The sequence below is a fragment of the Mustela putorius genome, unplaced genomic scaffold (assembly GCF_011764305.1).
Source record: "Mustela putorius furo isolate JIRA1106 unplaced genomic scaffold, ASM1176430v1.1 tig00000508_pilon_pilon_pilon, whole genome shotgun sequence".
NCBI classification, from domain to species: Eukaryota; Metazoa; Chordata; class Mammalia; order Carnivora; family Mustelidae; genus Mustela; species Mustela putorius.
In genome coordinates this window covers 14,189,119-14,261,207 of record NW_025421402.1, presented here as the reverse complement: position 1 = coordinate 14,261,207, position 72,089 = coordinate 14,189,119, and the positions used below count along the sequence as shown (strand labels likewise).

Here is a 72,089-nt window from a genome sequence, read left to right as displayed (position 1 = left end):
CTAGAATGTACAGACATGATTATTTTATTTTGTGTCATTCACTTCTAATTCAGGTCCAGACGCACTTTAGGTGCTCAATAAACTAATACATCAGGACTTTTTCTTTAGTCTTAAATTGGTTTCATAATAAGACATTTTATGATGCTTAATAGTGTATAATATGTATTAATTTAGATTACATAAATATTTATGAAACCCTGAACACTTGGTGGTTCCATGTGACAACTTTATTAATGTATCATTACTTAGAAGAAACTTTTTGAGAACTGTCTAGAAAAAGTCTGGTTTTTGTACCCATGAAGTGCAGGTGTACTTAGAATACAAAAAAAAAATATAGACAAATGCTCTGTATTGTTAAAAAAAAAAAAAAGCAAGAACAAAACACCTTTCTGTCAACAAATATAGAGATCATGCATTTATTTTGTTGAACGAAGTTTTGAGAACTATAAATGAGATTCACGGAATGACAAAACATAAAGCCCTGCATTTGCTACTCTTACTTAATAATTCACAGCAGTACAACTTCAGCAATTTATTAAAATCTTCATCAGGTAATGATAAAGAAATCTGTGTTTCTGAATACTTGCAGACACTCTTCACATACACTTAATCAATTCTATAGGAATGTGAAGCTATTGATCTCCCCCCCCCCCCAAAAAAAAACCACCCACACAACTTAATTTTAACCCAATACAGTTCTGGAAAAAAAATGTATCTCTACCCAGAAGTGTAAGATAGTATACAACGACTTCTGTAGGTTCAATAACTCTCTTTAGAATTTCTGCCTCAGGAATTAAACATTTTCAGGAACACATTGTACTAAAAGAGAGGATACTTTAACACATGGCCATAGAAAAGCACACAAAGTTCTCATTAAATTCTGTGAAGTCTGTGAAAGCGAATTTTGTATATTCTGCTATTGAGTTAAAACAAAACTCTTTCAAGAGAACTCTTTCCCTTACAGAATATATGCTCCACAGAAATGTTGAATCTAGTAAATACACAAGACACACATTGTCCTTCAATGATGGCCATGTACCAGGATCTATTCTAGAGAACACGTTTTATGGTAAATCTTTGCAACTTACAATTCAGACTCATAAAGGGATTAAAGATATTCAAAAAGAAACTGGGACACACAAAGAGCCAAAAATAGCCTACATGTCAAAGATTTTATTTAACTCAGTTCATGAAGGATCCAGTAAGACACTACAAAACAGAATTTAAAGTACCACACTTCTCAGGTAAAAAATGTTGAAGTGAATTTACAAGTAAATGCAAAACTAGCAGAAGTGATTCATGTGCACAGAGCAATCATCACTTGCAGTTCACTAGACAAACTTTGAATTTCTGTGGGCAATAATTATCTGTTATACGAGGAGATTTTGTTTTGTCTTGTTTTACAGCTTACATAGTTGTAAAATAGCTCAAAGATAATGAAAACCAAAACCAAAACCAAAACCAGAGTCGGGTAACTCTGAAGGACACGCTCTAAATAATACATAGTTTTCCTGGATGAAACCTAATATATTTCGATTCTCTTAATTCTTTCATAGCAAGCTGACAGCATGAGCTGGGCACAGCATCTTCGTGTACAAGATCTGAGGCTGCTGAATGAATGAAAAATATGTCCCACATACAGTCTGAATTTAAATTATCATGCGATATTATTTTACGCCATAGCCATTTCTCCTTAGTGATTCATCATTTTAAGTTCAGAAATTATTTTTATTTTTATTAAGTTCTTAATTTTGCTACTAGAATTTAACCAGCAGCAAAGTACAAAAAAATAAAAGCATGTGAATATAGGAACTTCAGCTCAGGTTAATGGCAGGTTTAATCATGAGATTCACATTTAAGCAAGGGAAGAGGGGCCTTCACATGCTTCAGAAAGATAAGCGTTTTAATTATTGAAAACCATTGTGGTCTAGATTCTTCTAATCCCAAGTGAAAAAGCAAGAAACAAATGAGAGCTTGAAAAGAGGCCATTCAGGGAATTAAGCTGGAGAGGAGGTGAAAGTGAGAGAGCATCTACAGTTGGGCTGTTTCATGGCCATCCCTTCTTTGATGTCTAAGACTTCTTAGTAACTACCCCTCCACAGTGAAGCTTCAGTAAGCATTAATTTGAATGCACTTGAGGGAGCCTTGAACATCAGTATACCACTGAAACACTCTTGGTGTAGTTACCCTTACATGATGATACAGGCTCTGAAATGTCTAAATCAGGGGCACCTGGGTGCCTCAGTCAGTGTTTGCCTTCGGCTCAGGTCATGATCCCAGGGTCCTGGGATGGAGCCCCACACTGGACTCCCTGCTCAGCAGGACGCCTGCTTCTCCCTCTCCCACTCTTCCTGCTGGTGTTTCCTCTCTCCCTGTGTCTCTCTCTGTTAGATAAATAAAATCTTTTAAAAAAATACGTAAATAAAATAAAATGTCTAAACAATTATGGCAACAGCATGAATCTTGGTACACAGCCTAGTACACTCTTTAATACTGGATATTTTCATAGAATATATGTCCCAGGAATATATCACAATTTTATAGAGTGATTTTAAAAAAGGCTGGATTTTTTTGTTTCAGACACACTTAATAAAATATCTGTATTCCCAGGAATATTAATTACAGGTTTATTTGGAGATTCTCCAGTGCAATGTCCTTTAACTTGGTCGCATAAAATTTCTAAATAAGGTTGCAGATTCCCACACAACAGGAGAGTGGCATGGATTTTAAGTGTTGACCTGCTGTTGGATTTTAATTCATTGAACTCAATGTGGACTCTTAAACTGTCATTGCATTCTAACCTAGTATAACTCTCTATGCCTGTAATTCTAAAGAAAATAAGCTTGCCTTGCTTTTCTTTTCTGACTAAAAAAAATATAAATATGTCCTTGTAAAAAATTCCATAGTTAAGAAATAAATCCTGTGAATGGGGCAAATAGCACACCTTTTTTCCTCTGCTTTGAATATATTATTTTATAAATGAATATATATGATTTCTCATGTGTTAGGGCATGGAGGAAACACTTCTTGAGGATTCTTCTTAGTTCATTCAGAATTCAGAGATAGTTAATCCATTTTACATTATGAAAAACAGTTTATAAGACAGTAAAATATTTGAATGTCACTTATTTGAAATTTTTCTATTTCTGGCTTCTGACAAATAATGATTCATTTAGTACATATATTGCATTTCTACTTTCCATAAAACATAGTGCAAAAACAAAATGTCAGGTGACCAGTTGGTATGACATGAGTGTCATGGAGATTTTCACAAATTGCTGAGAGATGTAAGTTAGAACCTATTTCACTGAAACTGACATAGGTCAGTTCAGAGCATGCACAAAGAAGGATGCAAGTGGCCCTTTGCAAAATGCAACTACAGGAGTGGAATAGAAGAAAAGGCCAGAGTGAAGGGAAGTGGGGAAAAAATATGTGTGCACTGGATTTAAGGATCAACACCTTCATCCACTTACTTCCTCTTTTCTATTTGAAGATTAGTAAATAGCTAAATTTTTAATGTGGTGTTTTATTAGCAAATCAGTAAGGGAATAATTCTATAAATTTTTAAATTTGAATATTAAATTGCAAAGGGTCACCTGCATTCGAATAAGTTTATAATTATAAATGTATACATTATTAAATTGGTGACTTTGTAAATAAAAATTATAAATTTGTAAATTACTAACTTTATAAATTAGTAAATTCATAAATCCATCCCTGTGAAGATTAGTATATTTGATTTCCTAGAAAACCAAGAGAAGTAAAATTCATGATTGCCTCCCAGGGAAGAGGGAAGGGAACGGTAATCAAGAAGAGGAGTCTATGTTTCCCATGGGAGAGTCCCACCAAGCTGCCCATGCCCATACCCAGTGCATTCTCACAAAAGTTAGCCCCACAAACCAAAGGCAAGAATGCCTTATCCAGGTGAGAAGTCAATAATGGCTCACGGTCATAAACAGAGTCCTAAATCAGAGATGTAAAATACAACCACAAATCACTAGTAGAAAAATAGAAAAATAAGCTCACTGGATGTATAGATAATTCAAGAAGAATTTTAAAATGCAATAAAATTAAAAATCACAATAATAGTTACAATGAAAGTGCTAGAAAGAATAGTTTAAAGAATCTATGAAGTTTAAAATTAGACACTAAAAATTAAAGACACTAAATACACAAGACTGCTTAACTTTATAATGAAAGTGCTTTCTAAATGTACCAACCAAGGGTAAGAAAATGGCCCACTCCTGGACATGTTCTTCTGAACGTTTTCATTAAAAAATAATTAAAAGGAGTAACATCACAACTAGTGAGAAACTAGATATTTTCCCCTGAATATTAGGAACAAAGCAAGGACATAGATATCTTCTCTCTCACTACTATTTCTTTTAAACATCTCTGAAGTTAGGGTGGTAGCTTTGGTTCTTGCCACCACATCTGCATTCCATACAATTGGAAGGAAGAAAGAATAAGAAATACACCTGTATTGCTGGAAAATGCAATCTTTACCAGGGTGGACCTGTGTCTAGGCAAACTGTAGTGTGTGAAGAGGGCAAAACCCAACATAACCAGCGAGCTAAAAATTCCTATCATGCGTGAAAATCAACAAATTTTTTCTCTATAGTAGGAAAATCTTAACTTTAATTGATCTCAATTTTGCCACCAAAATTTTGTTCTCAAAGTTTCTGCTACTTGGTTCTTAGAACAGATTTGTAAGAATCACCTCTGCAGGCCTGTCTTCTATGGGACTTTCCAGGTGATCTTTCAGATCTGACATAATTTTCTACTGAATGCAGCAGGCAAACATTTCACATTTGGATGTGATCGCATTGGCTCTTCTTGGGCTAAAATAAACAAAACAAATAAAAATGTGGCCCTACCAGGTTTGGGGCTCTTTCCCTTCTCCAAAGGCCAAAAAATATACGTTAATATACGATTAATACTTTTGAAATAGGGAAGATAGCAGTTGCCATAATTCTCAACATAGGTAGTGCACAATCTGATACTATATTAACTAGTTGTGTCAGTCAAGGTCTTACTGAAAAACAACAGAAACTATCTTAAACAAAAATAAAGTTAATAATAACAATAATTACAAAGATGTGGGAAGTTTCTAGGATGGAGGGCTGGGCCAGGAGTTGAACACATGTCAACCCTGCTCTGAAGGCTTTAGGGTCCAGAAGAGTCAGATATGTGGTCAGGTGATTGAATTTTTGTCATCATCACTGTCTTTGTGTCACTGGCTCAATAGTAAAATATTAACTCAAGTCAGGCATCTTCTATAGGAAACATAGAGGAAGTATTTCCTTCACTTATTTTTCCCTTTTGTAAAGATGTGAGAATTCCCCTAAAAGAGAAATATTATGATATATAATAGTAAAAAGGTACTTAAATGCTGAATAACAAAAACTAGTCAAATATTCACTACATCACTGTAGTTTATGCTAAACTCAGGAACAAAATTGTAATTTCCTTGGAGAAAATGACCATATTCTCTACTTGGAAAACTTAGGCCTATTAACGTGAGATATTATAGACTTTTCTAGAGTCACAACTGGACCAACACTGCCTCACCTTACCCAGCTTGGCACCAATCATTTGATGGAGAAGGTAACTACACTTGTTGACTAGCACCCTGTATAGACTTCCCAAATTTGTCTGTGACAATTGTCCATCTGAATTTTTATAGACATCCTTCTAGTTTCTTCTGCCCTTTAAAATACATAATTCTTAAGTTCCAACCACTGGTTGGATGTGGGGAATGAAGAATAATCACTAGCCCAAGCTCCAGTACAACTCAGTTTTCCAACCCCTTGAATCACCGTTCAGTTACATCTAACTCTTATTTCAAGTTTTTTGAAAGTGTGTATTACTCATATTTTAGCTTTGCTTTTTTTTTTATTATCTTCATGGGTTCTTCAAAATCTGTTATAGTGTACATCTATTTCCAATAAACTATTAAATTTTATATAGTTTATGTTTTGAAGATTTGATAAGCTGCCTAAAGTAAGACTTATATTTGTGTGTTTGTTTGTTGTTTTACTAAATATTATACAGATGTACCAGGTTTAGCAGGTGTGGCAAAGGTCAAAAAAACGGATTTCCTGTATTAGACTAATACCTATAAAAATCGGAGACTTAACCTATTAGTTGCCTACTTTTTAGCTCACATAACATTACACTGCAGTGGGTGAGCTTACATGCAATGATTTCAGCATCCCAGCTCCTCCCAACTGTGGCTCTGCCATGTCCTCGATGTCAATGTTCAGCATCTCATGGCGTGAGAAGGGGAGTACAGAGAATCACATGGGAGGTGTGCCCCTCCAGGGTGTAATGTGGCAAACACTGTGTCCATTTTCATTCTGTGAACTAAAACTCAGCCACATAGCCACACCTTACTTCAAGGAAGGCAGGAAAATATAGTCTAGTTGTGTAATAACGTTTCCAGGAAGGAAGAGAAAAAGAGATTGATAAAAACTGAGCCAATCTCTGCTACAGTCATCTAGACAGACCAGCACTTTGGAGCCATCTTGTTAATGTTTTTTGAAAGTTTAATCAAAACCTATTATGGTATCTCAACAACAAGCATCTCCAGATAATTAATCTCTAAAACTATCCTTTTAAACACTGTTGTGAATTATCAAGGGCTCCTATTTTCAAGCAAAGTACCTCATGATAAATATATACTGTCTTCTCTTTGACCTTTCAGCCATCAGGGTCTTGTAATACCAAATCCTCAAATCTAGCTCTGAAAGTCCTGGCTCTCTTGACAGCAATTTAGGGCAACATGAACAGAGCACTGTTTTAACACATTTTCCCAAAATGTGATACTTCATGTATATCTAAATGAGGCCTGATTTATTTCACTCTACCACTACAGAGAAAGTAGTTGGCTTACATGGCACAGAGGTATTTTTGTTAATTAGTAATTCTTTAATAACAATCACTTAAATTATTTCTTGGGACACTATGCCCCCCAGGACTGTTCTCAGAATTTCCTGGGATGCTATTCTGTGTGCTTGTAGACATTCACCTCCTACCTTACATTCAGGGATGAGAGAGGTTCAAATTCCTCAGGCTCTTCTTTTGCTTCTCTGTACTGAGTGGTAACCCAGTTAAATACGTTGTAATTTAATCTGGAGAAGGCTGTTGGGATAATATTAACTTTAGAAGTGGAATGAATGTGTGTGCATGTGTGTGTGTGTGGTGTTTAGAGAGTGAGACTTTACTTTTATTTTGCATAATAAAAGTAAGAATGATGTCCGAAAGTCTAGTTCAGCACAGTGCTTACTCTACTAAGTACACTATCTAAATGCGTTCCGGTTAATGACTATCAATTCATTGACCCTTGTGTATCATCTAATCCTATCTTATAGTATCTTATACCTTTAGAAGATTCCAGGGTTTCAGTCATATAACCAATATAGAGAAAAATACGTGGAAGACATCAAGATTATGACCCTTTGTAATTATTTTCTTACCGCATAGCACTACTTAACACCAAGTCTGATCTTTTTCTTTCATCTTTTGTTACACCTATCCGAGATAGTGAGAGTTTTACCTAAAGCTCATGTGACACTACCACTGTGAGAGCTAGAACCAGATGCTAGAATCAGTATCTCCCTAGTCTTGCTCAGGTGGTACTTAACCTTGGCAAGGCTTCCCTTCTTGGTTAGTCTTTATGCATGTGTTCAGTTTCCCTAAAATAATAATAATTACAGGCTTACCTATATTGCCTGTACTAAGACTTTTTTTTTTTTTTTTTTTTTTTTTTTTTTTTTTTTTTTTTTTTAGAGCTTAACATTTTAAGTCCAGAAGCCAAGTCGTTCTGAGTTTTTACAGATGGAAAAACAGGGCTTTCATGTGCTGTGGTGAATTGTGGGGCTGTAGCATGTAGAGTCTTAATGGTGTCTTTTGGGCCCTATTAATTACTTATTATTTACCTTCTAATGGCCTTGAACAGATTCCCTCTCTTTCTTTTCTCTTTCTTCATATATAACAGTTTAAGTAATTAAAAGAACTAAGACAAAGGTCCTGGTTCTTGTACTCAGCGGTTTTGCTTAATTATTCTACCTTGGGTAGCTCCAGCAATTAAGCATCTTCTAATTTTGCTCATTTTTCTCTTCTCTATAACAAAGCCATTAATACTAAAATGAGAGATAAAATTTTCCACTTTTTAGCATATGACTAACTTGATGAGATAACTTCTTAGGTTATGACATTCACACATGAGAGCAAATGAATATTCAGGAATACAATTTTCATTGGTGAAACAGTATTTGTCTTAATTTAGCAAACATGTATTAGCCACCAATTTGGAAATACAAAGTTCCTGTACTGAACTATATTAGTAAAAAAAAAATCACCAAATATTCTGATCATTTTAGAGCTTTTATTCTAATGGGATAAGACAAATACTAAAGATAATATATAAGTAAATTTTATTGCATGTGAATTAAACAAAGCTCCATTGATCCCTCCACAACCCCCTCAAGTTCCTTTGACTGCCTGAACCACTTTTGCTTTCCAGATCAGCTGCTGCCTGGAACCAACGTTTCACTCTTGTTTTTAAGGGCGGCCACTATCATGGCTGAAGCTGCTTGACTGGTGTTTCCAGCTCCTTCCATCACTTAAGCGCTTTAAGAAAATTTTTGACATCCCAGCCAAGAATATTACATTCAGCTAGGCTATCATTGAAAATAGAAGGAGAGATAAAAATCTGGCAGGACAAACAAAAACTAAAAGAATTTGTAAACACCAAACCAGATCTACAGGAAATATTGAAAGGGGTCCTCTAAGAAAACAGAGAGCCTAAAAGTAGTAGACCAGAAAGGAACAGAGACAATACACAGTAACAGTCACCTTACAGGCAATACAATGGCACTAAATTCATATCTCCAAATAGTTACCCTGAATGTAAAAGGGCTAAATGCCCCAACCAATCAAAGACACAGGGTATCAGAATGGATTAAAAAAAAAATCAATATGCTGTCTACAAGAAACTCATTTTAGACCCAAAGTCACCTCCAGATTTAAAGTGAGGGGGTGGTAAACAATTTATCATGCCAATGGACATGAAAAGGAAGGTGGGTGTCCAACCTTATATCAGATAAAGTAGATTTTAAGTCAAAGACTATAATAATAGATGAAGAAGGACACTATATCACACTCAAAGGGTCTATTCAACAAGAAGATCTAACAATTTTAAATATCTATGCCCCTAACATGGGAGCATCAATTATATAAACCAATTAATAACAAAATCAAAGAAACACATAGACAATAATACAATAATAGTAGGGGACTTTAACACTCCCCTCACCAAAATGGACAGATCATCCAAGCAAAAGATCAACAAGGAAATAAAGGCCTTAAATGACACGCTGGACCAGATGGATATCACAGATATATTCAGAACATTCCATCCCAGAGCAACAGAATACATTCTTCTCTGTGCACATGAAACATTCTCCAGAATAGATCATATCCTGATTCACAAATCAGATCTCAACCAGTACCAAAATATTGGGATCATTCCCTGCATATTTTCAGACCACAATCCTCTGAAGCTAGAACTCAATCAAAAGAGGAAAGTTGGAAAGAGCCCAAATACATGGAGGCTTGAAGAGCATTCTTCTAAAGAATGAATGGGTCAACCAAGAAATTAAAGAAGAATTGAAAAAAGTCATGGAAACAAATGATAATGAAAACACAACAGTTCAAAATTTGTGGGACACAGCAAAGGCAGTCCTGAGGGGAAAATATATACAGAAGAAAATTTATGACATCACAGAAGACCACCAAAGAAGGGAAAGCATTCACCATTAGCTCTATTTATTCATGTATACAACAAATGCTTTTCTGAGATACTGTTCACTTTGCTCAGAGGTGTCAGTGAACCAAGATCTTTGCCCTCATGGAGCTAGCACTCTAGGAGAAGGCAGAGAACCAACAATAGAATATCTTAGAAGGTGGTAACTATAACGATAAAAACAAAACAAAAAACTATAAAACAGGGACTGAGACAGCTTCAGGCAGCTGCGGTTTTAAAGAAAGGAGTCAGGGTAGGCTTCAATAAGGTGGGAGCATTTGAGAAAAGACTTGGGGTAGGGTTGGAGCAGAGTCAGTGAGGGAAGACCACATAGAAGAAGGCAAAGAAATAAGGAGGACTGACTTATGTAGGATATCAGAAGAATCCTGGCTTTCAGTCTAAATGAAACTGAGAGTTACTGCAAGATTTTGAGCAGTAGAGTGAAGTGGTAAGACAAAAAATGTGTGTGTGTACATATATAGACATACAATCGGTACATAATTCTGCTGGATAAGTAACTCACATCACCCTAAGCTAGGACCTCAGTCCTTTCTCTTTTGTCTGTTTCCCTTGGATTCCATGAATTGTCAAAGATATGGTGGGCAAGAATTCACAGCTGCAGTTTGCTCTACTGCCTGTCCTGGCTACCTCTCGCTGTCTTGGCAGTTTCTTCTGCTCACAACTCTGCATCAGTGCTACCTATCTTGGGCAACTGGGCTCTTCTACTCCTCTTGGTTACCCATTAGAAGCTAGGACATGGCTTGGTAGCTGGCATTATTGAAACATCTTCTCATGCATTCTTACCACTTTAATTTTTTAAAAAACAAGTAAGTTGTGTGGCTGATGTAAAACTGGAGGTGCCCATGTGGTGGTTTTGAATTATTCTTGACTTCCATATATATAAAACGACTTTTACCAGTTCAGGACATAATATCACTCTTTCAAATGTGTTATTTGGAAAATGAGACCTCATTATAGTTGTATGGATCTCTGGGGTGACAGTTGTGTGGACAGCTGTGTGAAGTTGTGTGGATCTCTAGATCTTTCGGTTTTATCATACAGCTCTCTTTTTTCCCAGGGCGAAATGGCAGTGCCATGGAGCTCTGTCTGGGAAGTTCATTTACAGTCCCATGTTTACCTAGCATTATGCACTCTGACCTTCAGGTCCTACAACTATGCTTACCTCTCTTCTTTGCAACTTTACTCATCTTTTTTCCCATAGAGTACTCTTTTTCCTCCCCTAAAAGTTAGTATCCATTAAGCTTCCCAGAACATCAGCATATAAGAGGTCCAAGTATAGATGAATCCTGCACATCCCAACGTATGTTAGGTCACATATAAAAATTGATAAGGGATGAATATACATAGAATGTGGCCATTTAACAAAACAATTGGCACATCTAGATATCATCTTTGTACTTGCTATGTTAAGGAGGCACTATTCAAGAAGGAATGAGTTGCCTTAAAATACAATGAACTCTTAATTACCTGGGCCCTGAAATAGAATGTGCCCATTACTGGGAATGCTATGGAAGAAGTCTCTGAATCTGTTCAGAATGGCTACTACCAAACAGAAGTATCCAGTAGGCTTTACATTCAAGGGAAATAGTTGGTACAAAGCCTGTAGCTCTTAGGATCCAAGACTTCTAAATTTTTGAGGTTAAGGTTCAGAAGCCCAATGGCAGAACAAACATTAAGGAAGAAAGAAAGAGCAGTTCTAACTTGTCATTTTCCCACCTGAAAACCTAGGGCAAAACATGATCGTAGTGGGGACAGATCTCAGTCAGGAAGTCAGGACCACAAAGTCAGACTTTTAAGCACGTTTTCAGCAATAGTAACAGGAAGAAAGGACTCTAAAGGGAAAATCATGGCATCAGAGGCCAAGGCCAAGAGGACTGCTCCAGATACTCTGCCCCCAAAACTCCATCTTTTAGGAAATGAAATTTTTCCAGGGTACAGCTGTCTGAGAGGGCACAAGTAAGAATAGAAACAGGTGAATGCCTGAACAGGACTGGTCAGGGTATAGAGATCTGAGAGCTGACCATCAGTTCTGGACTCTTCACCTGTGATTATCCCTTCCCTCAGACACACACACACACTCACACCACACAGCTTTAAGAGAAAATTACCTAGCTATTTTAGTCAGGAAAGCTCTTGGACGGGAAAATAAATTGTGTACCTTCTCAAATGTGATATTTTGACCTTGATTATTTTGGCCGCTCTACAGAGCTATATCTATACGGACACCAATTACCTAAGCATATATATGCAGATGTCAGAATCATGAAAACATTCGGAAACAGAGTGCAAGTTATAAATCGCCCTTAAGACATTTTGAGAATTTTGCCTGAGCTTCACGCGGCACAGATTTACACAGCGCAATGGCACAGCACGGAACTGGGACTGAAAGCCATTAGAATCAAGAGTGGATTTAAAATTTTGCATTTTGTTTATAGGGTAGCTATTATTTTAACTTCTTTTCATGATGATAAGGAGGACACACAAACTTATCTGCAGGAAACAGGCTGCTCATTTCAAAATTCTTTCTCACGTCCCACAGCGCAATCATCTAAAGCCAAGATGCAGTTATGCAGAACACAGATGAAGCTTCACTCCACATTACACACGCACTCATTTAAGCATGTTCTGTAGGAGCCCACTAGAAGGGAACACTATTATCCTTCCTGCGATGAACATCAAACTCCTCTGTTTTTTCATTTAACTCTTGATAGAATGGTATGAAATTCAATTGTGACAGAGATAGCTATGAAAAATGTTTAACCTGTTTTCTTTTTTGATGTACTATGAATCGCTAGGAAGGGTGTTTTGAAAATGGAACTCAAAGTCAAAATGAGAAATGAAGAGAGGAGGGTGGGGAGGGGAGAACTAGGGGGAGAACTAGGGGCAGTTTTAATGTCTAATGGGACAAACGCAGTTGAATTGTAAATAAGGAGATCAGTTGCTTCAGTCTCTGAAAGAATTTTTATGCAGATTCGATACACGAGGTATGAAACACTGGAAAGGAAGAAGTCTAAGTGGAAAAATTGTTCTACCTGGGGCAAGGAGGTAGCTCTTATCTTCGTTATTTCCCTCCTGATGGCGTCAAGTTAGACTATTCAATAAAGCCTTATATGGGTTCATTTGACTTTTAGAAGTTAGCATCTGAGAACAAGATCAAAACTGAAATGAAAAAATAAAAAAGTTCTACTTCAGAAAATTCTCAAGGAACATCAAATGAAAAAACTAATATTTGAGCTGATATATCTATAGTATTGGCAGAAAAAAAAATCTTTTCCAAAAGAAGAAACACACAAAGAGATATCTTTTAAAAATTGTTTAAAAATCCACCATGTATTTGTTTTCTTAGGCTTTGTCTTTACCCATTTTTTCAGATCAAAATAGTCACATATTTTGGATTGAGTTTAGCATTCTATTGTGTATATAGCAGATAACAGAGAATAATTGCTCAAATAATTGTTTGAAGAACTTATAGTATATCTAATAAGCATATAAGATGTATTTGTTAAATCAGTAAAAATGAAAAAATATCCATATATTTATGCTGGAAATAAACTGAAACTGCAAATGTTTGATTCTTGTAGATGGTACCTAAATTAATAAACTAAAGACAAATCTGTCTATCATCCATCCATCTGTATTTCTTACATATATAACTAGTTAATACAAAGTATATGTGATGATTATACAGCAGAATGGACTCTGGCAAGTAGATATTGTATCCTTTTTGGGCAATATTTGAACTCTACATACATATTTACTGCTCTCCATTTTCCTCTTCTCTCTCTTCAAAAAAAAAATTAACTGCCTCGCTTACCTCTGTAGTATTTTTCCTTCAGTGTCTGGTTTCAAATACTTTTTATTATTCCTTACTATAACCAGGATTTTGTAATATTATGTATAAAGAAAACAGAAGAGCAATTTAGTTTTTCTTCTCAGGTCATCAATTTTTTTTTTTTTTTATCAGTGATTTAGGTTTTTTCCAAATTCATAATTATTGGTATGGCCAAATATGGGAAAGCCTCTAACAAATTTTTATATGGTCTATGGGATTTGGAAGAACTTTTTAGAGACTATCACCTGGCTTTGTGCATTTGCAACCTTGTTCCTCCCGCACCATCCCCATAGCCCAATGTCTGCTCTAAGATCTTCCTCTCACAATGTTGCATGAGTTGGTAAAGTGGGGCATAAGAGTATTTCTGAAAGCCAATTCTACTTCAGAATAGCTAGCTAATAATAATTTATCTATATAAAGAAGGCACTACAAACCAGATGTATCTTCAACAAAGCTTCCCCTTATCTGGATCACCAAGATGCTCAGACCACTCTATCACCATTAAGCTAACTTCCACAGATAATATTTTTTGTTGGAAAGAAAAAATTCTCTTATCAGATGGCTGGTAAACTATTTTGCTTTTGCAAAATTTACCAAAATATGTGATTACATAACACAGTTTTAGGGCTGTTTCTCAGGCTTTGGAAAGAAATTGTTCAAATGAGTCTCAGAAAGTCAGGTTCATAGTAAGTGCTGCTGCTGGTAGGATCAAACTTAGATAGTAAGAACAAAACCCTGACTAGTGTTTGGCCTATTGTGCAGGTACAATAAAGGTCTACAGCATATAAATTATTTTAATGATGTGCATACACTGGATCTACAAACTACAAGCTCTACAAGCTCATTTAGATCTCTAAAGAATCCTCTTCAAGAATGCCTGTGTGCCTTGTCAGTTAAGCATCTTCCTTTGGCTCAGGTCATGATCCAAGAGTCATGGGATTGAGTTTTACATCAGGATCCTTGCTCAGTGGGGATCCTGCTTCTCCCTCTGCCTGCTGCTCCCCCTACCTATGTGTTTCTCTCTCCTCTCTCACACAAATAAATAAACAAAATCTTAAAAAAAAAAAAAAAGAAGAAGAATCCTGTTCAGGTTAATATATTATGTGGTTGAAGAAAAATGTAGCTCCAATGAATTTAAACTGTTCATTTGAAGAATTAAAAAATAAAAGCTGAAAAAATAAAATAATGGTTGGAAAAAATAATCTGTGGCTCATGAGTTTCTTTTAATTCATGTGTATGTTTATGAACAAACATTCCAATGCATTAATTTACAAAGAAATATATTACTGTAAAGCAGACTGCAGTATCAGTGTTTCTACAAGGTCAGAGACCAAGCGACATGTGTATCTGAAGTCTTTCTAGTCATCATGGAATCATGGTAAGGGTACTTTAATTATCTTAGTGGTTACTAGAATATACTTTAAAAATTTTTTAATAATGGGGCACCTGGGTGGCTCAGTTGGTTAAGTATCTGCCTCTGGCTCAGGTCATGAAGCCAGGGTCCTGGGATTGAGCCCTTCGTCAGGCTTCCTGCTCAGCTGGGGGTCTTCTTCTTCCTCTCCCTCTGCCCTGCTCATGCTCTCTCTCTCTCTCAAACAAATAAAAAAAAAATCTTTAAAAAATGTTTATGCATACTCACTGTTAATATATATATACAGCTATTTGACACTCGTCTAAGGGGAAGGATTTTCACAGATTGTTAATCAGAGCACCTTACTGAACAATCCTGGGGCCGTAGTCTCTCTGAACCCAATTTGTCTATGAAGTCAAGGCATTCATTTTACGATTGGTATCAGTGCAAAATGAGACATTAAATAGCTGAATAGAGAAAGGGAAATCATCAATTTAAAATTTTCCCAAACAGGAAGAGGTGTTAGACAGAATAAAGCTCTAACTCTGAATGTTGGCCTGACACTCTCCTGCAGTTTCCCTGGAGATGAATTATAAGGAAATAATTGTTTTTAGTCTTTTCTGTCATTCTGTCCTCACACTCGATTGGCAGTATGGATAAAAATAAAATTCTAAGTTGAAAGTCATTTCCTTGAAGCTACTATTCTAATAGCTTCTACTTTCTAGTATTATTAGAAAGAGGTTAATGTCATTCTGATTTTCGTTACTATATATATTTGTAAATTTTGATTTTGATTTTTCTTTCTCTTTGCTGTTACCTATTATGTTCTTAAGTACAGAATGCTGTGTACTTGCCATAGATCTTCATTCACTCTCCTGAAATAATCTAAAATTTTTTGTTGTTGTTTAAAGTATGTTTCCCTAATGTCGCCTTTGTTTTTCATGGTCTTAAATTGCTAGAAACGTTAGATGCTCTAGATTAATGTTCTGAATATTTTTTCTTAGTAATTTCAATTTCCTTTACTTTTCATTTCTCTTCCTGTGATTTTTTTTTTAACTGTATTTTGTAACCTAGCTTTTAATATGTGTCTTAAAAAAATAACTATCCAGGGCACCTGGGTGGCTCAGTCAGTTAGGTGTCTGCCTTTGGCTCAGGTCATGATCTCAGGGTCCTGGGACTGAGCCCCCTGTCTGGTTCCCTGCTCATTGGGGAGCCTATTTCTCCTTCTCCCTCTGCCCCTCCTCCTGCTTGTTCTTTCTCTTTTTCTCAAGTAAATAAAATCTTAAAAAGATAAGTATCATATTTTTAATTTCAAAGAGTTTATTTCTTTTACTATCCCAGGCCCTTTGGTACATCTTTTAACACTGTTTTTGGTAAGTCACTCAGAAAGACAAGTATATGATTTCACTCATATGTGGAATTTAAGAAACAAAACTGAAAGGAAAAATAAAATAAGACAAACAGACAGGGATACAAACAATAAAAGACTCTTCTTTTTTAAATTATTTATTTGAGAGAGAGACGGAGAGAGCACAGCATGGGAAAGGGACAGAGGGAGAGGGATAGGTAAGCTCCCCCTCAAACAGAGAGCCAGATATGGGACTCAAACCAGGACCCTGGGATCATGACTTGAGCTGAAGGCAGATGCTTAACCCACTGAGCCACCCAGGTGCCCCCAAAAGACTCTTAACTATAATAAACAAACTGAGGGTTGCTGGAGGGGAGGTGGGGGGATGGGGTAACTGGGTGATGGACATTAAGGAGGGCACATGATATAACGAGCATTGGGTGTTGCATGAAACTGATGAATCACTAAATTCTACCTCTGATACTAATAACATACTATAGGTTAGCTAAATTGAATATAAATAAAAAATTTAAATAAGGGGAAAAAAAAAACCTAAGGAAATTGGAATAAAGTATGAACTTTAGTTAATGATAATGTATCAATATTGTTTCATTAATTATAACCAATGTACATTACTAATGTAAGATATTAATAATAAGGGAAGATTGGGAAGCAGGTATATGGGAACTCTGTACTGCCTCCACAACTTTTCTGTAAACCTAAAATTGTTCTAAAAATTAAGGTCTGTTTGGAAAAATGGCTAGAAGTTGGCATTGAACTCCACAAATGTGTTATTAAAATTTTTAAATTACCAAAAAAAAAGGACATTGCTTTCTTAATGTAATATCCCCTTGTATTACACTGAGGTTTAAAAATTTTTTTTTCTTCTGTTTCTTAAATTATATTTGTTTTCATGGTGCTTTTAAAAAAAAATATTTACTGAGGCAGGGAGTTTAGCAGACTAGGGAGAATATGTGTTATAACTCTGGGGTGAGAAGCGATATTTGGTTATTTAAACTTTCAGATTCTCTCCTTCCAATGCAATTTCTCTGAAGAATAATCTTTTGTCATTTGGCCTGGGTACAGCACCTGAGTGTGGGCTTGGAAGGGGAACTGGCTGCTTCAGTATTTCAGTATATTCTTGTATTTTTTTACCTTATGATGCCTATCTGTCTTAAGGTCAAGGTTTTTTGTTGTTGTATGGATTGGATTTTTAGCTTTCTGCAGGGTGAATGGTCTCTCTTCTTTTATCTTTTCGCTCCAGGTTTAAGTTGCAGCTTCTTTTTCCCTAATTCCTCCCCACTCCTCTATCTCTGCCTTTCAAAAACTCTGGTGAAAATTTTCATCTGCTATTCTCTTGATGTTTCCATGTTAATATCTTTGAAATGTTTAATTTAGTATCAGTGGGTCTTGGGCAGGAGAGGATAAAAAATACACATGTCATTATTTTTAAGAAAAACGATCTAAGAAGCTAAGAATTTTAAAGTATACTCAAATATTGAAGGTTTTTGATAGATTGAAATGACTTCTTGTTTTCCCTAATTTTTTTTTTTAGAAGTTAGAAGTATAATGTGTTAGATGAGGCAGATAGTACACATTCTGAGAGGAATAAATCCCTAAGTATTTCTAGGAATAGGCACTCAATTGCAAACCTCCCTTTCCATATGCTGTCATTTATATATAGAAGCACAAACTCCATACATTTGAAATGGCCAGATGGCAGCTCTTCTCTTCATTACTGAAATGAAACAGGGAATACAAGAGTTCCCTGGTGAAAACATACTGCAGTATTTTGTTTTAAAACATATAGTTTTGAATTGAACATAAACTTGCTTCCAACCTTTTTTTAATGTGTGTTCTCTTTTTTAGAACTACATTGACAACAAAAGAAAGGCACTGAATTCGGTAGCCTGATTTTTTTTTTAAGTTAAAAAGGAAAAAGCTAAATAATATTAGCATAAACATTTTGCAACTGTTACCTAAGAGAATTCTGATAGCTGCCTCAACTCTCTGTGTGAAATTATTCTTGCATGGCATTTGTAATTGTTTCTGTCAGGAAAATGGAAACCTTATAGATATTTACTAATGTGCCTTGGAGAGCATGTAACCTTGGAGATTTGTGTAATGTACCTTTGGAAATGGAAATTCTACAGATAGTTCATAAACTAACTCCTCTGACTCATGATAGCTAAATTCTTCTTGAGGCCATATCTGTCCTTGGTGAAACCTGTTTTGTCACCGCTTTATTTATAAACGACAAAAGAACCTGGATGATTTGAATATGACCAGATGTGTTTATTAGACAACTTCATGCAGATCATGAAGTTAAGATTTTGTACTTACAAGTGCCCTTTTTAACTCTATAAATAAGGTCATAAATGAGGTGTGACCCAATCTCCCATTCCTATGCAAATGACAATATGATTCAATTAAAGACAACTTAGGCCTAGGTACAATGGGTACCTTTGCTTTAATGATATGAATAAAACTCACATAAAAGCTTTCTACATGATACTTTTATTTTTATTTGAAATAAGGCTGTAGTTCCATATATTCGTAAGAGATTTTACTTTCAATTTGGTTCATAGGAAATGATACTACTAAAATGTGACTGAATGAGACTTTTTAACATCTGAGCTGTATGAAATTGGACAGAGATAAAACTGGGATCCTGGGAAAGAAGAGTCCCATGTAGAAAGAGCAACTAGATATTGGTAATTTTTTTTTTTTTTTTTTTGGTTAGGATTCTAAGTTCTGGTGTTTTATCATATTTTTCTAAAATAAATCACCTAAAATGTAAGTATTATTCTATATTTTTTTCTTACCTCCCAGGGGTTTAATACCTAAATCTACATGATCCCAAGATTGCTGTTTGGATTGGTTTGAGCAAAAAGAGACAAACATCCCGATGGGATGTTACCTATGGGAAAAGTGAGAAATAGAAATATTGGGGACAGTAAAGCAGGAAAGCAACGGTAAAAGGAGAGCATTACTGGTCTCTTGACAGCAGAGTCACTTCCTCATGGAGCTAAGCAAAGCTACTCATTTCTTTAAAAATCAAAATTCAACTTAAGAGAGGACAAACTTTTATTATAGGAATTTATTATAGCCTCTTTGAGTTTTAATATGTATCTTTGAATTTTAGTTATCAAGGCTCTAGAACATAACCTTTGTCTTGGAAGAGACCAGATGACTGAAACGAATATCCAACTCTCCCCAAATCTTCACAACAAAAGGCAACCTATTCCCTATATGCTTATTCTTCCAAAGTTTGAAGTTCTGTGACTTCTTATTGCAAACATCCCTCCTTATGAACATAAATATGAAATTAAGCATACACTCTGAACAAATAAAGCTTGTTTTTCTGGCTTCCCATTTTGTTTTTCTTTTTACAAAACAATAAATACATAGATTTGAACTCAATTATTAGGAGCATCTATATCAATACCATTAGTAGATGATTTAATTTCTAAGGATCCAAAAAATTTTTAAAAATTAGATAGTAGAGATAAGTTTTATTTAAAGGAAATATATCATTCAAAAGGATGATAATTTTAATTTTTTCTAGATAAGTCATTTTCTGATATTTTTTTCTTAGTAGTACAAATAAAACAGGTGGTTCTTTGCTTCTCTGTCACATAAAACTCCTTTACTCCTTTATAACTCCAATGGAATGTAAGATGAGTAAAAAGCAGAGCTATATAAAACAAAACAAAAAAATAAAAATAAAAACTCTGTTTTTCAGAATTCAAGACAAAAAAATAGAAGTAATTTCAGTTTCTCATTTGTACGGTTAAAAGCAAAAATATACAGATAGGTGGATGGGTGGATGGACTGATGGATGGATGGATGGAAAATAGATATGTATGTACATAAGAAAACTCATTTTAATATGATCTTAGTTCAGTCTCTTGATTAATCTTAAGAATATTTTTAGAGGATTCTAATCTCTGCAGTTTTACTTTTAACAAAAGAGCTTAAACATTAGAAACAATCCAGTTCTAGTGCATGAATATTGTTCCCATTACCACCTCCCCCGTCATGGCATCTGGAACTTTCATTATTATACCACAGTGGTCCTTCCTGAAGAGGCACATGCCCTTCTACGTCACTGTGGGCCTCCTTTCTGGCAGCAATCATTCCCTCAGCCTAAAACTTCCAATCCAGGAACAGCTGCTTCAATAATTAATATTATAATTGTATTTGTAATTAATAATTATGATAATTCAATAATCAAGCACAATAAAACCATTGTCCTTCTCCTCCTTTCCCCATTATTTGCAGGCTGCCGAGAAACACACCATTTAAACAAAAGCAAAAGAAACACACCATTTGAGCAACAAGTATTTTTTTAAAGTTTAAAAAATAAACCATCATCTGGGGGTGGTGTCACACAAAGTTTTTGTTTTCAGGGGAATTGGGGAGGAGGGTAGTTTTTTCCTGAGTGGAAACGAATAGCTGAACTCTGGAAGAAAAACAAAAATGAAACTTTCTGTCAAATTTATTAACTTACAAGTAAGTTGTATTGCAGTTACTTCTCATACACGTACTACTCTAGTTAGTGAATTGCAGTCATTTGTAGTCATTTTAGTTCTCAATAAAAGAAAATATGACAGGCATTAAGGAGGGCATGAGATCTGATGAACACTGGGTATTATTTGCAATTAATGAATCATTGAACACTACATGAAAAACTAATGATGTTGGCTAATTGAACTTCATAAAAAAATAAAAGAAAATATGAATATTTACTGACATCATCTTCTTCAAACTTATTTCCTAAACTTCACTTAAAAATGCTAATTTAGCGGGGCACCTGGGTGGCTCAGGTCATGATCTCAGGGTCCTGGGATCTAGTCCCCTGCATTGAGCTCGCCGCTCACCTGGGAGCCTGCTACCCCCTCTCTCTCTGTCTGCCTCTCTGCCTACTTGTGATCTCTTTCTCTCTGTCAAATAAATAAATAAGATCTTTTTAAAAATGCTAATTTAACAAAAAATATAAAATAATTTTTGTTGCAAGCCAAAGTGTTTTTCACTATTCGTGTATAATTTGATGGTTTAGTTTCTGTCAGTTTCAAACCATCTTTGTGTTGGAGGGGGTGTATAATTCACAAAGGATTAAGACAAAATTCCAAAAAGCAACTGTATTTTCTAGTTTAAAAATTTTGAAGACAATCATTTATTTTGGACAGAACATTTATTCAAATTGTTTTCAAATTGAACCTTTGGGGTATAGAATGTTTCTTTATAGCTAGAGAGAGAACTGCAGAGTTCTCTTGACAGTTGGGATAGGATAATTACTTGTTGTGGAAGCTGTCCTGTGCACTGTGGGATGGTTGCCCTCACCTCTGGATTTTATCCAGTAGATATCAGTAGTATTCCTTCCCTTACATGACAGCCAGAAGGTCTCCAGACATTCACAATTGTCCCCTATGGGGCAACATCACCCCAGGTTGAGAACTGGGATGATAGCATTTTCTTCTCCATTATCACCAGGTGATTTGAGAGAAGACTCATCTGCAGGGCTAGAGTTTGCTGTTTATTCTGTTGTTTTTATTTGTAACTTCATACTTCTCAGTTGTGACATCTGCTTTTTAGTGGAGATGTCAGCGTCAGTCTTTGCCCCTTGCTTTCTCTTCCTCTTACCCATTAATTTTGTAATTATATATGTTTGGTGAGCCAAATATATCAGGAGAGTCAAGTGACAGCAATTATCCCCCTTAGATCTTAGAAGCTATAATAATGACAGAGAGTAAAAACAATTATCTATAGCATGTTACAATTAATTAATCTACCTATGGATTTCTATATCCCATAAGCAGAATATATTTATAGAAATTGTGAACAAAATTTTATTAATAATAAAAAACACTAAAATAAAAACTGGCACACTGACCATTAACAAATGACTTCCAGGTTAAAATATTTTTCCAGCTTCACAACTCCTATAAATTGATTATTGCTTTAGAAGATTCTAAGTCCTCTCAGAAGCTAAACCCAGGTCAAATTATTCATGACAGCATATTTATTATATCCAGAAAGCTAAATTTACTCAGGTTATGAAAAGAGACAAAGAACTAACTCAAAGGCTTTTGTTTATGTAAGTATCAATTTTATTATTCTGTTTTTTTTTCCACTTGGAAATTACATGGTTTGTCATAAAAATTAAATTAGGAAATAAACAAAAAGTACCAAGCACACAGTGAGTACTCAATAATCTCCCTTGAAAATGTCTCCTACTCCAACCAATTGAAATGTCACCAATAAGTTAACAACAACCAAAACTTTTTTGAAGCTTAGAACATTCTGTGGAATCCTGGCACATATATATGACTGCCTATTAGGCATCTCGTTGGTTCACTCATTTTATTAAATATTATTTAATAAATATTTATTAAATATTTATTAAATATTGTCTCACATTTGAATAACACTTTGATGCTTCAGAAATAATTTATCCCATCTTAAAATTAAACCAAATACTTCTCTTTGATTGTATTCTCTAGCTCTGTCTACATCCTTGTTTTTAAAATTATTTATATAGGATTGATTCCCCAAAAATATTTTATCTCTTTGACTTGTTCCATTTTCTCCATTCTTTAGACATCATGTTTCTGCCATGCAACACATCTATCTGGGATTTCTAAAATATCACCTAACTGTTTTCCTGCTCTGATACAATCTTCACATTACTGTACACAGTGATCCTTCTGAAAGAAATAATCTGATGAAGTAAACTCTTACTTAAAATTCTTCAATGACTTTCAGGATAATTTAAGATAAGATCTGACATCCTTAGAATGCTGTAGAAGGTTCTTTATGAACTGGCCTCTATTCTATCTAATCTTATCTTCTGTCTGTCTTCACCTTGAATCTTCTGTTAGAGTCTACTGAAATATTTGAAGATCAGTTTTGTGTGGTGGTCATACAGCTTTAATGCTAATTCATGTGTCTCTCCATCTGCTTGGAATGCCTTGTTGTCCATATTCATCATACTATTTTCTAACTTTTTGTTGGGTTAAATACCAGTCTTGGGTGCCTCCACTTAACCTGAGGCTTATCTCTTTCTAATGTTTATTATATTACATCTATTGTACATATTTATTTATCTGACTCCTTGGATGGTGCTTCTTCAGGGTTGATGCTATTTTTTTTTCATAGCCTCTAATAACTAACATTTTTCTAACTGTTATCTGGGACTGAAGATATCTAAAGTAATACTGTTTAAAGACATTATCAAAATCATTGTCGGTATAATGTAAAAAACAGTGATTTTCTCATTCAGATTGGTTGAAACTGAAGTGATTCTAAAAAAGGGAATATATGATTTGAAAGATCTATAAAAAAACAGACAAAAAGAGGATAGTTCCAAGTATTACATACGAAAAAAAGGCAACCTATACACTTTCCTGTACCTAATTCAAACGTTTTTGCATGATGGCAAAAATAGTGATGCAAAGAAATAAGCCAAAACATACAAAATAATCAAGAAGATTATGGGGAAAAGGAATTTTATCTAAAATCATAATTATTGAACTATAGGCTAAGACTATACTGTTCCTAGAGATATTAGATAGTAACAGTAGAACATATACTATATATATTTATCATTTAAATGTATTTAAATTCAATTTAAAAATGAAGACATACACATTGTATGTATTATATAAATGTGAACATACACATCCTATAAACTTTTTGCTATAAGGGAGTGTGTTCAAATGTTCGTAGAGCACTGAGATAGATGTTCACCAGCAACATTTTACAAAACACAGTGGAAGGAAATAAACTCTTTCATAGCCTGCAAATGATTAACACTCAATTCTTCTGGAACATACTTTGAATGAGTGCACAGATGCAAAAAGAAGGGAAAGGGGGGGGAGGAGGAGGAGGAGAGAAGAGGAGGAGGGAGAGGAGAGGGAGGAGGAGCAAGAAGAGGAGAAAGAGAGGGGAGGGGAGGAGGAAGAGGAAGGGGTGTGAGAATTAAGAGTGATCTTTCAGATAAACACATTTTAGAGCATCTGATTGGCTTAAGAGCAATATGGAGCACCAGTAAGTGAATTCAGATGGAATGGGAAACACTATTCCCACAGCCAAATTTCAGCAAGAAGAATCAGAGATGCTTACCAGAGCATACTGGGTTTTGTCATATATAACAATGTTATGAACTAAAAGATGTGAAGACAGATACATATGAACTACAGTCTAAGCTTACAGTGTTCCTAGAGTTATAAAGGAGTATGTTCAAAAGTACATTCTATTGTGTATATATACAATAAAATATTAACCATAAAAACCATAAAATTAAACCATAAAATTAACCATAAAAAAAGGAAATCTTGCCGGGGCTCCTGGATGGCTCACTGGGTTAAGCTTCTGCCTTCAGCTCAGGTCATGCTCTCAAGAGTCCTGGGATCGAGCCCCTCATCGGGCTCTCTGCTCAGCAGGGATCCTGTTTCCTCCTCTCTCTCTGCCTGCCTCTCTGCCTACTTGTGATCTCTGTCAGTCAAAAAAAAAAAAAAAAAACTTAACAAAAAATGAAATCTTGCCATCTGCATTGACATGGATGGAACTAGACTGGTATTGTGCTAAGTGAAATGAGTCAGGAGAGAAAGGTAAATGCCATATTGTTCCATTCATATGTGGAATTTAAGAAACAAAACAGAAGAGCAAAGCAAAGGGGAAATAAAGAGGCAAATCAAGAAACAGAATCTTAAAAATAAAATAAAATTAAAATGGGAGGCTAACCATAAGAGATTCTTAACTGAAGAAACTGAGGATTGCTGGGGAGGAGGGTGGTGAGGGGATGGGGTAACAGAGTGATGGGTATGAAGGAGGCACTTGATGGAATAAGTACTAAGTCTTATATACAACTGATGAATCACTAAATTCCACCACTGGAAATAATCATACACTCTATGTTCACTAAGTTGAATTTAAATAAAAACTAAAAACTAAAAAAAAAAAAAAAAAAAGAAGAAAGAAAGAAAAGAAACAGACTCCATGTGATGGTTACCACAGGGGAGGTGGGTGGGAGAATGTTAAATAGATGATGGGAATTAAGGAGTGCACTTGCCATCAGCAGAAGGTGTTGTATGAAGTGCTGAATCACTATATTATAAGCCCGAAACTAATACATTACACTGTTAACTAAGTGGAATTTAAACAAAAACTTTAAAAAAAGATTCTGGAGAGCAAATTAAGACAAAATACTGTGAGCAGAAGACTTTCCAGAATTCACACATAACAAGTCATACTTTTTTTTTTCAATATTCCAAGAGTCATTGTTTATGCAACATACCCAGTGCTCCACGCAATTTGTGCCCTCCATAATACCCACCACCAGGCTCACCCAACCCCCTACCTCCTCCCCTCCAAAACAGTTTGTTCTCAGTGTTCAGTCTTTCATGGTTTGTCTCCCCGTCTGATTTCCCCCAACTCACTTCTCCTCTCCTTTTCCCAATGTCCTCCATATAACAAGTCATACTTAACTAAGCACCTTGACCATATGTGAACATGATTATAAGAACATACATACATACAAAAGGATCAACAAAATTTAAGTGAGTGAATGTATTAATGTATTAATCATCTCATTTGTCTTTAACTTCAGTGTTTTTATGTTTTATACATATAAGACTAGAACTCTAGGTGAATTTAATCATGCTCAAGTAATTTTTTCACAAACATAACACGTTATTCCATTTATTATAGAGATTTGTTATGTTTATTTTCCACAATATCTTTAAAGGTCTCAATAGTCTTTTGTTATATTTTCAAAAGTGAACATAAACATATAAACTATATACAGGTCCAGGTTTTCAATATTCCATTCAGCGATTTTCCAAGAAGTCATGTATGATGACATTGCAAAAATGGCGCAAAATTTTCCTATCCTTATGCTCATGTCCTTTGCAGTGGGACAATTTTCCCACCTAAAGGTGAAGTCTATTTCTCCACCCCTTAAATTCTGGCATGTTCACGTGACTTACTTTGGTCAATGTGATATTAGCAAATGTGATGCAAGTAGAGGCATACAACGTCCTTGGACAATGATGTCATCCTCTTTCTGTGCTTCTACTCTTAAAGCCATCTTGTGTATGAAGTCAAACTAGCCTACAGGTATGGATTAGACACCAGATGGAAGACAATCCAGATGCTCTGATGGATAGCCTGCCAGCCACTGGACAGAAAGAGGCCACCCTAGCTCATTCAGCCACTAGCCCCTTACCAGCTAACCATGAATACATGAGATAGCGCAGTCCATCACACAAGCTGGATCCAGTCAGAAGCACACAGGTGATCAACAGAATACTCAGGTAAATAATATGTTACTTTTTAAGCCACTAACTTTGTTTTGCAAATTTATAGTTTGTTTTGCAAATTTTGTAGTTTGTTTTGCAAATTTTAACTGTTACACAATGAATCCTCTAATGGATCAAAAACAAAGCACCTCCATATGTGAATTTCCTTTTGACAAAGAAGGCTTTTAACACAAAGTGTAACAAAATAAAAACAATGATGTAAGCACATTCAAGATGGAAAACAAATCCTCAAGCTTGATATGACTCATTCTTAACTGCTAGATCAAATTCTAGATCAAATAATACTCTTAATTAATTTCTTTTTCTGAAGGTAATTTATATCTATTTTTTTCTTTCATAGATTTTTAATATTTTTAAATTTTTCTCTTAAGCTATTTAATTTACCACATTACTTTATTATTTTTACATGTATGCATTCTTGTCTCATTTTATATTAGGTAAGATTTTTTTTTTTTTTGCATTTCACTTTCATTTTTTTAAAATTTTTTTATTTATTTATTTTTTCACTTTCATTCTTTTTTTTAAAGATTTTATTATTTTTAAGTAATCTCTATACCCAGTGTGGGGCCCTAACTAACAACCCTGAGATCAAGAGTCACATGTTCTACTGACGAGCCAGCCAGGCACTCCATTGTTTCACCTTCATTCTTGTGAGTAACACTGTGCTTGGCACATAAAATTATTGAGACTTATTATCTCAGTGGAAAGTATATTATTATTATCATTATTGATGTACTGTTCTTTCAGTACCAAAAGTTATTCTTTGAAATATATTTATTTATATGGAATATATATGGAATACCTCACATTAAGGGGCATTTCTGAGGCTTTAGTTGAATAAATATTGAAATCTTAATACAAACTAAAAATATTGACTAGGGAGTATCTTGTGAAGGCCTATTTGTTTACCCAACTTTTGTTATAGGTGTGCTCATTGCTATTGGGCTGTTGTTCCTTTCAGGCTCCTTCAGTTGCCAGAGTAAGGAAATGTGTGTGTATATACCAACCTACATATATTCAAATCTATAAGCATCTAAATCTCCCATCTGTATGTATATTAAATTAAACAGGAGTTCATAGTGATGTCTCCAATTCTAACCCATTACCACACAGATCTCTTGCTTATCTGTAAACTCCCACTGGGAAAGTAAGAACATTGGCTCCCATTGTCTGTCATCAATTTACTTGATTTTCCAGTTCCAGTATACCTATATAGCAGCATCAAAATTGTTAACCCATATGCCCTTGGGATACTTTATCAGTTAGAGTAAAGAGCTTATGTTCAGTTCCTTTTGCTTTTAACTCACAAACTCAATTCATTTTCAGGATTACCTAGGTCAGCACCTTTTCTCCCACTTTCTTCAGTGAGGTTGTTTCATACATGTGTAATACAGTTAAATTCTCTTGTCAAAGTCTATGTTCTTTGCTGGGATTCCCTGAACTCCTAAATGATTCTTTTAAATTTGCGTACATTAAGTTCATTCTCTATGCTATAAATTTCTGTGTGTCTAACAAATGTGTAATGTTATATTTCAGCATTACAATATCATGGAGAAGAGTTTCACTAAAAAAACGTCTCTTGTGCTTCACCCATTCATCTTTCCCACTATCCCCCAAAGCCCTGACATCCACTGATATTTTTTGCTCTCTCTACAGTTTTGATTTCCAGAAAGTCCTATCATTGGAATCATACACTATGCCAACGTCTTGGGCTTTTTTAAAAAAACATAATTAAGTCAAATTTATTTCATAAATACAAGGATTATTTTATGTAAATCATTACAATGTTATTTTAATTCTGCTACAGTTAATACATCGTGTTATTTAGTTTCAGGTATATGAGGCAGTGATTTGACAACTCTGTAATACTCAGTGCTTCTCAGGTAAGTGCGCTCTTAATCCTCTTCATCTTTTTCACCCACCCTTCCCTCCCCTCCGGTAACTATTTGCTTGTTCTCTATAGTTAAGAGTCTGCTTTTTGATTGGTCTTTCTTTTTTGCCCCTTTGTTCATTTGTTTTGTTTCTTAAATTCCACACATGAGTGATATTTACTTATTTATTTATATTTCACTTTTTAATTTAAATTCTAGTTAGTTAACATATACTGTGATATTAGTTTCTGGAGTAGAATTCAGTGACTCAGCACTTGCATATAACATCCAGTGCTCATCACAATAAGTGCCCTCCTTAATACCCATCACCCCTTTCTTCCCTCCATCAACCCTCAGTTTGTTCTGTATAGTTGAGAGTCAGTTTTAGGGTTTCTCTCTCTCTCTCTCTCTTTTTTTTTCTTCCTTCTCTTATATGCATCTGTTTTGTTTCTTAAATTCCCCATGTGAGTGAAGTCATATGGTATTTGTCTTTGTCTATGTGACTACAATGAAATATCACCTGCCACCTGTCAGAATGGCTACCATCAACAGCATAAGAGACAACCAGTGTTGGTGGCAAGTTTGCATGGTTGGTGGGAATGCAAACTGGTGTAGCTGCTCTGGAAAACAGTATGGAAGTTTCTCAAAAAGTTAAAAATAGAACCACCCAATGACCCAGAAATTGCTCTACTAGGTATTACCCAAAGGATACAAAAGTACTGATTTGGAGGTATACATGCATCCCAAAGTTTAAAACAACATTAACAGCAATAGCCAAATTGTGGAAAGATCCTAAAATGTCCATTGACTAATGAAAGGATAAAGAAATAGATATAGGGGCAACTGATTGAGTGGCTCAGTCAGTTAAGCACTCCACTGTTGATTTCAAGATTATATATATATATATGTGTGTGTGTGTGTGTGTGTGTGTGTGTATGTGTATAATTTCAAGACATATATATATATGTATATATAAACATACATATGTATATACATATACATATGTCTTAAAATCAAGACATTTTAATATATATATATATATATAGAGAGAGAGAGAGAGAGAGATTCTTAAATTTGGGGTTTTTTGTTGTTCTTTTATAAAAAGTATCCATGCTATCTTCCAAAGTAGCTGTTAGCAATGTCTTTTCCAAAGCAGTTTTAAAATTTTAGTACAAATTTGACATATCAATTTCTTAAAATGAATTATTCTTTTGGTGTTATTCAATTTAATGAATTATCTTTTGGGTCTAAAAACCCATTGCCAAATCCAAACACAACTAGATTTTCTCCTCTGTTGTCTTCCAGAAATTTTATAGTTTTTTATTTTGTACTTAAGTCTATGATCAATTTTGATTAACCTTTTTAAAAGGTATAAGATCTATGTCTAGATTCTTATTTATTTTTATTTTTGTCACATGCACATTCAATTTTTACAGTACCATTTATTAAAAAGATTATCTTTTACCCACTGAATTGCCTTTGCAACTTTGGCTGGTTAACTATATTTTTATAGGTCTATTTCAGGGATCTCTCTTCTATCCCACTGATTGGTATAACCATCCTTTCACAAATACATGGCATCTAGGGGCACCTGGGTGGCTCAGTAGCTTGAGTGTCCAACTCCTGATTTCAGATCTGGTCATCCGGTCCTAAGAGTGAGTCCTGCATTGGGCTCTGAGTTCAGGGGGGAGTCTTCTTGAGATTCTCTCTCTCTTTTTCCATTGGCCCCTCCTGACTTTCTCTAAAATAAAATCTTAAAAATCTTTAAAAAATACATGCATCTGGATTAATGCAGCTTTGCAGTAGGTCTTTTTTTTTTTTTTGAAGATTCTATTTTTACTTATTTGACAGACAGAGATCACAAGTAGGCAGAGAGGCAGGCAGAGAGAATGAGAGAGTGGGAGAAGTAGGCTCCCCGCTGAGCAGAGAGCCCGATGTGGGGCTCAATCCCAGGACCCTGGGATCATTACCTGAGCCGAAGGCAGAGGCCTTAACCCACTGAGCCACCCAGGTACCCTTTGTAGTAGGTCTTGAAGTAGGTAGTGTCATTTATACAACTTTGTTCTTCAATATTATGTTGGTTATTCTGGGTCTTTTGATTTTCCATATATAATTTAGAATCAGTTTGTCAATAACCTCAAAATAATTTACTGGTGTGTTGATCTGGACTGCATTGAATACATAGGAAATTTTGGGAAGAAATGGCATCTTAACAACATTTAGTCTTCTAATCCATGAGTATGGAATTTCTCCATTTATTTAGATATTATTGAATTTCTTTCATCATCATTTTATACCTTTCTGCATATCAGTCCTTGACATTTTTTTTAGGTTTATACCAAATTTAATTTTTTGGTGCTAGTATAAATAGTATTATGTTTTTAATTTCAAGTTCCAGTTGTTCATCACTGGTATATTGACAAAGAAGAAACTGACTTTTATATAGTAATGTTATGTTCTGTGACTGCTATATTTGCTTATTGTCTTCAGGAGTTTTTGTCTATTTTAGTCTTTTTTTTTTTTTTTTTTTACATAGACAATCATGTCATGTGTGAACAAAGACAGTCATTTCCCATTCCACATATGTATTTCTATTCTCTTTTTGTTCTTAATACATTAGCTTATATTTCCATTATAATGGTGAGTAGGACTGGTGAGAGAGGACATCCATGCTTGTTTCCAATCATAGTGGGAAAGCATCAAATTTCTCATTATTAAAGATGAGGTTAACTGTGGGTGTTTTGTAGATGTTCTTTATCAGATTAAGGAACTTCCTTCCTATGTGTAGTTTGCTGAGTGTTTTTATCACATATGGGTTTTATAGAATAATTTGTTAGCATCAATTGAAATGATTTTTTCTCAAAACTGGTAACATTGTGGATTACATTAATTAATATTTAAATATTGAAACCAGTCTTGTATACCTTGAATAAATCCCACTTGGGTAGAGTATACAATTTTCTTTACACATCATTGGATGTAATTTGTTAATACTTTGTTCAGGATTTTTGCATCTATGTTTTTTGAGAAATGTTGTCCTTCAATTTTTTCCTTTCTTATAATGTCTTTATCTCACTTTGGCATTCCATGGAAAATGATCGATTTACTGGTATGGAACAAGCCAGTAGTTTGTTGAACAAACTGGAAAGTAGTTCTTCATTTCTGTTATTGGTATCACTTCTTTTTTATACTTGATCAAATCCAACAGGAAAACCATTTGTACTTGGTGCTCTCTCTTTTGGAAGTTATTTATTTAATAGATATAGGCCTTTTCAGATTATTTATTTCTTCTTAGGTAAGTTTTGGGAGTTTTTGATCACCTATGTCTATTCAGAATTGATCCCTTTCTTCTAAGTTACCAAATTTTTGGCCATAAAATTTTCTTTTACTATCAAAGGGATAAGTGGTGATAGTCCCTTTTTGTTTATAATTTTAGCAACTTTTTTCTTCACTCTTTTTTCGTCAGATTATTATAAATAATTAGATTAATAATATATAAATAATAATTAGGTTATATAATTATGTAAGTAATTAGATAAAATAATTAGAAAATAGATTGTTATAAATCTCATTTATCTTTTCAAAGAAACTACTTTGGTTTCATTGATTTTTTTCTTTTATTATGTTAGTCACCATACAGTACATCATTAGTTTTTGAGGTAGTGTTCCATGATTCATTGTTTATGTATAACACCCAGTGCTCTGTGCAATATGCACCCTCCTTAATACCCATTACTTGGCTAACACATTCCCCCACTCCCTTCCCATCTAAAACCCTCAGTTTTTTTCTCAGAGTCCATAATTTATCATGGATCGTCTCCCTCTCTGATTTCCCCCCTTCATTTTTCCCTTCTCTTAATGTCTTCCATGCTATTCCTTGTGTTCCACATATAAGTGAAACCATATAATAATTGTCTTTCTCTACTTGATTAATTTCACTTAGCATAATCCCCTCCTGTTCCATCTATGTTGATACAAATGGTGTGTATTCATTCTTTTTGATGGCTGAGTAATAGTCCATTATATATATGGACCACATCTTTGTCCATTCATCTGTTGAAGGGCATCTCATCTCCTTCCACAGTTTAGGTATTGTAGATATTGCTGTTATGAACACTTAGGTACGTGTGGCCCTTCTTTTCACTACATCTGAAAGTCTGGATTAAATACCCAGTAAATGCAATTGCCAGGTCATAGGGTAACTCTATTTTTAATTTTTTGAGGAACCTCCACACTGTTTTCCAAAGTGGCTAGCTGTACCAACTTGCATTCCCACCAATAGTGTAAAAGGGTTTCCCTTTCTCCACATCCTCTCTAGCACTTGTTTCTTATCTTGTCAATGTTTGCCATTGTAACTGGTTTAAGGTGGTATCTCAATGTGGTTTTGATTTGAATTTCCCTGATGGCTGATATTTTTCTATTGATTCCCTATTTTTCAGTTTCATTTCTGGCCAAATATTTCTCTTTTGATTGCTTTAAACTTGAGTTTTTCTTTCTTTTTATAGCTTTCTAAAGTGCCAACTCAGGTTATTGATTCAAGATTTTTCTTCCTTTCTAATATATACAGTCAACACTATTCATTTGCCTGTAAACACTACTTTTGCTGCAGCCCACATATTTTGACAACTTGCAATTCATTTTAACTTAACTCAGTATTTTTAAATTCCCTTGAGATTTCTTCCTTGGTCTTTGTCTTATTTAGGAAAATTTTCAGTACACATCAGAGTTGAAGTCAGTGTTTTCTCTCTTTCTCTTTCTCTCTTTTTTTTTGCATTTTTTTGGGGGTAAAATTAAAAATTGTGACTGTCTTGATGGTTAGAATAATGTTTCCATTTCCTAGAGAAAGTTTTTTTTTGTTTATTTATTTATGTTTATTTTGGGGAAGAGATAAAGATTAACAGTTTAATGTCTGACCATTTATCTTTATCCTGGAGACCTCTTTCATCAAGTAGGCACGTCCAGTGATTCCTGCTGGTTAATATTGTGACTGACCACACTTTACTTCCAAAGTTAAAAATCTTCTCACTGTTCTTAAGACTCTTTTTCCATGGGAATATCATGGTCTATCTATCTTATTTACACAGAACAGACACCATGGTAATTTTAAGATACTTATGTTTTATCCTTTGAGGTATTTCTCAATGCCTTTTTAGTGAAAATGTTTTCTGTGGTTTCCTGCAAGCTATGTTTAAGCGTTGGCTGAGAAGGTGGCAAATACATCCATTCCAATATTTCTAACTCTCTGCATCATATGAAGCAATTCTGGCATTTTAATTTTATCTAGCAAAGTTACAAATGAGTCCGGGTTTCAGGCAAGTAATTGTTAACAATCAATTACTTCCAGAACTTTGTGTTAACACATTGAATTTAGGATGTCTGATAGTTGCACCCATACCAGTGAATCGATCATATCTAAAACTGTACTTCTCCTTGTGTTCCCAGAATCCACTGCCACATGTATTCCACAGATTTGAAAACTCTTGCAGTTGTGTATATTACTGTGAAAACCTTTTCTTAGTTTGTTTTTTTAAAGTGCTCCCTCCCTCACACCAAGCTCAGGATGGCAGCTCATATTTTAAGTCTATCAAGGTGGCATGGTGAAGGATGGTGAGGGTGGATGTAAGAACTGGATTCTTCTTGCCAGTTAACTGTCTCAAGCAGGTGTTTTGTTTTGTTTTTACAAGGTCCTAAAACAAGGCAGAAATATCTTCATTATGCAGAGGAGAAGATTAACAATGGAGGGTTAGTGAAATTTGTGGATCCAGGGGAATCTGAGTCATCTGAATTTTCCCATATGTCTTTATTCCATTCCATAGAGTACATAGAGCTATAGTCTTTCTCAGCAGTGCCCTAACTTTCCCCTAAGGAATCTGAGGAAGGTTTGAATAAAAATAAATTGAAATCCAGAAATTCACAAAATCAAATTTTGAGTTTACTTTTTAGCTATATTAATGCTCTGGCTAGCAAATATTGAGATTGTTTATAGTGCTTATACAAATTTCATGGTTCTCAGACTATGTCTTGATCTGAGAATTTGGGATTTTGCATATATCATTCCTTTTCTGCAAGCCCTCTTGCATAATTAAAAACATAAAATCAATCTCTTACTCTTATGCAATTTATCTGAATAGCCTCTTGGTCCCCCTATAGCTTTGCTTTCAATCAGTATTTTATTCAAAGCAGTTGCAGGAAATTTATTTATTTTGCCACTGCCTGCCATGTGAAAAAGTCTCGTGCCAGCTGAATTCTTACTGTCTTTAGGATTGACCTGACCAGAAAACAAAGTACAATTTTCTCATGTATGGAAGGTATGTTGTCTGCAACCACTTACAGTAATACTTATGTATGTTCTGGGACCTTAGTTGCAACAAGAAAATTCACTTTCCCTCATTTATACAAAAAAAAAAAAAAAAAAGGATTAAAAAAATTAGGAGAAGCTTGATAGATGAAAAGTATACAGGGGTAATCTTGATTCTCCTGCTCCAGAAACAGTTTCCAAGTACCACCAGAGAATTAGACTCTTGAGGAAACTACTGGGGCTGCACTTTCCATCATCAAACATTAAATGAAAGGTGTTCATCTTTGCAAAACCACTTCTCAGCACCAATCCTACTTCTGCCTTAGCAGGTCAGTCAATCACATGACTCCTGATGTCCTTCCAATCCTTTGTTACCATCTATAGTAGCAGCTGGGGTTGCAGCACAAAGTCTTTGCCATCAGTCTCTTCCTCTGAACCAAATTTATGTGTGTCTGACTGGAAAAGTATAGATCATGTATCTACCTTTGACATTTTAGAGTCTGAGAATCAAAATTCCGGCTTCTATTTCTGAAAGACAGGACTGATGGAAATTTCCCCGGTTATGGAAATACTACTCAAGAGGTGATCACAAATATGACAAATGTCAATTACAGTAACCAGCTACTACTGTTAGGTTCATTCTTCCTGTTATGTCTACCTATTATGGTTTTTTTTTTTTCACTTTTGGTTTTGCTTCATTTCTAAAGCAGCCTCTTACAACAGACCTGCCTTGTTGACTGCCACCATGAATCTTGGCTTCAGAATTTACTGTTTATTGCACACTTTCTGGAAGTTTGTTTCCTCTCCTGTTCTCCTAAGTACATCCAATGCCTGATGTTAATGTAAGCAAGGAACAGAAGGGGTACAGACAACTCTTAATAAGCATGAAGCAGAATTTAGACTCGAATTTAGACTCAGTCATAAGACTGAGCATTGAAACTCTTTGGTTTTGAAAATCATCCCACCTTTACAAAAGATTCCTTTCTTGGCCTCAGGCCAGAATTAATGGTGTGAAGAAAGCAACAGCATTAATAAAGACCCCAGCTCAGGATGCTGGTGTTGGTCTCTACTTTTTCCAGCAGTGGGTCTATCGCACTTGTTATTAAAAGAGGTGCTCAGGCAACAGAGCGAACAGCAACAGACACAACATCAGCAGGAAAACTCCAGCTGCCAGGAAGAGTATATAATTATCTCTGCTCCCTAGAGTTTCTTAACCAGGGATTGTTGAAAAATCTCACATGCTGGGTCCCACTCTGTCCAAGGTACTGATTTGGTAGGTCTGAGTTAGTGCTTGGACACCTATCATTTATAAACACAAACAAATAAACGTTCCACAGGAATCTGAAACATGCTGCCTGTCTTAAAATACTGCTATAATGGGAGAAAAGATATCTTTTTTGTGTTTGTGGAGAAAAGAATGAGTAGGCTGGTATTCTATATTTGGTTAATATCTATGGTGAAAGCCAAAATTGGGAGTAATTAATGTGGGTGCCTTCAGTTGTAGTCTCCAAAGAAACCTTATATAGAATGGGGAGAGGTAGAAGGGCATATGGTTAGAAAGAATTACAGCTCCACTTTCTCAAAATTCTGGCCACCACAACATTGACATGAACATAAAAGTATCCAAAGTCTCACTAATAATGAACAGATTATAATATTTTCAAATATTTTAAGTTATAAGTTCTGTTGTTTATCTGTTTCTTCAACTAAATTCTATTTGCTAGTGATATTTCTTGGTAAGGCAGCTAATTAGTTAAATGATAAAACTTCAGGCAGGAAATAGAATCCCTAGGCTATCTTTTAAGAAAACAATTGATTTATGGCATGTTTTATTTATCCGTAGGAGATAAATGCTTCCCATTATTTTTGAACACAAACAATTCTCTAAAATACAATGTAGGAATGGGCCCATATATGTGCAAATTCTAATAGAACACAAATTAGTACTTGATATTTTATCATTTATGTTTAGTTATCTGCCCTGAGGTTCTAAATTCTAAAGTCTAAGTTAAACAATAGCTAGACAGATACTATTCCTCATACATTTCCTTCTAACAGCTCTTTGGGAAATTTAAAGAGAATCGGAAAGTTTTATTTTTTATAGTTATACCTTCCTACATTCAGATACGAATTTTAGCCCCAAAGTTCCTGAACAGAATGATAAGATCTTTATAGGAGGAAAAACTATAGGGCTTTGAAACCTGAACAACAAAGACGGGCAGGCACAGATCTTAACCTCTATGTATTGAGGGCAGAGTTAAGTTGATTAGTTATCTGGGTTTGATATGGGGGACTCTGTGTTTCTGTTGACCCCTTTTGTTCAGCACCTTGTGGATGAAGCCGCTGAGTTTTTAATCTCACATATTCTATCACAGTCTCCATTAGAGATGTAATCACTCAACTGTCAAATCTATTTTGAAAAGGATTTTGGAGAGAGAATACAGTGATTTATTCTTTACTTCTCTGAAATGATCTTTTCTGAAAATCGCACTACAAGCATACATAAGGGATAGTGTAATACAATCTCTGACAACATTAGTTTGCTAACCTTATCCAATAAAGAGATTCTTCTTACAAAGGTTTATCATATTACCTCATCAAATGAGGGTGGTATTGCCCTCTTTGAAAAAAAAAATCACCTGTTCAAAGAAATGCAAAGAAAATAATGTCTTCGGAGGGTAAACACATATTCTAGTATTTTCAGGGTAACATGAGCAACACAGCAGGAATCTGATGCTGGCACGCTATCCGTCTACTATCCTACACAATACACAGATGCATACATTGCACTGAATGTAAAGTGCATGATAATCAACCCAATCAGAACGAGAATATTTACTTGCCATTAAGATTGAATGACATAAATTTCTATCCAATTTTATAATCGGAGCTCAGTCACTCTAAATTAGCAATGCTGTATGAGCACAGTGCAAAGGCACAAGGACTGCAAAAACTAGAAGATTCCAAGTTGTGATTTGCACAGACAATAGAATAAAATTCAATCTAAGCAACATTTGCAATGTTGGGGTGGTGCTTTTTTAATTATGAGGAAGAAGCCTCAGGGTCTGAATGATAGCTAATATTTTAAGATCCTGAATTTTTTTTTTTTTTTCTGAAATGACTATTCACCACAGGGGTGAGGAAGGGATTCTCTCCTCCACTCTAATAGATCAAGGTGGGTGAACACACAACACCTATCACCAGACAAATGACATAAACAGCAATTTACCTGTCACATATACCCACAGCCTGGCAGTGCCACTCAGGGTCTGGACTCAGGAACAGAGTAGATAAACAGGGGCTTTGGGAGGCAGGCTGTGTAGTAACAAGAGGATGAGGTGACCCTTGATTGGCAGAGCCCTCTTTGAATAATTCTGCAGGCTGGCAGGGAACTTACGCCTGCCACTCAAGGATAAGCAGAATCTATGCCTGGTTTCCATGATAAGGAGAAGTGTTTAAGCTAACACTTGTCCAAGGAAGCAGAGTGGGGAGAAAAACTGTTGGTTTGGCCATTTGAAGTCCTCCCAATTTTCCCAGCTGTCAAGGCAGCACTTAATGCTGAATCTTAATTTCAGATCCTATACCACATCATTGAATATATTTAAAATGATTATATAATACTCTATATTATTTTCTTCTCATTTTGATAATCATATCCCTGGTCGACATTACTTGGAATGTAACTAATCCATGAAGATGCTTTAGTTTCTAAAATCTGTGCCTAAAAGTTTAGTCATCATAGAAACATTTATTTCCGAGTTAAAACTGAATTTCATTTGATACTTATGTGAAATTACCACTGTAAAAAGGTTGACAGTAATATTAAAGATATATTTTACTATATCCGTATAACATATAAATTTACCATCAAATGGGTAAATAAAGAGAAATCACAAGTTTGGGTTTTAAAGGTCCAGGGGCTCACACCTAATACTGTTCCGTTAAGAATTTGGACTAAAGGAGGATTAGGTAGTGGCTACACCTTTTCCCCATGCTGTCTAGTAGAACAGTGCTTATCACTGCTGATACATAATGGACATGTAGTCCTACCTTTCACAATCATGACATCCTGTTTGCTAGCTTAATGAATGTTATTTTTTTCTAAGATAATCAGATTCAAAGTAGTACACTTCTTCAAAAAATGATAGATTATTTTAATAAATTTTGATCTAGATTTTAGTGTGACTTTTCAAAAGTCATTCAAAGATGTAAACATGCTTAGTGCGAACACTCAACATCACTGTGATAATTTCACTACTTTTTTTTTTTTTTTGCATGTTATACTTTAGAAACCATTTAAGATATGGCCAGCTGTTCATGGTATTTCATTAAACAACAACAACAACACTTTTCCTATGCTTTTTGTATGAAGAGAATTTTAACTCAGTAAGGTCATATATACACACCATTGAGTTATATCAGGAACATATCATTGCAAGGAAATTTTATTGTTTTAATTTTTAAGATTTATTTATTTATTTGAGAAAGAGAGAGTATGCATGGAGAGGGGTGTGGGAGGGGAGGAAGAGAGCAAGAGAAACTCAAGCAAACTCCACACTGAGCACAGAGCCCCCTATCAGGCTTGGTCTCACGATCCTGAGGTTTCAACCTGAACTGAAACCTAGTCTGTTGCTTAACCTACTGGACCACCCAGGTTCCCCACAAGGAAATTTTATTTTTATTTATTTTATTTTTTAAAAGATGTTTTTATTTATTTGTATTTGCAAAGGAGAGAGAGAGAGAGAGCACGAGCAGAGCAGGGAGCCTGATGTGGGGCTTGATCCCAGTACCCTGAGATCATGACCAAGGCAGACGCTTAACAGACCGAGAAACACACGCACCAGGAAATTTTATTTTAAAGGAAATAAAAGTAGATTGAAAGTTTATATAGTGTCTGAATACTAAAATATATAGGGATAGATATGTGAATAAATTCCCCAAAATAAAATATTGTCCTTATAATTAACAACTTGTTCATTATGAGTGGACTTCCAAATGAACTATGTTATTTTTTAAATATAGGATTCTGCTTGTTAAAAGTAAACATGCACCTGTTGAAAACCACACTGACAATGCTCTTCAAATGCAGTAGAATTCATACTACAATGCTAGTGTGACAGGATACAGTCATACTCATATCAGCAGTTCCTGTGCTATAGAAAAGAAAAAATCCCCTGTAATTTGAAAGGCAGAGCATGTAATCTGAATGACAATTCAGTATAACTGGATGTAAGATTCAAGAAATTCACTGCAAAATTAAAGATTTCAGTTATTTATGCTGATAATTTTATGTAAGAGAACACAAAAGTTAAGTTTCCTTAAACAATAAATGTTTATTATTACTAATGTAGTTGAAATAACCTTAAGTAAGATGAGTCAGAAACCATGGTGACTAGCTTTTCTACTCACTTCCAGAAGGAAAAGGAGGACTTTCTGAGCCATATGCCCTCTGGCTAAGCCTGTTCTTACTGAGCCAGTTTAGCCTATATGAATATTGCTAAAGCCACCACCCTGGGCAGAATTCCAGGTGCTCATTGATTTAAATTGTCTTTTTTGACATAATCATCTGACCAGGGAAATGACATCACCTTGACTCTTTCAGACCACCAAGAAACCTGGTCTACTGTCAAAATGAAATTAGATAAAATGAGATTTGACAATAACTACATTTGACAATAACTACAATATCTACCATAATGATGAAGAAACATTGTATTATGCCAGGAGTTCTTAAGGAAATGAAACAACATTAATTATAATTTTTATCCAATATTAGTAACAAGTAAATTATATTTATATATATATTTATCACTATATCCTAACCAGAAAATTTATTTATATATACTTATCACTATATCCATAATTATCTGTGCATTTACTTAATAAACTTAATGAAACATCCCCATCAGGGAAAATAAATGTTATAACATTGATGTTTTTAATGGCCAATATTATTAAAAGGCAACTTTCTGTTTTTTTGGAAGTATATTTTTAAATGGAAAATAAATTTTATAAGAATTACATTTTTGTTATTGATTTTTTTCTGATAGATTAATAGAGAGATCCCTTTTTATGCATAGAGGATATGTTTCAGGACCACCAATGGATACCTAAAACTACTATCTATATAATCTATATATATTGTACTTTTTCTACTGTTTCTTTCTGTTTTTTAATACTATAATAAAGTTTGATTTATAAATTAGACACAACAGGGGATTAGCAACAATAACAAATAATGAAATGGGATAATTTTGATTACATAATGTAATAAAAGCTAGATGAATGTGTTTTTCACTGTCTCAGTACTCACCCTTCTTCTTGTGATGATGTGAGATGATAAAATTCCTGTGTGATGACATAAGAGGAAGTGAATGACATAGGCATTGTGAGTTAGCATTAGGCACTACTGACCTTCTGACAATACATCAGCAAGAAGATTGACCATCTACGTCAGGACCACAGTTGACCACAGGTAACCAAAACTGTGCAAGTGAAACTGAATAATGGGGTCTATTGTACAATTTCTTTATTTTATTTATTTATTTATTTTTAAAGATTTTATATATTTATTTGACAGAGATCACAAGCAGGCAGAGGCTGGCCGAGAGAGGAAGAGGAAGGGAAGCAGGCTCCCTGCTGAGCAGAGAGCCCAAGGTGGGGCTCGATTCCAGGACCCTGAGATCATGACCTGAGCTGAAGGCAGAGGCTTTAACCCACCGAGCCACCCAGGCGCCCCGTACAATTTCATTACCATATGGTAATCAGCAAAGAGTAAATTCAATATCACTGTTAATTCAGACTTTTAGAGTTCAATCTGTCAATATAATAGTGTGTTTTATTTCAGTCTCTTTCTTTTTTTCCTTTTTTTTTTTTTTTTTGTTAAGATTTATAGAGAGAGCGGGGGCAGAGTGAAGGGTGTGGCAGAGAGAGAGGGAGACAGAATCTCAAGCAGATTCTGTGCTGAGCTCAGAGACTGAAGGCAGGGCTCAACCCCAGCATGGGGCTGGATCCTAGGACCTGAGCTCAGGACCCGAGTTGAAATTAAGAGTTGGATGCTCAACCAGCTGTGCCACCCAGTTGCCCCTCAGTCTTCTTTCTATGTATAAATATATTTATAAAATTAAAAGGAATAATTTTGGAATCACATTATATATTTTTTTCTCAAAAATATAATTTCTTCACTCATGTTATTAAATCATAACCATTTTATATTGTCATTAAATATTCATCTGAAGCCTGTTTAACCCATGTCTGTTGTAGCTGATGGACTTTTGTTTGTATATTTAATTATTTCCCCTATTGCTTTGCCATCATCCTCACTATTTGGGAATAATACTGCAATGGATATCCTTGTGCATAAATGTTTGTTTGCCTCTTTATTTCTATTTTAGGATTTTTTTAAATAAATACTATTTCTATTTTAGGTATATCTGTCTTCAATTTTACTGTTCATGTGTTATTCTGTGTTCTACCTCAATGAGAATCACACTGAAAAATACTTTATCTACTGTATTCTCACCCCTTTTAATTTTTATGTATAACAATTTAATGATTCCAACATTCCCCTTGTAGACACAATAAATGCTATTTTACAAATGTTTACAATTTTCTGTGCTTCTGAGGTTAACGAAAGGCAGAATTCTCATAATAGTCAAATAGTCAAATATGGACCCTAGAGGTTACTGCACTGGAGGGAATAGTAAGGGCAGAGAAAGGAGAGGAAGGCATTGGGACAGAATGTGCTAATTTACTATGGTCCCTGCGATATCAGTTTTAAATGGAGTATGATAGTTCAAACAAACATTTGGCTTTTATATTTCTACAGCTTTCTTATACAAAAAAGTCTAGGAAAGGTATATTATTTTTATAACTAGGGTATGTTCTACACACATCCAAGTTAGGAAAACCCTTTATATATTTGATTGAGTTTAACTTTTTAAAATGGTACATAAAATGAATATTTTTTGGATGGACAAATAAAATAATAAACAATGGAAGAAATTATTTTTATTTTATTTAGGAAAATAATATTTTCATTGGTTGCATTCTTATTTTACATGCTTTTAAAGAACCATGAGTATACCGCTTGAAACAGGAGAAAAGGTTTTGTTTATATTTTGAATACATATTTCAGACCGGTTCTTTATTGGGTGAGATTTAATATTCCATTCACTCCATGCTTTTGGATAAAGCAGTGATTTCATTCTTCTGCTCCTTTCAGTATCAAAATAGGCTGACAGAATAAATAAAATACTTTGTTAAGTTTCAAGAAAATATTCAACATCCATTGTCATTTTGAATGGCAAGACATTTATCTTACAAGTTCACGTGGTGAAGTGAAAATGGAAAACAAGCCTTGTTACCAAATATGGGTTTGTCAATTATAAGAAAGATACCCTAAAAATATAAAGAAAAATAATTGTAATGATCTATGTCCAATATGAAATTAATCTGCTCAAATTGCTTTTTTTTTGTTTCCCTAGTTTCCTGTCCTTCTATCTGAATGAAGCAGGTACTTATAATTACACGCAGCGCTGCACAGGCTCCTCCTTCCTCCCTGATACCAAGCTTTAATGAATTTCATTATTCTTCTTTAATTTACATACTCTTGCAGAATAAAGATTCCCAAATCATTAACTAATTTGATATGTCTGAAATACCAATTCAATTGTCTGGTCCCCTGAGATTTTCAAATATCTTGTTCAAACACCTCTTAACTTAGTTTCTTAATTAGATACACCGTGATGGATGGGCTTTTATACCATGGTCTCAGAGGCACAGCAAATCAGCCTGATTTTTATGACAATTTAGGAGACTTAGATTAAAAGTCATTTAAAAATAATCAAGTCAGAGTTTGTGAAGAAATATTCAGGGTCCCGTGAATAAGGGTTGAATTTACACAGATCTGAAGTAAGATGCTAAATGTTAAGAATGCTGATCGTGTTCTGTCAGTAATGGTAAATATTGCAGAATGAGGTTTAAAAATACGTGTTATTTGGTTTTAAGGAAAAACACTGCTCTACAAAGATCTTAGTTTTATAAAGGAAAGGATTAAGACCTTAGAGATTATAATAAACAACACCGTAAAAATGTTGAAATTTTCAAAGGGCTTATTTTTCTCCTAGCCTCTCCATTGGAGTCAAAAAGCATGTCATTTTTATCTATATCATTCCTTCTGTTTTGTATTTTCTTTTATGTAAAATGAATATAAAATGGTGTCTATGTTAAAATAAAACAAGACTGAAAAAAGATTTTTGCATGTGTTTTGCGAAAAGTTGTCTATTTTTTAATATGGTATTATTATATATGTGAAGGTTTGGCTATTAAATTGATATATATGTATATATCAGAATTTTGCTCTATAAATTATATTTTAGAGAATTTGATTTAAACTCCTCATAAATCTCATTTATTTAAAAAGGTTTTATTTATCTTTGCTAATAAATTCTCCCTAGTCACTGAAAGGAAAACAACAGGCTATATATAGTGTCACTTTCTATAAACTAATTAATAGAATGCACGTGAATATTATAACAGTGATAATTTTAGAGGAAAGCTAGAAATATTAACTTTGTCATATTATGCCATTTTGTAAGGTCCTGGCAAGGAATAGGGACTCAATAATTATGTACTAAATGAAAGAATTCTGAAGTCCATTTTCTTCATCTGGATCTCCACTAACCGTGCATATTTTTAGCCTGACAAGGAATTATACTGGTGGAGAAATGATGAATTCACCTTTAAAAAAAAAAAAAAGAAAGAAAGAAAAAAAGCTGGTATAATTAAAAACATGGAGGCAACTAAGCACTTTAATATTCTCTCATACTTCTTTTTAAAATGGTTTTATTTAGGGGCGCCTGGGTGGCTCAGTGGGTGAGGCTGCTGTCTTTGGCTCAGGTCATGATCTCAGGGTCCTGGGATCGAGCCCCACATTGGGGTCTCTGCTCAGCAGGGAGCCTGCTTCCTCCTCTCTCTCTCTGCCTGCCTCTCTGTCTACTTGTGATCTCTGTCTGTCAAATAAATAAATAATCTTTTAAAAAAATAAATAAAAAATAAAATGGTTTTATTTATTTATTTGAGAGAAAGAGCATTAGTGGAAGAAAGGGCAGAGGGAGAAGGAAAGGGACAAGCAGACTCCCTGCTGAACGTGGAAGCCCACACGAGGTTCCATCCCAGGACCCCAAGATCACGTCCTGAGCTGAAATCAGACACTAAACAGACTGAGCCACGCAGGTGCCCCTAATATTCTCACATATTTTTTACTTAGTGTGATACAGAAACCTATAAATACTTTTGTGTGATGTGCATTATTTTCTAAGTTATTCCATCATGAAATGATTTGTGTTAGGAGTACCTGAAACAAAAGTGATGGCTTTTAGAATATAGGCAATAAATTGTTTAGTCTAAAGCTACTGGGCTTTCAAATTTTCAGGAATGGTTTATTGAAATCTCTTGGATTAAATCAGATGATAAAGTGGGAAGTACATCAAACTGGAGTCAGGACTTATGATTTAGTCCTCCCCCTTATATTAACTTTAAATGATAATTTCAACTATTATGATTGAATTTTCTTTTTTTTTTTAAGATTTTATTTATTTATTTGAAAGAGAAATAGAGATCACAAGTGGGCAGAGAGGCAGGCAGAGGGAGAGGGGGAAGCAGGCTCCCTGCTGATCAAGGAGCCCACTGTGGGACTTGATCCCAGGACCCTGAGATCACGACCTGAGCCGAAGGCAGAGGTTTAACCTGCTGAGCCACCCAGGTGCGCCCCCCTTTAAAAAAAAAGATTTAATTAATTAATTAATTAAAATGATTCTGTTTTTGTTGTTGTTGTTGTTGTTTTAAGATTTTATTTATTTATTTATTCAACAGACAGAGCTCACAAGTAGGCAGAGAGGGAAGCAGAGGGAAGGGGAGGCAGTGAGGGGAAGCAAGCTCCCCGCTGAGCAGAGAGCCCAATGCAGGGCTCGATCTCAGGACCCTGGAAACATGACCTGAGCTGAAGGCAGAGGCATTAACCCACTGAGCCACCCAGGCGCCCCCACATTTTCTTTATCTGTAAACTAATGAGACTAAGCAAGTCCTTTTTATCTGTACAAATCAATGAATTTGAAATTGTATTTCTGGGTATTATAATTTATTTATATAGTAATTATATATCTGTTGAAAGTATATATGTACATAGAATGTACATAGAATAAATATATCACATATATACTGTATACTGAATATATATAGAATAAATGTATAAGAACAACATATATTATATATATATACAATATATTTTAAGCATATATTGTGCATAATATCTGTATCACATATATATGTACATTTAAAAACATCCAGGGGCACCTGGGTGGCTCAGTGGGTTAAGCTTCTGCCTTCAGCTCAGGTCATGGTCTTAGAGTCCTGGGATCCAGACCCGCATCCGGCTCTTTGCTCAGTGGGGAGCCTGCTTCCCCCTCTCTCTCTGTCTGCATCTTTGCCTACTTGTAATCTCTGTCAAATAAATAAATAAAATCTTTAAAAAATAAAAATAGAAACATCCAATTATAAGGCAATATATAATACCTAATAAAATATTGAGTCAATAAACGTTTGCTTATAGTATATATCTTAAGTTAAAAACTTAAAAGATTAGATTCAGATAGAGTCATGTGAAGAAGTAATATGTTAAGATCAAAAAAAAGAAGTGACTCAATTGAGAAAAATGATGGAAATGATATACAGTGACCATAAAACAGCTACCACAAATATGCTCAGTGATTTAAAGGAAATCTTAGGGGCACTAGGGTGGCTCAGTTGGTCAAGCACCTGCCTTCAGCTCAGGTCATAATCTCAGAGTTTTGGAGTGAACTATGTATTAGGCTCCCCACTCAGCCAGGAGTCTACTCCTTCTGGCCTTCTCCCTGCTCATGCACACTTGCTTTCTCTCTCTCTTACACACACATTAAATAAATAAATAAACAAATAAATAATAAATAAGTAAATAATAAAATAGTCAAACTCATAGAAACAAAGAATAGAATTGTGGTTTCCAGGGACTAGGAAGATAAGGAGATGTCCAATAAGTATAGTGTCAGTTAAGATAAATAATTTCTAGAGATTTGCTGTACAACATTGTGCCTATACTTAAAAATATTCTATTGCACACTTAAAAATTCATTAAGAAGGTAGGTCTCAAGTCAGTGTTCTCACCACAAGAGGAAGATAAAACTGAAAATTTTTAATACCTCTTTATTGATTGAAAGTAACAATAAAATCCAGCATATTGCTATATTTTAATAAACATATAACTATATGTATATCAAAACCATAACAAGATATCACCTCATACCTGTTAGAATGGCTATTATCAAGAAGGTAAGTAAAATTAGCAAAAATATGGAGAAAAATAGAACCCTTGTACACTGTTGGTGGGAACGTAAATTGGTGTAGCCTCTATGGAAGACATTATGGAGGTTCTTCAAAAAATTAAAACCACCATATAATCCAGCAATTGCGCGTTTGGTATTTATCCAAAGAAAATGAAAACACTCACTCCAAAAGATATCTGCACCCGGTGTTCACTGCAGCATTATTTACAATAGCCAAAAAATGGAAGCAACTAAATGTTTATTGCGTATATAAATAAGAATATTATTCATCCCTACAGAAGAAGGTAAGGAAATCTTACCATGTGTGACAACATGAATGGAACTTGAGGGCACTGTGCTAAGTGAAATAAGCCAGACGAGGAAAGAGAAGTACTGTATGATCTCACTTGTATGTGAAAGCTTAAAAAAAAACAAAAAAGCTCATAGTTACAGAGAATAGATTGATGGTTGCCAGAGGAGATGGGTGAGGGGTGGGAAAAATGGGTGAAGGGGATCAAAGTGTACAAGTTCCAGGTATTAGATTAAGAAATTCATAGTAGAGCATGGTGACTACAGTTAATAACACTATATTGTATATTTGAAAGTTGCTAAGAAGAGTAGATCTTAAAAGTTCTCACCAGGAAAAAAAATTGTAACAACTATGATGACCCATGTTAACTAGATTTATTGTGGTTATCTTTTCACAATAACTACAAATATTGAATCACTATGCTGTATACAGGAAACTACTATAATGTTATATATCATATCTACCTTAATAAAAAAGTTTCTCTCTCTCTCCATATATACATATATATATATATATATATATATATATATGTTTATAAAATAGAGAGGAAGAGAGCGGCAATGTTTTAGACTTTAGAAATCTCTGTAATATGGGTGCCTGGGTGGCTCAGTTGGTTAAGCAACTGCCTTTGGCTCAGGTCATGATCCTGGAGTCCCGGGATCAAATCCCATATTGGGCTCCCTGCTGGGCAGGGAGTCTGCTTCTCCTGCGGACCTCTATCCTCTCATTCTCTCTCTCTCTCTCTCATTTTCTCTCTCAAATAAACACAATATTAAAAAAAAAAAGAAATCTCTGTAATATAACATAGCTGGATTCTCATAATTATTTCTGCATTCAATTCATTATTTTTTTTATAGTTCAAGTATATGAAGAAAATCTGTTTTTAATACAGACAAGTAATTTAAAAAGTTAAAAGTATTCTAAAAGCCTTTCCAGATAATCATGGATATTTTTCTTTGATATAATGTCAAAACTTGACAAGTGGTAGCTTCTAAAAGGTTAATTTCAATAAGGAATCTGAAACCATATTAGTGTACTTTTTATAATTTGTTACTTTAAAATCCATTAGTCTTTTTTATGCTTTGAATGGATCTTTTTCAGATGAATGGTTTTATCGCATCCTGCATTGGTCATTTGAGAAAATATCAGTCCACAGAATTATGTAGCTCTTCCAAATACATAAAAAATAATATTCAAAATGAATTATGTAGTTTATAACTAAGTAGATATAAAATATATAATGACTATTGTCCAAAGACAAGAAGGGGAAATTAAAGAATATTTTTGTAAATTTCTATAATATAAGTATAGTGATATGATATTTTTTGAAGGTGGGCTGTGAGAGAGGTATTGAAAACTTCATCTGTAATTATTACTTACCCTATCAATTCTATCAACTATGGCTTTATGTACAATATATCTATTTGGTTCATAAAAATTCTGATTAATACCTTTTTTATAAATATCTTCCTTTGTCATTATAACATTTGCCTCCTTATCCAGGATAATTTTTTCCTGTTCTAAATTCTATAATGTCTATTAATTACCATGTAATATTAATGTTACTTCTGAATGTATCTTTTGTATAGTGTTTGCGTAATATATTTTCTTGGTCCATTTGGGTTTTTTTTTTTTTTTTTAAGATTTATTTATTTGACAGACAGAGATCACAAGTAGGCAGAGAGGGAAGCAGAGGGAAGGGGAAGCCGAGAGATAGGCAGAGAGAGAGAGAGAGAGGGAGGGAAGCAGGCTCCTCGCTGAGCAGAGAGCCCAATGTGGGGCTCGATCCCAGGACCCTGAGATCATGACCTGAGCCGAATCAGTGGCTTAACCCACTGAGCCACCCAGGGACCTGGTCCATTTGGATTTAAACAATGATTTCATCTCAAAAAAGTGGTTTTCTTGTAGAAAATATAATTTAATCTTTTTGTAGTTCATGACAATTTCTGCCTTAGACCCTGTATTTAAATCATTTATATATAATATGCTTATCACTATGATTGAGTTTAAATTGCTCTTTGTTTTCTAGTTTTGCTTTTGTTCTTTGCTTCAGTTTTTGCATTCTCCACCTTTATTTGGATTAATATAGTACTTTTTAGTATTTTATTTTATTGCTACTATTAGTCTAGTAATTATCTCTTTAATTTTTCCTATTGTCCTTGCTCTAGGGTTCATAAAATGCATATTTTTTAAAGAAACATACATTTGTTAATTTCAAAGAAATAGAATAAAAATTAGACTAATAATAATACCAAAGTTTGATTAATAATTACAAAAGTTCTATTCATAAATCATCCTTATTTGTACTACATTAGTTTTTAGAATTTTTGTTAAAATATATTTTTACTTAATCTTGGAAGTTATTGAAGGCTTAAAGTGCATATTTTCATAAATTTCAATCATTGTACCAATAAATACTACACTTAAATAATTTTATTAATACGTAGGCTTATTTTAATAGTTCCACTTCCCATCAAATTATTTTTTTAAATGGCATGTTTTCTCATATGTCTATCCCAAACAAAATTCATTTTATTCTAAGTAAAATTCTACAAAACGATGCAGTAAATTTCTGACAACTTTATCTGGGGCTAACAATGAGGTAGTAATTGTAGCAAACATCAAAAACTACTTTGGACCTTCACTTAAGTGACAGACCAAACTTTTGTGAGTCCAGACCAAAGCTGTGCTCAGATTTGTATAATTGAAAGATATAAGAGGCAGTGATTAGAGACTGAAAGAATGAGAATAAGCAAACCTGAATTAAACTAGAACGCAGAGAGTGACATTAGAGCACAGAATTAGAAGGCAGAATGAATGCTAAACAAAGACTTCTCAGCATTGTCAAGGAAGTCACTGAAATATTCTCTCTGTGGGACATTTGTAGAAATAGCTAGCCTTGTACTAATGGAATAACAATGCATAAAAGCCATAAAAAAAGAACAAAAGGTGCAACTTACCAGAAGATATATGCTCAGTATGTAAAATTCAAGGAAAAATACGGCTCTGACTACATGCTTTAAAGGTAGCCCATCAATCTGTGAATAGAGAAGAAAAGCAAATAATTCAGAGTATTTCCTCTGAACAGATAGAACAAAGTCACAAGTAAAAGAACATCTTTTGCTGCTTTTTCCATATGGAATACGGTGGAAAGAAACTAGAAAATAGAAAGTTCTTACATTATATATATTAATAAGAGATATACCTCCGACTACTTAGGTTCATTTTTATACAGAGCAGTGAGATATCACATGCGAAATGGAGTAAAATATAGCTCTTTCTTTAAATGAGAAAGTAGCAAGATAGGGATTAACAGGGGTGCCAAGCTGGCTCAGTCCATTAAGTGTCTGACTCTTGATTTCAGCTCTGTCATGATGATCTTGGGGTCTGAGATTGAGCCCCTCTGTCCAGCTCTGTGCTGGGCATGGAGACTGCTTGTGATTCTCTCTCTCCCTTCTCCCTCTGCCTCCCACCTCCCCACCTTGTATGTTCCCTTTTTCTTTCAAACAAATAAAAAAGAATTAACAAATTATATAAATGTTGAATTTTTTAAAAAGATTTTATTTGTTTATTTGACACAGAGAGAGACACCCAGCGAGAGAGGGAACAGAAGCAGGGGGAGTGGGAGAGGGAGAAGCAGGCCTCCCACAGAGCAGGAAGCCAGACGTGGGGCTTGATCCCAGGACCTGGGATCATGACCTGAGCTGAAGGCAGAGGCTCAATGACTGAGCCACCCAGGTGCCCCTAAATGTTCAATTTTTTAATGAATGGACATTATTGTCAGTGACTCTATTTGTTATCTGACAAAGGATATTACTAATCAAGGCAAATGAAAAGTGAGTGCCTACTGGCAGCTGGTAACCATAGCTGATTCCTAATGCAGCTGAATTCACTGCATACATTATGAAAAATCACTGGGATGGGGATTTTTGTGTCACAGATGGAAACTACACCAAGTGAGTTGTCACACAAAGGAAACTGTAACAAGAAGATTACAGACAATAACTTTCAAAGCTGTGACTCCTAAGAAGGGTGGATAGGTTCCTACTATTTAGGGTTAGAATGAAAAAGGGAATCCTTTTAGAGGCAGGCATAAGGACACTCATGAACCTTAAGGAAGTATATCTATACATATGTTGTGTGTTAGGTAAATGAGGCTTGTGCTCCTCCTTGGGCAGAAATTTTAGTATTATAATGAGGTCGACGTAGTTGATGGTCATTCTAGAGGTCATTCCATGGTCCATTCACAGGCACAGTTAGGGGGATTACACTCAAACTATTATGGGTGGTCTGGGCCAGCTGGGTGTCTTGTCAGGTCAGTTGCTATCACTTGAGGGGTGTTTTGACTTTCCATTGCCCTGAGTTAATAAGCTGGAAAGAAGAGCTTAAGGAAAAATGTGGGACAAAGGTCAGTGAGTACAAGAACGTAGGCAGTAAATGTCAAGTCTTGGATTCTAGCAGGTGACAATGTGACCCTGACATCAGACAGCATTCCCATGGCAACGATGGCATGAGCTGCCAGCAGACACGTCTCCAAGGTTCTTTTCAGATTCATGTTGTAGATGCCAACATTTTTCTTTTTGTTAGAGGTACTGTTCCATTTGGAGGTGAAGGTTGGTGCCAATCTAAGTGGATTCCTACTACAGGGAATTTGAGGACATCCTCTTCCTTCATTTGCCAGGACATCAAGAGCTCCAGACATTATGAAAGTTTCCCTTTAAGTTACAATGTGAACCCAGGACAGCACTGTATAGACCTCTCTCTGGGTAGCATGGTAAAGCTTGAAACTCTATTTTTGAAAGCTCCTCTATATAAAGTTAAAAGACAAATCACAGATTAGGAATGGATACCTGCAATGCATATAACAAAAATACATTGATGTCAAGGAAATAAACAGAACTACTACAAAACAAATAGGGAAAAAATTATAAAAAAAGGCTATATAGGGTGCTTTTTTCTTTTTTTTTTTTTTGAAAATGGGGCATCAAAATGTTTGTGTCAAGTGTTAAAACAATTTTTTCTGACTTTCATCTGGTTTTTATTCTGAAATTTTGATGGATTCTCAAAGGAATAAATTTTAAATATATATATATGTGTGTGTGTATGTATATATATATATATTTCCATTCTATTCTGACTTTATTCATTTCTCCCTTAAGGACAGAAGGCGTTGTAGCCCATTGTAATTTATTATATTACATTTGCACTGGCCAGGCACCATTATGAAAAGTATACTGTAACATCCCTGACTCAGGGATGTTAGAACTTGGAAAATATATTGCTGAAAATATAGACACATGATTAATCAATTTACATTTTATTTTCTCTATAACCTTATTTATACAAATTGAAATGGATGAATGCATAGGTATGGCAATTAGAAAGTCATTATAAATTCTTATGGATAATTTGGCTTAAAATCTTTTCACTTTTATTTGTGGACGGGTTCAGAGAAGAAAGTATCTCTGTCATTGCTCAAGCTGATAACTTTCTAATGTTTAACAAAAGGTAAGTAACACTTTTGTCCTAGATTTTGACCAGAGTGGAGTAAAGTATGCTTATGGGCAGTTTGTTTAGAGTTCAAGAGCAAGATGAGGGCAGTAGGACATGAATTCTGTTAAAAAAGAAATAAGTCCAAGATGGAGTCCCTGTCCACAGCAGAAAACCAAGACTGAATTGCTGTTTCAACCTATCCCAGGAATGTGACCTTTCACAGTCAATCTGAAATTTCCTGATCCCAATTAGTGAAGTCATCTGTATCATAAAATCTTGTCATTCCCTTTCCACTCAGAAGATGTCTTCACCTGAAACAATCCTTTTTTGTTTCCCCAAATATCTACTTGCCCCCTTTTTAACTATAAAAACCTTCTATTTTGTACAACTCCTCAGAGCATCTCTCTACTTGCTAGATGGGATGCTGCCTGATTGCTAATGGCTTTGGGGTAGTTGTAATAGAAGCCAGAACCAGATAAGAGAATTTTCAATGTCCTTTTGAAGCTTTAACACCAAATACTGGGGAAGCCTATTTTGCAAAATTGACTGAAGACTTTATTTCATTCTCTTATGCTGCTGTATTCCATGGGATTTGAATTTGATATTTGGACAAATTTAGTTGGGCATTGGGTGAGTAAGAAGAGGTGAGAAAGATATCACCTTCTCTAAATAATGTTTAGTTTTTCTGACTTTTCCACATTCTTCAGATATGTTTTCCAAAGGTTTTATTTGAAAAGTAATTTTATTTTGCCTTATTTCTATTAAAGGTTAGTAGTACTATAGAATAATTGAAAATTCAGTAACAGCTAAAGGGGAGCAGAATATATCACCCCAAAATATGCCTCTTTGGCATGAGGATAGGATTATTTTGAGCTGAATATTTTTTTTGAGCAGAATATTTTTTAAAAATAGCAGTCACAGGAAAAGCTCTGAAAATGACATTTATAAAAAAAATCTCCATTTGTAAGGGCCTTTCCCCTCTTCACCAAAAAGAGAATGACTCTAAATACTTTATACAAAATACTTTTGTTTACTGTGCTGTAACCTCTCACACCTGGCTCCAACAGCACCCACTCCCAACACCTTTCGTTTTTAGGGGAGATGGAATTTAAGGTGGTAACTTGGGCCATTTGGGGGAGTTACTATTTTCCTGGATATTTCCCATATATCTAGGAGGAATACATGTTACTGAAGTTCTGTTCTTGTTAATCTGTCTTCTATCACAGTGTTTCAGCCAAGAATCTAGAAGGGTAGAGGGAAAATTTTTTTCTTCCCTTACAAGCACAGGATCAAAAGAATAGTTAAGAAGAGGAGAAAATCAGCAGCTTTTGTTTCATCAGTAAAGAGATCTCATTTCGAAAATCAATTACATTTTGCATATATATCTGTAATCAGCATTTCTTTAACCTGAAAAATTCTTAATGAACCTCTGAGAATATTGCTACCTCATGATTTAATTGGTGGGAAGATGCACATGCAAACAAGCTTCCCTTGTTTGCTTGTGTCCTTGGTAACACAGGAAGAGAAAGTTTTGCATTTTTGCATTTGTTTTAAATTTATTTTTCAGTTATTTTGAATTTTGGTGCTGTTGATTATTTTTAAGTGCTCTACAAAAGAATACCCTGAGGCACTTAGGTTATATTTTCTCATTAATGTAGCCATTAGTACTCATAAAATCAGTATTGGAAGATACTCTTTAATTGACAAAGATTTTGGCGCAACACTAATTAGAATTGAAATTTTTAAAAAAAGAAAACTGGGTAATTACAAGTCAACACAAAATGAGAAGTGAAGGTAAAGGAGTCAAGGAATTTGACAGTTTTATGCATTAACTCAACTTACTAGATGGGGAAGAAGCTGCAAACACACAGCTTCTAATGACTCTCTGCTTAAAAACTATGCCTAATCATTAAACACACATGAATAAAAATATTAACAAACAAAAATTAAGGATATCATAATTTCTTTTAACATTTTTCTTAATTGAAACCATAATATACCTAAAAACAGTTTCTCTCTTTTTCCCCATGAATGTCTTCTATCCTAAGCAATTTCTTATATTCTAGACTTCTGCATTTTATTTATAAAGGAGTAATTAAAATACATACAACATACACATTGAAGTATAAAAATAAAAATTAACACTTACCTATACTCATTAAAAATAAGTGTATAACAAAAACTAACACTAAGCACTTATATGTTCCACCTAATTTTCACAAATTGACTTGTATGATAAATTTTATAACATCACTATTATAATCTTCATGTTAAAAATGAGGGATTTAAGGAAAAACGAGATTGAATATTCACCCAAGATCACCCAGTGAACAAATGACTCTGTCAAAAACCTATATAATCTGGCTCTAGAAATTACATTCCAACCACTATGCTATTTTGTTAAAACTACTGTGCAAAATTACTCTTTGACATATTACAACAGTGATTTTTTTGCATACAAATATTGATAAAAACAGCTTTGACATAGATTTCCTATTTTCATTTTAATCAAACATTAACCTTCATAGCACCACAAGGCAAACTATTGAAACTCTTCAAATTTGTCTTTCATTATTTTCCAGTAGAATCAGATATATGTAAAAGTTTACCAACTAAATTGTTTCTATATATATCGTTATCTTCTGTATCATGTTGCTGTGGACTCAAATAAAATAAGTGAATTTCCATATTTTGCTGTCTTTTTTGAGAAATTGAAGAAATATTCTTTCTTTTTTAAGCTGTATGTTTAGGTGGAGTTATCTGCCAAGCTTTATGAATCTTCTATGGTCCAGGTCTCTGCTATGCAAGGAAAGTTTAAAAATCCTTAGGGGATACAGTCTATTATAACGGATATTCTTCCACTTTTCCATATAGATGACCTCTTTTTTCTGTTTCCTCTCTTCCTTTCTCTTCCTTCTTCCCTGTTATCTTACTCAATGTTTCCCCCTACTTTGTCTTTCTTTTTCTACTGCCCTATCTCTTAGCTCTTTTGGTAGATATACAGTTTTATCCCAGTTCGAACTACATACAGAAGTATGACAGAAAGCACTCGAAGATTTAATTTTGTTCTAAAGTATAATTATTATGCAGGGATATTTTAACTAAAGCTAATTCTAATGTTAATACCTTTATATTTGCAAAAGAACTTTGATATACATTTTCTTATTCGTTCCTTATAATACTCTGATAAGGAAACATTTTCACTGAAGAAAGTGATGTCCCAGGGCCTCAAAGTTAGTAACTAGAAAGTAGTTACTAACTAAGAAGAAGAACTTAGTCCCTTAACAGTGCCTAAGCCTCTGATTTCCCTGACACACTGCTTATGGGCACAACAGGTAAGCTGAAAGAGATCAATGGAAAATTGATGTCATGTATTGTTGGTGTTAACAAAGAAATATGTGGTATATTCTGCCATGTAATTAGGAGCCACCAATATTGACATGTACTTCTCAAATAGAGTATAGCCCAAGTGAGTGTATGGTATGGTATATAGTAGTCTCCAGGGTCCTTTGAAATGTTTCCATCAATGGTGCTCTTCAGGCCCTGAAATTTAAAGTTTTCACATTGACTGACTGATCCCATTATACGTGCATTTAAAGGACACTTACTTTGACCCAACCTATTACTTGGGGGGATAAAGGAATAAACACTGTCCTCATCAATGCATCAAAATATGTTTGGAGAGAAAGAGAGATTTTTAGGGTTTGGAACTCAATAAAATGATAAGGTACTATATCTTCTAAGCCATTTTGTCACCCAGACTGAAAGTCATATGTTTCTTTTGTGACGCTAATTGCCTCCTATAATATCATCTGTCACTCATGCCTTCACCTAATGCATCATTAGTCAACTAGCTTTAGCTAATCTCATCATATAATTCAATCCTTGATGCGAATGACTAAAACAATTTTAACGTATTAACTGACAGACTGGCTATGGTTAGGTTTGTCATAGACTTACAGAATTTAAACTTAAAGAGCTGAACACATCCTCAGATATCTGAAATAATAACCACTTACTACACATGGAGATAATGAGGTTCCAAGTATCTTTACTAAGATTACTCATTGACAAGAAAAAACTGTCCTCAATTACCAATTCCTGGCTTTCAGTTCAAATTATAGCTCCTAGAAGATCCTTAAAATCCTAAAACCAAAGACTTTTATGGAGACTTTGACTATTCTGATGATGTGGAGGGGATGATGGAGGAAAGGAAGATATTTTTGACTAAAACAGTCTGTTTTTTTTGTTTGTTTGTTTTACTAAAATTCTTTAAAATCACACCATAAACAAAGCTCTTTCTGTCCCGTTGCCACTGAATATCAGGAGAAGGGTGTGATGTTAATTTAATTAGTTTCTCCTTTTCTGACAGACTTTACCAAGTGCTCAGAACATGGTCCTCATTTGGGTTAATGAATTACACAATTACACAATTACACAATTGATACAAATGATGTATCTCAGTGCTAATGAATTTATTTAATTTGATATGATATCTAAATGCAATGAAGTAGAGTTTCGATAGAAGACTCCCCAAACACCTGACTAAAGATTAAACCATTGGATTTCCTGAACCCCCACTCTCTGGGGTTAGGAACTCAGTAGAATATAGGAAAACAAATCTTTGAGTTTCCTAAATAAGAAAGGATTTCAATGTAGACTTGGCATTTAATTGGCTATTCTCTCTTCAATAGAAAATATGATCTCTGACATTAAAATGAAAAGTCTGCACACGTAATATTATTTACACTACAGTAAAATGTTTTGTTGTCAAGAATTACAAATTCAGATTGCGTGGCTTCCTTATAGAGTCTGTACTTCTCTCTCTGATCAAATACTTCTATACAAAATGTCACTTTAAAGAAGCCAGCATTTGAATCTCTGTGTGTTCTCCTAGCTGCTAAACAAACTTCAGAAGCAAAGCAAAGCAGTGACCTTGAAATGTACCCTTTGCCATAATAAAATCACAGTTATTTTTTCTGTGGTGGAGAGTTTGCAAGATGGAGCGTTTCTTTTTTATATTCAGATCTCAAATCAGATGCATTTTCTCTGGAAATATCTTTTTAAACAAGTTTAAAAACACTTTTTTGAAAAATAAAAAAGAACCTACTTTGGACGCTTTTTAATTTATGCCCAAAAGCAGCAAAGGTAAGAGTTCAGCACATAATTAGCTTAAAATATACCCTAGAACATATCTGACTCATCATGCTTTAATGAGTCTCCGTAAGTAGATGATCTCTGCAAAAATAAAACAGAATACTGATTACAGAGGCCTTGACTCCTATCTGAGTAGAAAACCTGTGAGGTGTATCACTGAAGAAAGTTTAAATGTCACAGAAAAGAAGTAAAAACAAAATTTGGCAATTTAATTTCCTTGACTTGCCAATATGTAAGAAAGACCTGAATCAAGAAATTAGAGGTAAAAAAAAAAATGTGGTACCTATACACAGTCATAGATTTAATGTGGCACAATTAATTTTATGTTTAAATTACATTATTAGGCAATGTTTGCACAGTTCCTTAGGTTAAAAAAATGCAGTAATATGCATTAGCTCATTAGTATACTCATTTCCTATTCAGAATTAAATGCTGGTACTGAGAGCTTTGAAAATTTTAGCATATTATGTTTAAAAACTATTCTTTTGTTTCTGGCTTATGTATATATACGTGTGTGTATGAATACACAACCATCCATGGAAAATTTGAAACTCCAGAAATAGAGAATAAAGGAAAGTGATGAGAGGGAGAAATGTAGACAAAATAACAATTATGAAAATTATTAATCTTCAATTCTTTTTTCCACTTTCCTTGCTTAGCAATCTAGAAAACTATCTTGCCTCAGACATTAGGGAATAGGACCCATGAGAAGAGTTTCAGGAATGTGGTGTCTTATAAGCTCGTGTAAAACATCTGTTTGGGATGTAGAGGCTGATTCCTCTCCACAGAAAGGGAAAAGTAAAGAAAGACCAAATACATTAATTATAAACTATTCCTCTGACAGCTGGTGGGGGGATTTTGAGTAAAAGATACAATTTTAATATTCTGTGACAAGGGTATTAACAACCGAGGGAATATTGAATTTTATTACCATGAATTGTTTATCTTTGAAGGAAGTATGTATATTACAATATACATACAAGAGTTCAGCACATAATTAGCTAGCAGAAGTATGTATATTACAATAGGAATAAGATTATTATCAGGTCATATCAGCTTAATATCTAGAAAATAACCTCAATTGATGTAATTCCTTATTTTTCCCATTAGTGACAATGTCAAAATCATAGAAACATACAAAAAGAAATCAGTATATTGAACCCATAATCAAAATTTTATAAAATATTCTGAATTACTGTTACCTACAGAGGACATTAAAAGATTCAGTTACTACTACCTATTGGGGACATTGAAAGGTATATATAAAGCCCAAGGAGAAAGATAAATAAGGCCCAAGTTCACCTGCCAACAAAGGAGTGGCATAATCAAAATAATTATTTTTTTTCAAATTAATTACTTTAAATTATAATTAAATTCTATATGATTGCAGAGGGAGAAGTAATTAATTCAGGACAAATAATTTACAGAGAAGTAGATAACTGTACGATTTCCATGTTTGAATAGGAGTTTGATGCAAAGTTAGGTAGGAAGGAAATTGTTTTAAGTATTCATAATAAGATGTATATATCAAGAAGTATGGGCAACAGTTGGCCCAATGAGTGGTTCAGAAGAAATCAGTAGCAGTAGAGTGAAGCATAATGGGGTTCTTAAGGACATTTAGAACATGATAGAAGATATAGACAACCAGAGAGACTTATAATTGTTTGTTGACAGAGGGTGACTATGAAGTTATAACTAGATTTTCCTGACTTCATGTTTTGAGGTAAACTTTTTTTAAAGATTTATTTATTTATTTGACAGAGATCACAAGTAGGCAGAGATAGAGAGGAGGAACCAGGCTGCCGGCTGAGCAGAGAGCCCGATGTGGGGCTCGATCCCTGGGCCCTGGGATCATGACCTGAGCTGAAGGCAGAGGCTTTAACCCACTGAGCCACCATGGCACCTGAGATAAACCTTTTAAGAAAGATTTTATTTATTTGAAAGAGAGAAAGAGCATAAGAGCATGAGCAGAGGGAGCAGCTAAGGAAAAGGGAGAAGCAGAGGGAGCAGCTAAGGGAGAGGGAGAAGCAGACTCTCTTCTGAGCAGGGAGCCCAACACAGGGCTCAGTCCAGGACCCTGAGATCATGATCTGAGCCAAAGGCAGACACTTACCTGACTGAGTCACCCAGGTACTCCAAGATGAACTTTTTAAAAAATAAAGTTGCTTAATGTTTCCAGAAGCTGTAAGATCCTGAGCACCAAAAAAGAATGATAATTGTGGTAAGATTTTAAACTAGAGCATCAATTTATTATCCTCTCTGCCTCTTTACTACCCAGGTGAGGTCCGGTATTTTCCTCTTTGAAATCTGTCCTGATTTCCCTAGCCTGTGTCAGGTTCCCACTGTCAAAACTTCTGCTGTCCACTTTGTATGCATTATCATACGTCATTTTTTAATAAGTATGGAGATGGCATCTCCAGGGTTGTATTATATGTTTTTATTTGCTATGATGAAAGCACTGCTGACTAGGTGAGAGGTATTCAGTTAAGGTTTCACCTCAATCAATGTTGCAATGGCCTTGAGATAACAAGCTAATGACTGAGGGGTGTAGGTATATAAAGCCTAATAACCTATTTATTCTTCTGAGAATGTTTATCCTTATCCCAAAAATGTCTTGCAAAGACAGTTGATTCTTCTTTTTGATACAAAAGAAATAGCACATATTCCATATATACATAAAAAAAATAGGCTGGTAAGTTTAAATTGTTTGGTCAATTTTCTAAAATATTTGAAAACCTAGATGAACAGCTTCCAGTATAACTGCAATAAAAACAGCCGAAGAATAATCTTTGTTTAGTTTTACTGGACTTTAGCAAAAGGAGGAAAGTACATGAAATGAAGTGGCTAGAAAAAAAGAAAAGCTCTGTTTTTGTGGACACATATGGACGCACACATTGATTAAAATGAGGAGTTTCTTGGTGGGTTTCGAGCATCCGACTCTTAGTTTTCGTGCAGGTCATGATCTCAGAGTTTTGATCTTAGGGTTGAGGGATTGAGCCCCATGTTGGGCTCTGCACTCAGTGCAGAATCTGCTAAAATTGTTTTCTCTCACCCTCTCCCTCTGCCCCTCTTCATGCTCACTTGCTTTCTCAATCTCTCAAATAAATCTTTTTTTTTTTTTAATGATGAGTTTCCAAAGGGCAAGGAAACCAGACAAGATTTATTACCTGATGTTGACATAGTAGGGGAATTAGACTTAATATAATAAATGCATATTGAGCTCTACCGTGTGCTAGATATTCTTTTAATCACTGGGTTACAGTGGAGAACAAGACAGAAGAAATCCCAGCTTTTACAAACGTCATATTTTAGTGTGATTAAATATATTCATACAAATATATAATTACAGATTTATGATAAATAAGTTCAACTAAATATTCTGTAATGTATATATAGATGCATGTTTATATACATCTGTATTAAAGTCCACAGTATATATTAACTTGGATTATCTAGGTATTCAAATTTCCAATGTAGTTATTTTTTCTAATCATTTTGTGCTGGTATTAGTTCTTCACTTTAAGGATTTAAAAATGTTGAAAGATTGCAAATTATATTACTGCTGTGGATATTATTAGCTGTGAGTATCACAGAAAGGAAACTATTTAATTAACTTGTGAATAAATTGATAGGTCTACAGAGTATTATCCCCCCTAACTATTTTGGGATCTGTCCTTGTCCTTCATTGTTCTTGAAACTTGCAGTTGAAAATATAGTCATTATCTCTTTACAAAGTCATGCTTTATAGGACTACTTACTAGAGAATTGTCATTATCATAAATAAAACATGTTTTTTTTGTAGAAAAAGAGCAAATGATTGTAAAAAGTCCTTGCATCAATCCACAAATATTTAGATTCATTATGGTGCTTTTCGTGCTTAAGTTTGTTACATTTAATAAAACCCATAAATTTGAGGAGACATAACTGTGAAACCTCAAAACAACAACTTAACACATTTTAATCTGGCTTTTAGATGGATTAGTTAATAAAATATTCTATTATTTGAATCATTTCCTTATGGCTTTTTCAAATTCTATATCAATTTATCCAATTCTGGGATTTGGTGTTGTTAATATTCAGAGAATTTCTGTTGGATAGAAGTTTTATAATATCTCACTGAAGTTTGAATGGGCTATTTGTCAATCATACATTTCTACCTCCCAGAATGCAGGACTCCTTACCAAAGTATGCCCTATGTTCCTTTTTTTTGGCAAGATATATTTTCCACATTCAAGTATACTGCTCCAAATTGTCCTATGTATGCTAGACATCTCTTTATAATTTGCCTGTTGTGATTTTTAAATATTACCCAAAAACTATTTGATATTTTGTCAGAGAGAGAGTACCTGCATACTCTCCCCTTAAATAGTAGTGTGTTTCTGACTACTTTCACCAGTAAGTATAGCAGAAGAGATTCTATGTATCTTTTGAGGTTGGGTTATAAAATCAAATAGTTTCCAATATTGTTTGCAAAAGCATTTGCTATAGAATCTGACTAAAAATTAATATAAGTATAATTTATAATTTTTTTATTCCTAAGATTCTAATGTTACTCAAGTAAAAAAAGACTTTCAGCCATCCTTGCCAAGACACCACACTCGTTAGTGAAGCAGCCTCAAATACTTTGCCAACTGAATAATACCACTGACCTCCATCAATGCCACATGGATCCCATGAATTATCCATTCCAGCGTTCTCTGAATTCCTGATATACAAAAAGATTTGATTTAGGAAGACAATTGTTGTTTCAAACCACTAAGTTTGGAGTAGTTTCTTATGCAGCATAGATAACTGATAAACATTTCCCATCAAACCTTCCTTGATTTATGATCCATTTACTGAGCTCTCAGCCTTTTGGTTGGAAAAATGTTATTTGCATACCTATATCTATAAAACACATAATCAAATATTCATTATTGGTGATCCGATTTTAATATTTTCCGTCCTTCAAGATTATCTGTATTTAAAAATGGGTAAATACCTGTAGCCTAGTTATGCACTTCTAATGAACATAGTATAGCCATCAGAATTGGAGAAGTGGAGAAAGGTTTGAGGCAGAACATTCTAGTAAATCCTTCAAAAGACTAATACATGAATTTGTCTAAACTTGTATACATCTAGGATTAAGTTTTTAAACTAAATTCAAAGAACATTTATTCTATTTTCTGCACAAACATATTTTCTATATTAACCGGAATTTCTTCCAAAATAAAATAATAAATTTGAGTAAATGATTAATGTCTGGGCTGGCTGGGGCTGATAAAGACCTTTTTAGAGTGATCTTAGACTCCCATAGCACTGTTTCCTTGGAAACAGCAGAGCTCAAATAAATGAGAATATTGTGTCAGTCTCATTCATCACGCAAAACTGCATCTGCATTAGGGAAAGTGCGAGTTGGCATCCAGGCCGGATGCTTGCATGAGAAGGACAGTATTAGGCACTAGTGGGAAACAGAGGATGCAGCTTCTATCACATTGTTCTTGTCCATGTTAGTTGTATACACCTCATTTGGGGTAAAGGCAAAAGAAACTGTGTACTTGGGTATTTGTCAGGAATCCTGATGAAATGATGTGCTTGCTGTATCTCCTGCCTTTCATTTTTCTATAAAATTAGGTAAGTGAAGTGAACTATATCCGATTAAAAAGTATTTGCGTCTTATAAGTCTGATTGCCTACTTACATGTGTAATCACAGTGGAGGTACTATAAGAATAAAAATGCCATTAATAGCTAATGCACATCAAGTGGTTTGTATATGCCATGTACTCTTCTAAACACATTGCTATATTAGCCCATTCACTAATCACAACAAATTTGTGAGTTGGGTACCACTTACCATCTACCTTTCCTACCGATGAGAAAAGAGAGGGATTAAGTGGCTTGCTCCTATCCCACAATAGCTACAAAATGGCAGAACGAGGATTTGAATGCAGGCAATCTGGCTCCAAAATGCATTCTCTTAAAGGAAAGAGTACCCTGCCTCTTAAAATTACATTAATATCCCAATGGAAAGAGTAAAGAGATGTTAATATTTATAAAGAATAACTTCCAAATCTCCTGAGCAAGTGCTCTTGGCCAGGAAACTCACTCGGAGAAAAAAGAGACACCCAGTCTTACAGAAAACTGGATTATTATCCATAAAATATAATTTTAGGGGCAAAACTTTGTTTTACTGAATTACCCTACCAACTAAAAATAGTGACAGGCATTGAGGTAAAAGACCTAGGTTCTTTATAGGCAAGGCCACACATAAATGTTTAGTGGTCCTGATGTGAAGGTGGTCCTTGCACAGCTAGTGAAATATGATTGATTCTAGCATGAGTAAGAAAAGTGCTATGAACCAGGAGGAAATAATAAGAATCTGGTAAAGAGAAACAAACCTTCAAATCAGTGGAGCAATGACCACAAGAAGAAAACAAATCTTCAATTGCAGACATACTGTATTATTTAATTAAGCTGGTAAGTTATAAGCAACTGCCAACAAGTCACATTGATTAAAGAAGATACACAATTAGGCTAAAAATTAAATGCCAGAATGTGTAACGTGACTACCTTATAACCACTTGATATGTTGTTCAAACATTAAATGGAATAACACTCTTTAACCACTGATTAACCTATGTCACATTACGCATGCAGTATAAATCATCTGTGTGATAAATGATCTACAATCTAACGTTGTGGTTAGGTCAAATAGGGCTATTTCCAAAAATTAATTTAATAAAATTCTGGAAAACATACACTCATGTCAAAGTTAATAGTCAATGTCAATCTTGGGATAATTGAACGTTCAACTTATGTATGTCAGTCAAAACTAAAAATGATCGTATGCTTCATACAGCATCAGAGAAAATAAACACATTGAAGACTGGAGAAAAATACCAAGTAGATAATATCTGTGTTTCTAAAATAATACTATCCTTTTCCTGAAGATTATAGACAAGAGGGTATGAAAAGTAGATGAAAAAGAACCACTTTAGAGGTCACTGTAGACACCCAGCCTAGAGAGCACTGCAGCAGTGGGGATGGAGAGAAGCATCTAGAATAAAGAAGCATTAAAGGCAAAAATCAACATAAATCAGTGACTTAGAAGACCAGAAGTAAGGAAATGCAAGTGTTATACATGCCTCCTGAATTCTGGGATAAGCCACTAGCCCCTTAGTGTTGATGCCTCCTGGCTATATGAACAGTGAGCTCTCCTGGGCATATGAAGATCTCAAAGGTGACTCATATGTAGACTTTATTATAAACAGAGGAACTTGAAATCTAATTCAGATTATGAATAGTACAAGGGACTTCCCTGTTTGGACTACAGATCATTAGGTTAAGTGCATTTGGTTCTATTAACACAGTAAACAATTAGTCATTCATTCACCATAACTATGGTAAGATAAAGAATCTTCCCAGTTAATCTCTTGTTTACTACTATTTCAAATATTTTTGCTTTGAAACTGCACCATACCTCTTTATGTTTTAATAGTTTTTGTAGTTTCATAAAAAATAGTCATAAAACCTTCATTCCCCCTTTTTTTTCCCTCACTCAGTGATGATGAATGGTTTAGATCTACAGCTCTGTTTGTAAACTGAGTTACCACTTTGATTTATGTATATTTATATATGTGTGTATACACACACACACACACACACACGTGTGTGTTTTTTTCTCTTTCGGGTCATACTTCAAATGATTGGCCCTTGGGATGTTTAATAAGAGGGGCTTCTTTAAACATAGAAACATTCAGAGCACAAATTAATAACAATTTTTATTATTTTCATTTATGAAAATTTATTATTATTTTCATTTATGAAAATATACAGTTACATTTTAAAATGAGTTATTGCTTGTATTACAGAAACACTACCCCTTAACAGATTGGGGGGATGGATGAAAATCCTATTTTTTGAATGTATGCAAAATGTTCTGTTTTAATTCAGACATTCGCTGAGGCCCTACTTTGTTCCAAGCCTGTTGGTAGCAGTGCAGAGAAGATGGGTAATAAAACAGATGAGGCCCCTGGCAGAGGCATAATTAAACAAGCCATTGTACTACAGAGCATTAGGCCACCGAGGGAGGGCATGAACTGTTCCTGTCAGGGAAACAGCATGTGTCAAGGCTAGACTGTGCATGGTTGATTTCAGAAAATGAAATGGAGTGCAGCCCCTCTGGGTGTGCGAAGGTGGAAGTAGTGGGGCAGAAACGGAAGGAAGTAGAAGCGTGAAATCATGGCCAGGTGATGAAAAGTCTTATGAGCCAAGGTATATTTGTACTGTCCCACCTGGGCGAACGATACCTATTCACAGAGGTTAGGTAGGGGAGTGATATGTGATTTCTGTGTTTTAGGAAGGTTCCCTCTGGCTACTCTGTGGATTCCTGGTTGGGAGGGAACAGGAAAGAGAAACCAAAGGAGATCCTGTAGGCAGCTGCAGGAATTCAAGCTGGAAATGGATGTCACCTGCACAGGAGAGATGGCGATGGGGACTTAAAGACCTAGAGGGGTTAGGGGAGATAGTAAGAACAACTTAATAGGCTGGCATGGGTGGGGAGGGGAGGAGAGGGAGGAGGGAAACCAGATGACACCCAGATTTCTAATCAATCAAAATATCTCCTTATGCAGAGCAAATGGCATGTGTATCATCTCTTAAGTTGACTGGGTATTATACACACTCTTACTCACATAGATCGTGGTGCTCTATTCCTTCTTATTCTACAAAGAACTCCTGACATTGACTGTTAAGTGCACTGGGGATGTAGCAGTAAGTGGCCAAAAAAAAAGTTTTCTCTGTGCCAGTATGTTGAAGAAGATGAACGTAGATCCTTGTAGTCTGATATACTAATTGAATTCCTGTGAGCTGTGTGGGAGAGCTGTAAAAAGTACAGGCTACAAACACAGTAACGTCTTGAACTCTAATTCTACCACTTACTGACTCTGATGTTAATTAAGTTCCTCAAAGTGGAAGCATCCATTTCCTCATAAAAGGGAAATAACAATTTTACCTCAGGTTTTTAGATTCCCAGGTACATTGGTTTCCATAAAGGTATTTTCATTCCTTCTGCCCCTCGGAATACAGCTAAAACTAGAGTGATTACGAGGTTGAGAGAGACAGAGGGACAAAGGAGAATGACAACTTCCAATAAAACAAGGAAATTACCTCAATGCCTCATCACATATTTTGAAAAGATTAGCTGCTAGCCACGAAGAGATTTGTACTAAATGACAAACGATGCCAAGAGTTGATGTGTACTTTGGAATTTTGGGAGGGTAATAGGCCATATATCTCTAATCTTGAGATTTGCAGTCCTCAAAGGCATCGCTGATGATCTCAACCACAGAGTAAGAGAGTAATACCATAGTAGGGACTCAGTTCAAGTCCTAGAGAGGGCCAGGGAGGGGCTGCGTGGAGCTAAAGAAGAAATGCCGCTCTTTCTGCTGTCTGTAACACAGCCTCTCAGCTGAGGAACTGGCCTTGACTTAAGGCAGGGTGAGGTAAGAAGGGGACGCTGTGGGAGATAGACATTATAACAGGTGTTATGGAGAAACCATGTGCCTAAAGGGACTTTCCCTAAAGTAGGGAATGATGAAAACTGAGATCTGTTTGGTAGGGCAGAGGACAGGGCAGAGGGCAGGGCAGAGGGCAGGACAAAGAAGATGAAAAGGTATTGAGAGTCTTAAGAAAAGAAACAACAACAACAACAACAATAACAACAACAACAAAAACACACAAAACAACAACAACAAAAAAAAACACTGCAGTTGAAATTTTGGCTGAAATAATTCACTTTCACAAACCCCACTATAGGATTTAACATCTCTGAGATGTCTTTGGAATCAAGAAACTCCAATTCTTTGGGTTTTTTTTTCTTTTCTTTTTAATTTGCATTTAAAATATATACAGAAAATGGCAGAAAATATGCATTTACAGTCCAACAAATGCTTCTAAAGCAAATACCCAGTTAAGTATCCGGTGAACACCAGGTTAGAAATAGAAAACTGTCAGCAGCCAGAAGGTCCAACTCTCTCATTTTGATCATTCATCTTTCCTCCTTGCCAGAAATACTGCATGCTAATATTTATAAGAAAAAATTCCCTTTCTTTTCCATAGTTCTGCCATTTCCCTATGTTCCCTCTAAACAATGTGGTTTAATTTGGTCTATATTTGAACATTATGCAAATAGATCATATTCTATGCATTCGTAATGTCAACATTATGTTCTTAACATTCATCCATCCCTTTGCATATAGGGGTAATTTATTCATTTTTATGGCTGTATACAATATTTTATTATGAATATATATCACAATTTACTTAATCATTGTATCTTGATGCCTGTTCTCATTCTATTTCTGCTTCTACTTTTTTTCTTGTAACAAACAAAGGCACTTAACATTTCTGAGATATTTTTCCTAATGTTTCCTAGTGGCACTACATATTTGCCTTGAGGAAAACACAGAATACGCAACGTTAAAAAAAAAAAATTCTCTGTTTAAAGAAATTCTCCTGTGCTGTTGGTTTTAAAATTCATAGGAGCCCTGAAAACAGAGCCTCTCTTCATTATCAGAAACAGTAAAATTTTTCTTTATATTACCAATTTGTATATTAGAGTTAAATTATAAAGTACAGAAACATTATTAAGATAATATGTGTGTTTTTGCTATTAAGTAGTGAATGAGGATGGAGTAATATATGAGGGTATACTTAGTACAGGTTCTTTGGGTTAGAAGGTCTAGGGCACTAAAGCTAGCTTAAAAAAAAATGGCATTTAATTGTGAAGGGTATTATAAAGGCATATTACACTATTCATTTATGAATAACTGCAGGTAAGTAACTACATAAAACACGTCCTGTGGAAGCTAGAACCGGGAAGTAAGGGAAATATTTTGCTCTTGGTCTCCTGGAGACTGCAGCAGTCTCTTTCATTTTTGCCTCTTCCTATATTTTCCTCTTGTAAATAATCCTCAAACAAAAGGATTATTTGTTATTCAAAATTGACTGAAGGAGTTGAAAATATTCATGTTTCACTGTATTTCCTTTTCTTTCTTTCTATCCCTCCTCCTATCATCAAGCCACCAATGATAAGATTATATTTAACCCTGCTCAAGATCTTACTTTATTTTCTAGGTAAAAGATATGGACTATTAGTTGTATTAATTTTACGATAAATTGTTTTGGGGTTAATAATGTTAGCAACCCAGCTGAAAATCTATAGCAGCTTCTTATTTTAAAACAGTGCATTCTCTCTCTTTGGATAACACTTTGATCACCCAGTTACTGATCATTTATAAATACATAATAGACTTCTCTTTAGAAACCACTTCCCAGATCATTACCTTGACTACTTTGCCTCCTAGTAGCCTCCCTCTTATGTTAACAATTCAGGTGATGGAAAGTATACTAGAATTCCTTAATTTCCTCAGGTGTTTCCTAATTCCATTTTCAGCATTAACTTTTATAATATTTCTTTGCTTTATTATTTTCTTCCAGTTTTGTTGAGAAGTAACTGACATACATCACTGTATAAGTTGAAGGCATACAGCACGATGGTTTGATCTATGTATATTGTGAAACAATTACCACAAAAGGTTCAGCTAACATCCATCTTCTCATACAGATACAACGAAGACAAAAGAAAGAACAAAAACAATAAAAGGAGAAAACAATTTTCCTTGTGATAAGAAATCTGAGAATGTACTCTCTTAACAACCTTCCTGTCTGAGATACAGCTAGCTGTGTTAGCTGTAGTCATCATGTTGTACATTCTATCCCTAGTACTTATTTATCTTATAACTGGAAGTTTGTACCTTTGACCAACTTCCCCAGCTCTCCTTCAATTAATACCCATACCTTGGATAACCACAAGTTAGACCACTTTTTCTATGAGTTTGTTTGTTTAAGATTCCACATATAAGAGAGATCATATAGTATTTGTCTTTCTCAGATTTATTTCACTTAGCAGAATGCCTTCAAGGTCTGCTGAAGTTGTCACAAGTGTTAGGATTTCCTTGTTTGTTTTTATGGTGAATAATACTGCATTAAATGTATATACCACAGCTTCTTTATCCATTTACCCATCAATGAACACTTAGGTTGTTTCCATGTTTTGGTGACTGTAAATAACGCTGCTATGAATATGGTGGGCGCAGATAGGGTTTCAAAGTTGGTGTTTTCATTTCCTTTGGGTATATTCCAGAAATGGAATTGCTGTGTCATATGGGAATTCTATTTTTAATTTTTCAAGGAAACTCCATACTTTTCTCCATAGTGCCTACACCAACTTACATTCCCAATAGCAGAAAGGATTTCCTTTTCTCCACATCCTTGCCAGCATGTGTTATCTCTTGTCTTTTTGATGATAGCTATTCTAACAGGCATGAGGTGGTACCTCGTTGTGGGTGGGTTTTTTTTTTTAACATTTTGTTTACTTATTTATTTGACAGAGAGATAGAGAGAGAGCATAAGTAGGCAGAGTGGCAGGCAGAGGGAGAGGGAGAAGAAGGTTCTTAGGGAGCAGGGAGCCTGACATGGGGGTCATTCCTAGGAGTGAGTGGAAGGCAGATGCTTAACCAACTGAGCCACTCAGATGCCCCTCACTGTGATTTCAATTTGCATTTTCCTAATGACTAGTGAAGTTGAGCAACTTTTTTATGTATATGTTGGCTTTTTTTATACATCTTCTTTGAAGAAATTCTATTCAGGTCCTTTGCTCATTTTAAATTGCTTTATATGCTTTTTTTGCCACTGAATTGTATGAGTACTTTATATATTTTGGATATCAATTCTTCATCAGATATGTGGTTTGCAAATAATTTTCCCATTTCATAGATTGTCTTTTCACTTTGTGAATAGTTTCTTATGCTGTGCTTTTTAGTTTGATGTAGTTTGGTCCCATTTGTTAATTTTTTATTTTGTTGTTTGTGCTTTAAGTATTACATACAAAAAAATCATTGCCTGGAGCAAAGATCTTTGTTCTATATTTTCTTCTAGGAGTTTCAAGTTTTCAGGTCTTACATTTTAAGTTAATTTTTGTGATTGATGTAAGTTAGTGGTCCAGGGTCATTTCTTTACATGTGAATGCCCAATGATCACAGCACCATTCAATGGAGAGAATATTTTTGTTCTTTATTGCGTATTCTTGGGTCCTGTGTCAAATATTGGCCGTATATCCTTAGGTTTATTTGGGGGCTTTCAATTCTGTTCCACTGGTCTATTTGTCTGTTTTTTAGTTTTGGTTGTTGTTTCATGCTTGTATCATAATGTTTTGATGACTACAGATTTATAGTATAGCTTGAAGTCAGGAAGTGTGATACCTCCTACTTTATTTATCTTTCTTAGATTTCTTTAGCTATTCAGAGTTTTTCTATGTGTGTTGTTCCATATAAATTTGAGAAGTGTTTTTTTATTTGTTTTTTGTTTTTGTTTTTGTTTTCGTGTTTTGTTTTGTTTTACTTCTGTAATAAAAGCCATTGGAATCCAGTAGGGATTGTGTCAAATCTGTGGATGAATGATAGTATTGACATTCTCACAATATCAATTCTTCAGATCCATGAACATGGTATACTTCTCCATTTATTTGTTTCTTCAATTTCTTTCATCAGTTTGCTGTAGTTTTCAACAGAGAGCTTCACATCCTTAGTTAATCATTTTTAAGTATTTTATTGTTCTTGCTCCTATTGTAAATTAGATTGATTTATTTCTTTTTTAGAAATTTCACTGTTAGTGTATATACACACTATTGATTTTTGCATGTTAATTTTATATCCTGCATATTTACTCAATTCATTGATTCGATCTAATGGTTCTTTGGTTGAACAATTAGGATTTTTTTAAAATGTAAAATCTGCAAATAGAGAAAATTTAACTTTTTCTTTTCTACATCTGATACCCCTTTTTATCTTGCCTGATTGTTTCTGCTAGGGTTCTC

General features: G+C 34.7%; 1 long non-coding RNA gene across 1 annotated transcript; it reads right to left on the bottom strand.

Annotated features, from left to right (window-relative positions):
- Positions 1 to 44,243: 44,243 nt before the first annotated feature.
- LOC123392351 lies at positions 44,244 to 63,124 on the bottom strand. The gene is made up of 3 exons (XR_006607085.1): positions 62,823 to 63,124; positions 50,484 to 50,561; positions 44,244 to 44,595 (listed from the first exon to the last, which is right to left on the bottom strand). It is a non-coding gene; the product is annotated as an uncharacterized LOC123392351 (long non-coding RNA).
- Positions 63,125 to 72,089: the final 8,965 nt, after the last annotated feature.